The sequence below is a fragment of the Punica granatum genome, chromosome 8 (assembly GCF_007655135.1).
Source record: "Punica granatum isolate Tunisia-2019 chromosome 8, ASM765513v2, whole genome shotgun sequence".
NCBI lineage: Eukaryota > Viridiplantae > Streptophyta > Magnoliopsida > Myrtales > Lythraceae > Punica > Punica granatum.
In genome coordinates this window covers 12433371-12502823 of record NC_045134.1, presented here as the reverse complement: position 1 = coordinate 12502823, position 69453 = coordinate 12433371, and the positions used below count along the sequence as shown (strand labels likewise).

General features: G+C 37.9%; 8 protein-coding genes and 2 long non-coding RNA genes across 14 annotated transcripts; 2 read left to right on the top strand and 8 right to left on the bottom strand.

The window, feature by feature from the left end:
* Positions 1-8184: 8184 nt before the first annotated feature.
* Positions 8185-13771, bottom strand: LOC116188056 (probable methyltransferase PMT25). Of its 3 annotated transcripts, none has more exons than XM_031517170.1 (9): positions 13357-13771; positions 11702-12730; positions 11472-11621; positions 10819-11089; positions 10369-10479; positions 10096-10270; positions 9524-9793; positions 8853-9047; positions 8185-8649 (listed from the first exon to the last, which is right to left on the bottom strand). In XM_031517170.1, the coding sequence occupies exons 2-9, from the start codon at positions 12698-12700 to the stop codon at positions 8421-8423; spliced, it is 2400 nt and encodes a 799-aa protein (XP_031373030.1). In that variant the 5' UTR covers positions 12701-12730; positions 13357-13771; the 3' UTR covers positions 8185-8420. The 3 variants fall into 3 exon arrangements, with proteins under 3 accessions (XP_031373030.1, XP_031373031.1, XP_031373029.1); XM_031517171.1 differs by having other exon boundaries at positions 13473-13771; XM_031517169.1 differs by having other exon boundaries at positions 13489-13770.
* A 3978-nt stretch (positions 13772-17749) lies between these two features.
* Positions 17750-18581, top strand: LOC116188970. The gene is made up of 2 exons (XR_004152287.1): positions 17750-17869; positions 17953-18581. It is a non-coding gene; the product is annotated as an uncharacterized LOC116188970 (long non-coding RNA).
* A 1732-nt stretch (positions 18582-20313) lies between these two features.
* LOC116188490 (TOM1-like protein 3) lies at positions 20314-26057 on the bottom strand. 3 transcript variants are annotated; one of them, XM_031517888.1, is made up of 10 exons: positions 25901-26057; positions 25274-25522; positions 24669-24747; positions 24442-24540; positions 24238-24351; positions 23928-24076; positions 23661-23742; positions 21845-21930; positions 21572-21763; positions 20314-21067 (listed from the first exon to the last, which is right to left on the bottom strand). In XM_031517888.1, the coding sequence occupies exons 2-10, from the start codon at positions 25381-25383 to the stop codon at positions 20533-20535; spliced, it is 1446 nt and encodes a 481-aa protein (XP_031373748.1). In that variant the 5' UTR covers positions 25384-25522; positions 25901-26057; the 3' UTR covers positions 20314-20532. The 3 variants fall into 3 exon arrangements, with proteins under 3 accessions (XP_031373748.1, XP_031373750.1, XP_031373749.1); XM_031517890.1 differs by having other exon boundaries at positions 25274-25609; positions 25901-26049; XM_031517889.1 differs by having other exon boundaries at positions 25765-25906.
* Positions 26058-27636: 1579 nt separating this feature from the next.
* Positions 27637-29443, bottom strand: LOC116187010. The gene is made up of 2 exons (XM_031515582.1): positions 28549-29443; positions 27637-27949 (listed from the first exon to the last, which is right to left on the bottom strand). Exons 1-2 carry the CDS (start codon positions 29295-29297, stop codon positions 27883-27885), a joined length of 816 nt encoding a protein of 271 aa, XP_031371442.1. The 5' UTR covers positions 29298-29443; the 3' UTR covers positions 27637-27882.
* Positions 29444-37318: 7875 nt separating this feature from the next.
* LOC116187380 (chaperone protein dnaJ 10) lies at positions 37319-40938 on the bottom strand. Its single transcript, XM_031516044.1, has 10 exons — positions 40606-40938; positions 40160-40219; positions 39923-40005; positions 39213-39366; positions 38839-38968; positions 38571-38729; positions 38293-38471; positions 38051-38128; positions 37752-37892; positions 37319-37647 (listed from the first exon to the last, which is right to left on the bottom strand). The coding sequence occupies exons 1-10, from the start codon at positions 40690-40692 to the stop codon at positions 37567-37569; spliced, it is 1152 nt and encodes a 383-aa protein (XP_031371904.1). The 5' UTR covers positions 40693-40938; the 3' UTR covers positions 37319-37566.
* A 2542-nt stretch (positions 40939-43480) lies between these two features.
* Positions 43481-46219, bottom strand: LOC116215852 (ras-related protein RABC1-like). Its single transcript, XM_031551641.1, has 7 exons — positions 45983-46219; positions 45723-45870; positions 45018-45086; positions 44818-44883; positions 44215-44336; positions 43873-44001; positions 43481-43769 (listed from the first exon to the last, which is right to left on the bottom strand). The coding sequence occupies exons 2-7, from the start codon at positions 45856-45858 to the stop codon at positions 43665-43667; spliced, it is 627 nt and encodes a 208-aa protein (XP_031407501.1). The 5' UTR covers positions 45859-45870; positions 45983-46219; the 3' UTR covers positions 43481-43664.
* A 3457-nt stretch (positions 46220-49676) lies between these two features.
* On the bottom strand, positions 49677-50675 carry LOC116188752. The gene has a single exon (XM_031518232.1). The coding sequence runs from the start codon at positions 50673-50675 to the stop codon at positions 49677-49679; it is 999 nt and encodes a 332-aa protein (XP_031374092.1).
* A 2241-nt stretch (positions 50676-52916) lies between these two features.
* LOC116189486 (basic blue protein-like) lies at positions 52917-53487 on the bottom strand. Its single transcript, XM_031519168.1, has 2 exons — positions 53246-53487; positions 52917-53124 (listed from the first exon to the last, which is right to left on the bottom strand). Exons 1-2 carry the CDS (start codon positions 53427-53429, stop codon positions 52922-52924), a joined length of 387 nt encoding a protein of 128 aa, XP_031375028.1. The 5' UTR covers positions 53430-53487; the 3' UTR covers positions 52917-52921.
* A 5465-nt stretch (positions 53488-58952) lies between these two features.
* LOC116189387 lies at positions 58953-60040 on the top strand. The gene is made up of 3 exons (XR_004152391.1): positions 58953-59395; positions 59514-59643; positions 59770-60040. It is a non-coding gene; the product is annotated as an uncharacterized LOC116189387 (long non-coding RNA).
* Positions 60041-61378: 1338 nt separating this feature from the next.
* On the bottom strand, positions 61379-66847 carry LOC116189600 (tryptophan--tRNA ligase, chloroplastic/mitochondrial-like). Its single transcript, XM_031519321.1, has 15 exons — positions 66672-66847; positions 66308-66466; positions 65635-65722; positions 65019-65060; positions 64158-64247; positions 63944-64066; positions 63753-63824; positions 63434-63546; positions 63319-63340; positions 63164-63229; positions 62887-62943; positions 62450-62496; positions 62261-62342; positions 62031-62120; positions 61379-61883 (listed from the first exon to the last, which is right to left on the bottom strand). The coding sequence occupies exons 1-15, from the start codon at positions 66734-66736 to the stop codon at positions 61749-61751; spliced, it is 1251 nt and encodes a 416-aa protein (XP_031375181.1). The 5' UTR covers positions 66737-66847; the 3' UTR covers positions 61379-61748.
* Positions 66848-69453: the final 2606 nt, after the last annotated feature.

Here is a 69453-nt window from a genome sequence, read left to right as displayed (position 1 = left end):
AATCAGCCGATGCCATAGCACCAAAACCAATGCTACAGCACGACATCGGTTACCATGTTTCAGTTCAATCGGCACTGTAGCACTGAAACCGATGTTGTAGCACGGCAGCAGTTACTATTTAAAAGTTGTGAACATAGGCTGCAAGGCCATCATCATTCGAAAGAACACGACTACTATTATAAATAAACTTCTGAGGGATGAACAGACATAACAACACAATATCAAACACATTTTCTCCCCTCATTTTCTCAATTCTTCTTCCCCCGGTACTCTTAAGAGAAGTCTCAAGGAGATATCTCCGTTTTTGTCGCATGAAGATCTCAGTGGTCGTGTTATATCCTAGAGGTAGTATTGCAATCAAGGTTCCCGCGATAAACTCTTCGTAGTGGGGGCGATAATCACGTTAAGGAAAGTGATCTTCATGACTCTGACCACACTTTCCAATCTACTCTCCGACTATCCTCTTCAACAATCTTAAGGTGATTATTCGTGATGGAGAGCATATCGGAATCCACTTTCAAGGCAATGACGCTACGTAAGTGAGGTTCGAATGACATGAAGACAGTGAAGTTCTCGGTAAGGATCACATTCTTGAGACACTCCCCAATTGTCTTGCAATTATTGTATATTCGTGAAGTTCTCGAAGGAGACACAACAAGGGCTCGAGTACGAAACCAAGAATAAAGGTACGCATAAACTTTTAATTATGATGCTCGTTCAATTGGAAATTGCAAATTATATATCTGTGATGAATCAAGTGCATGGTTTACTCATATTTGTGTCCAAATTGAAAGAAATATATGTGTGTTTTTTTGATTCCATGCAAGCGGTCATCATAAAGTTGCTTCCTAGATTACATGATTACAAAAAGATATTGTTGCATATCATTGAAGAATTCACTATAGAGCAGATTTCTAAACAACTGCAAATTGGATCGAAAACTCACCATATGCGATAGAAAAACATTGAAATCGAGCCCTAAAGTGAACATGGTCTATTCTGCAAATACCTCCCAAAAGGCAAAGGACATGAAAAAGTTCTTTGAGTTTGGCATCAGTGAACTCAAATAAAAGTAATGAGAGTGCGAATCGGTAACTGTTGTGATGGAAAGTTTTGGTTATGTATGTGCAACAATAATAACAATGAGATCATGTTTCTGGTTATACTCTTCTATTTCATTGTGAATAGGCTAGTGCATGTTAATTTCGAATCGTTAAAATCTATGTCAAAGTATGATTTCATTACTTGTGATAAGTGTGATGCTAAACAATGTAAAATTTGTATAGAGCAAAAAAAAAACAAATTGACTAGAAAATCATTTCCCAAGGCTGAAAGAAATACAAAGTTAGTAGAGTTAACTCATTTAGATAGATGCCACTAATAAGCATGGTAACTAGAGGACGAAATAGATACTTCATTACATTCATTGAAGACTTCTCTAGGTATACATTTTTTTGTCTGATGAAACATAAAGGTTAGACTTTTGAAATGTTTAAATGTTATAAATCAACTGTTGAAAATCTGATCGGAAAGAAAATTAAATTTATGAGGAGTGAAAGTGTGGAGAATTTCTCCATGGAGTTTCTTCATTTCGTGAAGAAAATGGATCAGACCAATGCTCCACATACTTCTCAACAAAACAGTTCGGCAGGAAAGAAAATCGAACATTGGTGGACATGACAAATAGTATGATAATAAATATGAATCTTCCAATAGAATGTGGGGTGAGACTCTACTCACTACTTGTCATGTGCATAATCAAATTCCCTGAAGGAAGTTAAAAATTTCTCCATATGAATTATGGAGAGGGAGCAAATCCAACCTAAGTTATCGTAGAGTATGGGGATGTCTAGCATACTATAGAGTTACGGATCCTAAAAGAACAAAGTTAGGATAGAGAGCTCTAAGAAGTGTTTTTGTGGGTTATGCAGAAAATTCGAAGGCATACAGGCTTTTGGATTTAGATTTGAATGTAATTGTCGAATCAAGGGATATGGAATTCTTAGAAAATAAATTTATTAACTCTGAATCACATCAGGATATACAACCCACTGATCCTAACCTAGAAGCTCCACTCGGGAAAAGAAAAATCCCGGAATCTTCTAGTGAACCTAGGAGAAGCAAGAGGGAAAGGAAAAAAAAGTTTGGGTTCGGATTTTATATATCCTAATTCCATCATTTTTCTAGTTGAAGGCAATAGAAATTCAATAACAAATAAAATACCCATCTATTTAAATTCAGATGATGATCCAACAACTTTGAGGGAGGCAATGGCATCAAGAGATACAGCCTTTTGGAAAGAGGCAATTAGCGAAAAAATGGATTTAATATTGTCTAATAAAACTTGGACATTAGTTGAATTGCCTCCCGAGTCAAAGCCTATTGGATGTAAGTGGGTGTTTACGAGAAAATTTAATTATGATTAATCCATTCAAACTTTTAAGGCTGGATTGGTCACTAAATGATTTAGGCAGAATGAGGGAATTGATTATTTGATGCATAAGCGCCAGTAATTTGGATAATATCCATTAGAGTGCTATTTGCATTAGCATCAATATATAAATTGGAATTACACCAAATGGATATAATAATAATAATAATAATAATAATAATAATAATAATAATAAGTTTTGAATGGTGATTTACGTGAAGTTTATATGGAGCAATCAGAAGAATTTGTTTTGTCTAGAAATGAATTGAAGGTTTGTAAGTTAAATAAGTCCTTATACGGGCTAACCCTAAGGCGTATGACCTAGTGGTTAAGGTGCGTCTAAGTTTGCACCCGATCCTGGGTTCGAATTCCCTTGGGGCCACCGAAGCGCCTTTGGCGTGATTACCCGCTCCATGTGCCGCCGGGGGTTCACGGAGCCCTGAGGATTAGTCAGGCGAAACCTGGACATCCCGGGTTAGCAAAAAAAAAAAGGTCCTTACACGGGTTGAAACAAGCACCAAAACATTATTATAAAAATAAACTAATTCGGTTATTTTGTCCCATGGTATTAGGCATAACAATGTTGATAAAAGTGTTTACTGGATTGATTGTATGCATATATGTGGATGATTTGCTTGTATTTGGTACTAGTAAGAAGGGAATAGAGGAAATCAAAAAGTGTCTAACTTCAAAATTCCAAAGATCGGATCTTGGAGAAGTAGACACTATTTTGGAATTAAAGTAGGAAAACAAAGTCGGGGTTGTGCCCTGGGTTATGCCCTCTGTCAATTCCACTATATTGAAGATTATTAAACAAATACAAGCATTTCAGGATCAAATTAGCAAGTACCCCATTTGATGTCTCATGTAAATTAACAGTTAATGATGGTCCGTCAACTTTTCCGTTGGAATATGCAAGTGTAAAAGAAACATTAACTTATATAATGCATTGTATTGGACATGATATAGAACTTGCAGTTTGCAAACTTTCAAGATGTACAAGTAACCTGGGTAACATATAGTGGAAGACTATTGGCCGGGTACTCGGTCACTAAGCAAGGTAGCTATCAACATTGGATATTCTTATGGTATTAGATTGATACATGGACAATAGTTGGACAGCTAGTGTTAATAATAATTAATCAACGTCTAGGTGGGTTCACTCTTGGAAGTGGAATGGTATCGTAGGCATCGAGGAAACAAACGTGTATTATCCATTTGACTATGTAGTCGTAGTTTGTAATTATTGTTGCAGCATACTAAGAAGCAAAATGGCTAAGGAACTTATTGTTGGATATCGAATTGTGGCCACATCCAATGTCAACCATCTCAATGAATTTTATTAGAAAAACTACGATGTCTAGAGGATCAAGCAAGATTTACAATAGAAATCTAGAAAAATGTGCCTGAGACATGCATGTGTTAGGCGGATGCTTTTTGAGGAGGTAATCACGAGCATGTGTATTAAAGAATTTGGCGGATCCATTTACAAAATGTCTCAGATGAGATATTATAAGTTCTACCCCAGATGGCATGGGATTAAAACCTATAATATAAAGAGTCACTGGTAATGAGAACCTAACCTTTTCTCGAGCACTACCACTTGTTTAAAGGTTTAAGGGGTAATAAGAAGTTACTAATAAGTGACTGAATTGATTGTTTTGGTTAAGGAAGGATGAGTATATGTACTCTTAATGAGGTTGAAATAATTTTGTGGCCTTAGTAACATGGGCATAATGCGTGAACCTCACCTATATGGACATTGAAAGTGGTGTCGCTTCTAGCAAAAGTTAGATTTTACTTTTGTAAATATTCGTGAAAACTAGGATGAAGCACATGGCTAGAAAAGTACTAGGTAAAATTTTTGAGCTTCTCATAGAAAACGGGATGTTCTTGTGTGTGTGGCATTTCCAATCTTGATACTCTGAATCTCATTTTAAGCACAAAGTCACCATTGACTTCATTGGGATTTTGAGATACCTACACTAATTTGAGGTTTAAATCGAAAGATACTTTCTTGTATGCATGAGAATGTCATATTGCTCAAAATCACAATCTAAGTGGAGGAATGTTGTAAATTTATAAAGGTAGATTCTGACTTATGAGAGGAAACATGCATGGAGGGACTTGAAGAAATATGTGGAATTAATTCTCAATGAGAATTGCTTCGAGTAAGGAATCCAATACTTCGAACGGGATACGAATCAAAGTTAGTATGAAAGAATAATAATCCATCAATATTTATTGTGCAGCTAATAGATAACTTGGTGCCGTAGCATTATAGTTCCAGTATTGCAGCACCGAAGTTGCTATTGATTTTCAGATCAGCCGATGCCATAGCACCAAAACCAATGTTGCAGCATAGTGGCAGTTACCATTTAAAAGTTGTGAATGTTGGCTATAAGGATATGACTGCTCGAAAAAATACGACTACTCCTATTATAAATAAACTTCCGAGGGATGAGTAGACATAATAATACGACATCAAACACATTTTCTCCCCTCATTCTCTTTGTTCTTCTTCCCCCGGTACTCTTAAGAGAAGTTTGAAGGAGCAATCTCCGTTCTTGTTGCACGAAAATCTCAGTGGTTGTGTTATATCCTAGAGGTAGTATTGCAATCAAGGTTCCCATGACAAACTCTTCATAGCGGGGGCGATAATCATCTTAAGGAAAGTGATTTTCACGCCCTGACCACACTTTCTGATCTACTCTTCGACCCTCTTCTTCAATGTGCAACAGTGCTGGAAGTAGTCCCTAGGTTCATGGCAAAGCCTCAAATCCAGTTACCGTTGGAATCTCGCAGGATTCCTCCGGCCCCTGCGCTCCCTGGGTTGCCGCCCGATGAGCCATCAGTGTTGAGTTTAACAAAGTTCACTGGAGGGGTTGTTTATTTGAGAAGGATCTTCTTGAATTTAGTTGAGGGATTGGGAAGAAAAGTACTATGCAGATTACGAGAGTTTTACTCAATGAATGGAGAAAACCCACAGTTCTGCAACAACTGTAGTAGCAATTACAACATTGCGAGCAAAATTATTTCCGTGTCATTTAAACGCACGTAAAACAAGGAAAATCTGCCATCTCTAGAAATGGACGGTCTTTAGCGGGGGCCACTCTCTCAATTCCGACAGTGAGCGGAGAATGGTAAAGTTTTTCACAACTAAAAAAAAAAGTAAAATTTTTCACACATTAATAAATACTGTAAAGGAAATTTTTCACTCAAAGTTGACTCATCATACAATTGTAGCCCCTATTTGGTATGCAAAAATGGAACGAAATCTCCATTTACTTGTGTGAGTTGCGAAATGGCATATTCTCATGATAACATTTTTCTTCAATCTAAGGACCCTAATGGTCATTTGCTGATATGAACTACTTTTTTGGAAAGTGTCATATGTCTTCTTTTAATTTCATATATCTAACGATATATATAGAATGATGTATTGGTAAATAAGTCCAATTTAAAACTTTATTCCTTCATATAGTGCCATGATCAACAATAAGTCACAATTTTTCTCTTAATATTTCATTCGTTAAAGTTCATTCCACGACATTCCATTCCCATGTATCAAACACAACCTAACAACAAATTGAACATATCTATGCATATTTTGTTATTTAATAATTATAATATCTTGTTAAATATGTGTAAGGTTTTATTTATATTCCATCATGTGTCGAAAAATCACAATTTTTTAAATAAATTCATTATATTTTATTTTATTAAACTAGCTCATCACATTTTACTCTACGAGGCTAATTTTGTTTCACAATAATTGTGGAGAGGCCACCTATGAGACATAATTTACATAATATATAATATTTATAATATAATTGTAGGAAGCTTAGATCCCTGCATAAAAATATGTGGCAATATGTATGCAGGGACGGACCGAAGGAAGACGATGAGAGGGGTAGTCACCCCCTTTAAAGGTTTGACGTTTTAAGAAAATTTAAATATTTTTATGAAATTTTCTGACATTCGTTTTCTGATTCGAAAATCTTACCATCTTTGCCCAGTCAAGGAGCTCACTCTTCCTTGATCTAAATTCTGGGTCCGTCCCTCTACGTATGGTTGTCTAGCTCTGATAGTCTCATAAAACCGGGCGAATAACGAAAATTAAGTGCTCCTGATAGTGAGAATAAGCCCAGTACCTGGGACAAAGTCTAAACGAGCGGTTCTTATGGAAGAATCTATACCAGCAAAGAGTCCGAAAGTTATTTTCTTATTACTATAATGACAAGTCGGGTAAGTTAGCGTAAAAATATTTGTCGTGAAGGATTATTGTTGAGTGTGCCGCACATAGTTAGAACATGAAATGATATGCGCCTCCAAGAGCAATTAATAACCACAATAGCAGTACTAGCGGCATCGATTCTGAACACCACCCCCGATTAGGGTCGCCAGCGCCCTTTCTCCGATTGGGATCGTCGAGGCTCACTGTGGCCTCAATTTCATTCAAATTAACAGAAAATTTAATATCAAACTAGAATTATTATCAAATCGAAAGTTTATGTATTTTTTAATTAAAAAATTCATGTTAAAATTGTTAAAATGTGAAAAGTTAGTATTTATCTACAGCATGAAATCAAAAAATTATGAATTCAATGACAGATATGAAACTCTAAACTCATCGACTTTCTTGTAATAAAAAACGCGGTTATGGACTTTCTCTGGTTGATTCTTCTGCAGTACTACGAAGTACTTGAAAGGCCAACCTGTCAAAGCGAACTTTTAAATGGACAAATTCCTCTACCCTCTCAATGAGATCTCGGGGGTTGCCCAAAGGCCAAGGAACGCCGCCCTTAAAAGACGCACTCGTGCACTCCCAGCAGTCTCTCCATTGATATATATTAAAATATTCTGAATTTGATATTCCATTTGTCTCTTTATTTTTCTTTATCTTTTTATTGAATTCATGAATTTTCTTTGTAATAAAAATAAAAGAATTAACCACATATCTCTACTAGAAAAAAATCAATTATAAAATGCACTTTCATTTCTGCAATATTTAGTATTATTTACCGTGTCCTTTTTTAATCTGGTAGTCATGGTTAAGCTAATATCAGAACGAGATTTTTGGCAGCACATAAGTAGAGGTATAAGGGAAAAAAAAAACTAGAAAAAAAGAAAAAGATAAACACGACTATGCAAAAGCAAACCAGTGAATAAATTATGCCAAAAGGATTGTTTTGTAATTTCATAGTCTACCCACTCTTGGCACATTTCGAACAAAAAGCTAAAGTGCTATCATCCCAATTACAACAGTTGATTATTTTGAGACTCAAATCATTAGAATGGCATTGCATTCGTGCAAAATTTTCTACCCTAAGGGCTCCATAATTCACCGATTTATAATCCGCCATCTTCGGCGACCTAAACAAGCTCTTAGAATAGGCAGTTGTCCGGTAGTGGAGTTGTAATATCAACTAACGATGTCTAATCAACATCGAAATTTATATCTCTAACTTAGTAAGCAATCAATAGTTTCAAGTCAATAAATTCGTGGAAAATTTTGTTGAAACTGACAGGACGACATACCCCAATGTGGAGCTTCCATTCTTAATCGCCAGCATGCTCGCAAGTTGTAATTCTCAAATGACAGCAGCAGCACGGTAATATGTTCAATCATATTGACCGTCAAAATCTTCTTTTGATTATCACATCTTCACAAGAAAGTCTCCAGAAATGATTGAATCGCATTCGGAATGAAATATTTATGGAAAAGAACATAAAAATAATAAATCTCAGAAGAACTCTCAAGCAGGAAGATGCCATAGAAAAGTGTGGCACTCTGGCATAAATCTTTAGCTTCCTCACGTCTGATGAACTACACTGCACGTTAATTGCATCTTTAAAAGGTTTCTATTTATAATTCCAGATGAGCAGGAGAAAAGTAGAATTCCTTAAGGAATCAAAGAATACATTGTGAAATCATCCCAGACGAATCCCAGCCCGAGACTGAGACGTCACGATATGCCAACCGCTCTCATATAATTGCTGAAGTAATTGTTTCCACAGCCTCAGGACGCCACATGGTCTTCTGGAGACACAGCAATCCCTCTTTGCCTTGGGAATATGTTAATCTGATCTCCCACTGCAGGGATTTGACCATGCTCTCGATCTCGGCTATGGTTTCCACATTGTCCCGCACTATGAACTCCCCTTCTGGCCTCAGGATCCGGTCGACTTCTGCCATCACTGATGCTAGCTTGCATCTGCAAACAAAATATTACCATCGGCCACAATCATATTAGTACCTGAACTATGCTATTGAATCATCTATGGGACGATATCTGTGAAGACTGTTGTCAATTATGACTGATATCACGGTCTGGCTCACATTATACCAATGAACCATCTGGACTCATGGAGCACCCTGTTTTTATAACATAAGCAAGTAGAACAAAGAAGAACAAACCTCTTCTTCAGGTTGGAGAAAAGATGATCTGCATGAAGAAGGTCGTAGGTTCTCGGGTATGTGTTGAAAGATTCGCACCAGTCGTGGTACATCCCAAACAAACCTCGCTCGTAGATTATAGGCAGAGTGTCGGGAGAGTCGATTGGAACTACATTCATTACCCACAATTTCAAATCTTTCAGGGCAGCAGCGAACCTATAAGAAAAGGCACAAAGTTATACACAAGAATGATGAAAATCAACAGAGGTACCAATGCATTGCAACCTGAGGAACTTTTGTAGGACTCTATGCGGTGACTGTCAATCAGTTGCAGAAAATTTAAACAGAAGAAGGTTTTACAAATCTTTCTTATCAAAATGGTCAATCAATTTTATCCTTAAAACGGTATAAGATCCTGCATTCTCATAATATTAATTCGGACAGACAGCTCCGCTTCCTCTCTTGCATAAAATAAATGCCTTGAAATTCTTCAGTTTAGTTTCATCACAATCAAACGTAAGTGCTCATGCTTTCCACGATGAACCCAACCCCCAACTCAAGGAAAACAAAAAAGACACGCATATAGCGTAACAGAAACCTCTAAAGCACAACACGGACACTTGTCGAGCAGGTGAGAACAAATATTTTTACAGCAATTAAGAAGTGCACCTAGCTGTGCAAGAACAGCTTACCCTCCGTAGACAGCTCTCATGTCCATGACATTCCTGACAGAGGACCAGCTGATTCCAATACCGTGCAAATATGACTGGGAGACAACATTCTTCCAATGCTCGTAATCTGCGGTAAAATCTTCTGGAGCGGCCTTGCCATATACTCCAGCTTTATTGTTGAGCCAATACGGCGGTTTCTCCAGTCGGGCCGGCCATTGCTCCGGCCAGTGGGATCCACGCTCTGATGCATCCACCGGAACTCTGTGCATGCATGCTTCCATGGGCACCTTCCTAGAGTCATTTGAAACCCAGACAGGAAAATTCTCCTCAGTAATTTCTCTTTCACAGAATTAAGGTACTCAAGCCTCTTACAGGATCTCGGTGATAGGAAGTTTATCAAATAAAAATCTTTCGTGGAACCAAAAGATGCCCTTTCTGAAACTAAGTGCTCGTCGATAATGTTTCCATAATTAAATTATGCTATATATTGCAGTTTATAGATTCAAATATCTAAGAGAATCAATAGACAGGGAAACCACCTCTGGCCGATCAAATTATAGGCAGAAAAGGAAAGAAGGACAAAACAAACGTACCATGCAGCATTCCGATCATCAGATTCTTTGCAGAGCGGAGGTTCCTTTTCAGGTCTATTCTGATAGCAGTCATTTGAAGTTGGTTTTTGGTATATTGCTGTTGCAACTCCGTTAGTTTTGTCTTTTACAATTGTAACAAGGTCCCAACACATGGCTTTCGTCAATTTGGACATTTCTGCGACCAATTACAAATAACACATGAAGAGAAGTTTTAAAATGATATAGAAAGAATCAGTCCAAATGAAAAATCGAAGCTGTTTGAGATTATTTCACCTTTCCAGATTCCAGAATCTTCAGGATTCCTCCTGTACACTGGAGTGGCGGACCAGACAAAGTAACCACCGGGTCTCAGTACGCGATTGAGCTCCAAGAGAAGTTTGCCACCTGAATTTCACCAAAGAGAATTTTTCTTCACACTGAATCCACTTATTGTGTTAATAGAAAAAGAAAAACTTATGTAATGAACAAGAGGCCATGGACATAAAGAGTTGCAATGAGTTATGCCCTACCTTGACCAATTGTCCTAAATTTCTAACTGAAAATTTTGTCGATTAAGTTGAGGCTGGTAGCTTAAATGGCTGTTTATATCAGCTGAATGGTTATTACCCCACTTAAAGTACATACAAAAGTCTACTGGATCATCGATTTACATGTTCTATAGACAATTATAACTACTATTATTTCACAGAAGAGCATACCATCCTGAGTTGCGAGAGGTATTACCTTCAACATGCCAAGGGACCCTACACCTTGCACAGTGAACGATATCGAACACACCAGCAGGGAAAGGTAGCCTCTGGGTTCCCATCACCTCCAATATAGCAGGGATCCCGCGTTCGAGAGCAAACTGAACTTGAGCTTCATGCTCGTCTTTGGGGGCAAAAGACATAGCAAGAACATCTTTATCATATAAATAGCCTCCGAAGCTCGCGACACCACATCCCACATCAAGTATCACCCTGCTCTGTTTGCCCCATGCAATAGCAGGCAGCCCCTGAATCCAATAGAAGCTTGTCAGAAATGGGAAAAATACTCTCATGCACAGGTTTCTGACGAAACGAGAAATTGGTGTGTTGGGTGAGAGCTCATTTACTGAGATGGGACTTTGTCACTATATAAATCAACCTCAAATTGCTATTAATGTACGTAAAAGAAATTTAGGGACAACAAAGAAAACTATGTATCTTTAAAAGAGGTCGGTTCAGTTTAGTTTCCAGTTCAACATGGTCAAGTTGTGTAGTTTGTTTGTCAAAGCCTTGATTCAGAAGACAGTAATCGAATAAGAGACGATACAAGCAAATTTCCTTAGGAGTAGAGAAAGTGATGGTTTGTAAAAGAGATACAAAAATGCAACAAGTAATACTGCAAAATCTTACACGCTCAATAAGGTTGATATAACCAGTAGCTCCGTGAATAAACTGAGTTCCACCTCCAGGAAAAGTTAAATATTCACCGCTGACTTTCACCCAATTTTGGTGCCCCTTGACCTCAGCTAGCTTTTTGTGTGGAACATTGTAGAACCATATCTGCATCGAGAGTATCAGCATTAGCAGGAAGTAGAAAATATAGACCAAACAAGGTTTTAGCAGTATATGATGTAACAGACCTTTTCCCTGCTTTTAGGCCAAGGGACTGGCTTTTTGTATCCCGTGGGGAGAGGAACAAGACAGGTGGGAGCTTCACTGGGGCAGTGCCTCTCCCGGTGCTGAAAATGCTTTGTTTCTGGAAGCCTTCTAACCACTTGCCAGTTGTCAAGGCAAGGGATGTAATCAGGCCCTGCAGTTGTGTTGCAAACTTTCCAGTGATAATCAGTCACCTCCTTCGAAACAGAGTGCTCCTGAGATTTCTTCTCATTCTGGGACTCCGTAGCCTGAGTTGACCACGCCCCATCCTGAGTGGTAGTCTCCTTTAAAATCTCTGATTTTTCCGCCGTGGGAAGGACATCATCTGGACCCTGAACCTTTTTCTCAGGCTCTGCCTTACTTCCGGAACTAGTTTTCTTGGAGTCTTCATCCTGATTTCCCTCGGCTTGCTCATCATTATCGGTCACTGCTCTATCTTCCTGTTTCATTTCTGATTTCTCGTCTTCAGTTTGTTGTGTCTCCCCATTCCCAAATTCGCTATTGTTTTCAGCATCTTCATTATTTTCATTATCCATTTTCTCATCACCAGTCCCCTTACCAGGATTATCTCCCTCTTTATTTACCTCTGCATTCTTCGACTCCGAGTTCACTCCAGCTTCGTCAACAGGTTTCTCCGAGTCAGTCTTATCATCAGAACCCTTCACCAGACCTTCATTTCTCTCCTTACCTGTTCCTTCTAATTGTTTCTCAACCGTTTTCTCATCACTTTCCGGTAGATCGCCTGAGCTATCCTCAAATTGCTGCCCAGGACTATTCACAACCCCTCTCTCTCCCACATTATTAGTGTTGCTATCATTATTCTCTTGATACAATGTGCCAGTGATCTTTGCTGGGACGATGGACGATGACATAAACATCCAGACCGCAAACAAACTGAAAGCAACGACTGTCACTACCGCCACAGTTGAACAGTAGTTCACCGGTCTTCTCCCGTCGATCCGGGAGTACCTCACAGTAGCCATCTCTCAATCCGTAAAATTTAATACACACTCCTGGAGACACAAGCAAATCATCAAACATCCTCTAAGATCCATAATAATAATATAAAATCACAGTATTTAACTCAAATTCTTATTCCATTTCTTGTAAAGACACTATGTTACCCTCTACACTGGCATTCATTGACGTACATCAACAATGGTCCCAGAACTGATTAGATCTGTATATCCACTATTCAATAGGGTATTTATACATGCCCAGAACGAGTTCACACCATCCAGGAACAATTAAATCATCGAAGATGAGCCCAATTCGATCCTTCCAAGAACGTACGTATATTTATTACTTGCGTCTCTATATACAGTATACAAGTATAGTACAGCTAGACACACAAACTAAAATCTTGAAGAGGTACAATGATTGCATCGAACCAAAAGGCGAGACATCATCTAAGAGCAGATCCTAATGTTAATGATTACAAGGTGAAAGGACGAACCCGGGCCGAGCCCGCCATCATTTGCAAAACCAAAAAGGGCGAACTTTTTCCCTCATGATTCAAGCTATAGCATCCAAGAAAACCCACCCCATCAATCCCGGCACCTCACCCAACACTGACACAGTGATTATACAAGCAGATGCTAATAATAAAACCCGAAAGAAATACGACGCGGATGCGCACGGGAAAGTCAAAGACGCCATCAAATCGTCAATCATCGTGGAGTTTTTGAACAAGAACAGAGCAACCCAGAACGCCATTGATGAAGGGTAGAGAGCGACTGAAGAAGGAGAGCTCACATCACACTGTGCCTACCTCACTCACTGGTTCTTGAGCATAGCCGACAGATGGGCAGTGTCGTGGGCGTGAATGCGATCGTTCTTGAAAGGAGGAAGAAATCGGGTGGAAGGGAAGAAAAGGGCAAAAAGAAAGAAACAGAGTCGAAATTTGATTTGGCGTTGAGGAAAGCAGAAATCTGGTAGGTCCCGTCGTCGGCTTATATATGTAATATTAATAATATATAAACTATATGTATGTATTTGTGTATATATGTATATATTGGAGTTCAGCTGGAGATGCTCATCGTTCGCTCGCTGGCTCATAAACCCTTGGGATGAAAAGAAAGCCGGGCGTCCCTCATAATATAGACGAGACGAGACGGCCTCATTTATTTTTTATTTTTTTTTATTTATTTACTTTTACTATTTTTGGATGTATCCGAGATTTTTCTGATGCTGGAAGTGCCAAAGTCAATTTTTGGGCAAGCTACTTAATTTGATTATGCTTAAAAGATTGATAAAAAAGGATCGGGGCATGATCGGTTGTGGATCATAAAATTGTAGGATCGGTGCAATTCAACCGATCCTTACCCTGTGCTCAATTTGACAATCTTAACAGAATTAGGCCCAAGTCCATTGCATTCATAACCCAATGTTGTGGCCGAATCCCCGGTCAATTGATCTTAAGAAGGCTTGGCCTATATTTTCTTTTTCTAAATTTTATCATCTCTGATAATGCAAGTCCACTATTCTTGAATGGTAAATATGGGTTATGAGTTAAGAAATTCAAAGAAAACTATAATTTATATTTTCATATATATTTTTTAATTATATGTAAGATTTTATGATTGATCCTAGATTTTTGAATTCCCTTACGATTCTATTTAGGACCGCGATCTTGATAACCTTGATTGAGGTGGCACAAAATTCGAAACCGGATTGTGTGGCATTGAATCACGACTGTCGAATTACATCGCTTGTTGACCATTGTATTCCACCATCACGATTCAACGGTGAAGGATATGTCATTGTAGAAGTTCAAAATAATGGCTCGTGGGTCAAAATATTAGGTGAAAAAAACATAGAGACAGTGCTATGCAACCCTCCACTCAGTATCATCCACGAAACCCATAATGCTTTCTTTTTTTTATGTACATTTTTCTCGCCGTTTGATTCTATGTAAAGTCCACTTTGTATTGTATTTTAGGGCGTCTGTTTGTAAAGGTCGTAAAAGTTAATTGTTATAATCATTTACTCGAGTTAGAAATTTACAGCTATGGTCGATAAAGACTTTGCATTCAAAACTATGGAATTCCACTTGTTTTAAATGTAAAATTTTTACCGATCATGAATGCAAAATTCTAACTTAAGCAAATGATTACAATGGTTAACTTTTATAACCTCTATAAACAAATACCGTAAAATACTATGTAAAATTCGAACTTTACATAAAACAAATGCCCCCTTAAAACATGTTAAATTGTTAGATTGCAACGGAGATTACGGTCATTGAATCCACAATCATCTCTGTAAAAATAAATCTTATATTATATTATCACCCACATTTCTCGTAATTCAATATAAACGCAAAAATATCATATTCAAACTTTTAACCTAAAAAAAATTCCATAGTTAGATTTTTTTTTCAATTTTCTCATTCCATGTAACCAAATGATACTCGAACCAAACGCCCTGTTAATATACTGGGCTTTCTCATGAATTATCTCGGTAAACTTGGTTCATCCGAAAGTTGAGTCGCTCTTCTTTATGGGCCCGAAGAAGAGGTTGGGGCCCATTTAACTACAAACAACAATTGATTTGGCCAACATGCCCGATGGAATAGCATATGTGCGCCCCTCCCCTTTATTGAGTCTTCTCGTCTTTACTATAAAAGATTATGATTTTAGTGGCTCCAAGCTTACTCTAATGTGATTTGATAATTTCAAGGAAGACCCCTCTATGTATTCGTGTCAAAATATTTGCTAGAAGTGTGCTCTTTGCTTAGATTTGAGGTATACAGACTTCTGTAAATTATACTAAGTTTTAGTAATGCTATGCTAATGAAATCAGTGCTTGCGCTAATTGTTCAGTTCGTTTAATATATTCTCAGTTAAATATGTGAGTCGGGAAATTACATAATGGGAGGCGACAAAAAACATCACTGCTGTCCACCATTATTTATTAAAAAAAGATGTCTTCTCGTCTTCGCCTATCTTTGCCTTCTCTTGCGTGGGATTAGTGCATGGGAGAGACAGAGAGAGTCAAGGGCAGCCTCTTCTCCCCTCCGCCTTCCTTTCCTTTGTCTTTTCCATATATTGATTTGCTTTTTTTTTTTTCTAATCTAATTTGCTTTCATTTAATTAGCTCTGTTGGCTTATTTTATCCTTTTTATAATGGTTTATGTTATCTGTCTTTGGTTTCATACTATTTTTTCGATGGCATCCTTGGTTTAGTACTTTAATTAATAATAGTTACAAAATTAATTAATAACTGAGTTACAAACTTATAAAACAAGAATAGCTTGGTTACTAATTTATAACCCCCTTTCATAAATTGTAAAATCACACGGTAGGGTTAGCTTCTGCTGCATAAATAAATTATTCTTTTAATTAATTTGATATTTAAAAGAAGAAAATTAGATTCAATTAGGCTTAAAACTATATATAATGATCCAGTCGAAAAATGTGGAATTCCAATTCCGGATCCCCTGGTGCAATATTCAAACAAATTAAGGAAAGGGATTCCATTCGAACATGATCAGGGAAAAATTCCCCCTTCCTAATTCATCAAACATGCCACAGAAGTTATATATGTATGTATATGGATTCATCATAATTCACTTTCCTAAGTCTTAATATATTTATAGAACTAATAGAAAAGATGATAATAAAGAAGATGTCCTCTAAATTAGATCTCAAGAGCCTAAACTGAACGGTAACAAGATGGACCGGTATTGCTGGTTCAATAATTAATAGGAAATCTCTCCTTCCAATTAAGCATTCGATCTATGACCGGAGACCAAAACTCTTAGGGTCCTAGAGCCTTTCCTAGACGGTCCAGCCCGGGCACCAAAAATTTTTCCGAGCGGAGACTGGATTGGGGAGGAGAGCAAGGTTACAGAGGTTGCTCTTGTACGGACACCCAACACAATAATATAATACACGAAGACAAGAGGAGATGAATGTTTTCTTTCGGAAAAGAGAAACATGTGAGGGGTCATTTTCGAAGGAAATTGGCACCTAAAATCAATAGTTTGATGCGGAAAGGCTGCTGCCGGCGGGGGCTGGCAAAACGATAAATCCACGTAGACCATTATTACACGCACATCTTACGTGTATCCGATATATCGTGACCCTATTGACGCGCTTTTTGTTATTATTAATAATGATAGTGACTTCAGAAGGAGGATTTACTGCAGAGAGACATTCGAACTCAATAAAATAAGTAAGAATTTTTGGATTTTCTTTGTCATGACGAAGCTTCCAAATTTTCCATGCTCTTTTATTTTTTCTGGCGAGTCTCTTACTTACGAAAGAACTAATTTTCTATAGTACATTAACAATAAGAAGCATAACACCCAAAACAGCTGGAGATGTCTAATTGCAAGCCAGAAAGATTTTCACAGATATGTTATTTTTGTTGGGAAATGACAGATATCATTACTCTATGATTAAGTTGAATCTCATAATCAGGGTTAAGCCGTTGGCCTAATGAGGATTAGTCAATAGGCAAAGTATACTTCGTAATTCACCCAAAATATATAATATAATATTTAACTTTATGAACGCGTGAATGAATAAGATGAATCCTTGATTGAATTAAATATTTCTTTTACAAGGAAGAACTTTCTTCCTCAAAGGAGTATTTATTTATGCATGAATTCGATTACTATGTGCTAGTTTTCCGTGCTAGGTACCTGCCCATTTTTACCTTCCAATCCTAGTATTGATCTATATGTAATTCCAATGGACAAAATAAATACATGCAAAAGCAAAATTATAACGATATTTATATCAATATTCCGATGTGGATATTTATGTCAATAATAATACTAAGAATGAAGAGTGTACATATTTTTTCCAAACTTTACTTGCTTGTGGTCCAAATCGACTTTGGATAACGTTGGTTTTGGCTTTTTGCCCCTTTTATTCGTTTATTCCACACTCTCATCAGCAACTTCATGTTCAAGTTCAACGCGAAGAAGCATCCATTTTAGCGTATTTCTTGCTCTATGCACTGATGAATATAAAAAGACTAACAATGATAATGACAAAGAGCATAATGCCATTAGAGAAAGCTCCATCGCTCTGTGTCTGTGTTGTATATATAATCATAATTTCCAAAGATAATGAAAAGGGTGAAGTGTAATCAAGTGTGTAGTGTGAAGAAAATCTTTCTCATCGATCCTCTCTTCCATTGTACTAATTTCTCGTATATCTTAATTTAAAGTGCGTATCATTTTATTCATGATCAAGCTGAATCCTGCTTTCCTTCTTTTTAGGCAATCGACCATGGAGTGTAAATGTAAACAGACCTTCAGCGAGGCAGCAGCACCCACAAACCTCAAGAAGGCGCTCAAGCGCATGGGTCCACCCTGCCGAGGAAGCATCAAGCGTAAGGTATTCTCAAGCTTCTACAAGGGCCTCCTAATCTTGGCCAGGAGTATCGCTCGTCTTCCATTTTGCAAGAGGCCATAACGTGTCTACAACGTTTTATTCATCATTTGTATATGGATGTGGACCACTATAGGGTATATCGTTTATATTATCTATTAGAATATATCAGAATATATATATGTGATATATATACACATATTTTCCATGTGTGGATGTATTGGAAGAAATCCAACTGTAGGACAGCTCTTCGTAAGTGTTTTCCATTATTTCTGGGAGTTAGCTTTTGAAATACTTGGGGAGCATTGACTGCTGCACAAATATAGGTTGGAGAAAAGTTGTACAAATGTAGAAAATTCTGCGCATAAAGCGGACATGTATCCATTTATGTTTTCCGCCGAATGGGGTTAACGGTCGGATGTCTTTATTTAGGGTTTCTGGTGGGATTTTTACAATTTTGTAATTGTACTACTAGTGAATATGTTTCTTACGTATCTATTATTGATCTCCCGATGAATATATATAGGTTTCACTGAAATATATATATATATATATATATATATAACAAACACTTGCATATATATATATATGGGTATTCTTTTGGATTATAAAGGTGGTGTATGAGACTATAAGAGGAGGAAATAAAGAGGTATATATAGAAAGTGGTAATTACGTAGTCGGTTTCACTCCCTATTGCGCAAGATAGGCATTCTATCCACAACTTGAGGGTGCTTTCGAGAATATGATAACATATTATTATTTTCGGTGTGTATCATGATATATGAAAAAACTCAGTGGGCCGTGACTAATCAAGTTCGATAGCCTATTAAGGATAAAACTCTTCCAATTAAGGATTTTTTTTTCATCCACAAAATTCGAACTCGAAACTTTGATTAAGGGAAAGAAGTATTGAACCATATGAGTCAACTTTTCCTAGATAGTTGATGACATATTATTTTCTTTATTTGAGAAAGTATCTAGTACATCAGTACCACCATATATTAACAGCATTATTGTGTTGCCCCTCCTCTTTTTCGGCATGGTCACTACAATTACTTGTTCATCCTTGAGAAAATTTTCTCGTGCATACTATGGTATACTTTCAGATCTACAAGTCATACTCATAGGGCTTGTAAATTAAGTCGGCTTCAACGTTTACATCCCTGAAATTCTCGATGAACTTGATGAACTCGCCAAACAGGGCATCATTCTATTAGGAGAAATGCAGAAATCAATCGAAGCTTATGCCAAATTTCATGGCGCGATTAAATCAAATTGAGCGGAGACGATTGAAATCTTCAAGTGATAAAGATAATATAAGAAATTGGGAACATACATTTCTTTTTGATGCCCTAAACTGTCAGAAATGCAGAGTTCACCTATATTAGAATCCGTTGACTTGTTACTTTTATCACCTGCCGCACTCTGATTGGAAGGTATCACTATGTGGCAACGATGCCGTGGTACCGTCGATGCACTAAATAGTTTCTCCATTTATTTGTTGTCATTTATATTTGAAATAGGATAATACATTATTTGCTTTCATTTATCAAAAAGAGTATAGTACAATAACACGCGTTTTTATCAATTTCGACATTCATTATGAGATTATTCATATCCATTTATTAGGTATTAAAATTTTTACTTCATTGTACTAAGCGTATAGGCATTTTTCCGTAAGAAAGGAAGAAAAAGAAATTAACTCAAAATACATAAATTAGAGGAATGGCGTTCCAAATGAAGAGGTATCTGGTCGATTCTCGTCACTTAGACTTCTTGCATCTTTATGTCACTTTCTTATTCTTGTATTAGGTCCAAAATGAGTTTTTCCTCTCCTATTATTATGGACCTATGAGTGATCCAAGCAGGAACAGTGAATAGAAAATAAAGAATTATGAAATTTCTACCGACAAGAATTGAACCGAGAGATCATGTGGCTAGATGCTACCAGTAAGGGGGAATAAAATATCAAAATCTCTTAATGTTAGGTGATAATATAATTTATCTCATTATTTATTTTCGATGGAGCCAGTAATTCTCGCCAGCTTATTTGTTTAGACAAATGCTTGTCTACGTCGGCTTGGCTCTGGACTCTTTAGAGAAATGTTCGTCGATGGCGGCTTGACTCTAAATATAAGGTGATTCCACCTCGTGGTTTCTCTCATTAGTATTTCGTCTGTGTCAATCACTCACATGGGTCGAAATCTAATGTTGACAGTGGTAGCAACTAACACGGGGAGGCCCGTATCTTGTTTGAATGCAAGTGTGACTTATCATTATGATGCAGAAAATCATACACAGCAGTTCATCTCAATGCAATCGCATGAACAAACCAACCATGACCAAAGGTTTATCGAACGTCACAAAGAAAGTTACACAACAAGAAACAGTTGACAACCTGCCTGGACAAACGAACACGAATTCCGAACGGTCATCCATACATGGATCTACACAGTGGATCTGAATACTCACTTCCTATCGGGTTTCAATTTCACTTTTGTAATATCCAAAAGATCTCCAAAGAGTGCATTTTCTTCAAGCTTCTCTTGTTTAGCAGGAACCGATGGCTTAAGGGACAGATTTTGAGTCTGGTCCAACAAGCTGTCATACGAGGAAGTCGACCCCGACTGGACATTCAGATGAGGATGGTTTCCCGCAGAAGAAGCTACTTGCTGCCCAAGTAATTCTTCTCTCGGGTTATTATCTACGGCACTGGGTTCATCGAACACGGGTGGGTCCATGAGGTCCCCCGGCAGCTCAGAGTTTTTGGAGGAAGGAGGAGCAGGATTTGAGGATGGAGAGAAGGTCGTGCTGGATGAAAGGTTAGGACCTGAAGATCCTTCGAGTTTATAAGAATCGCCACTGAGATAGTCGATCATGTCAGTGTGTTTAATAATTGGGTTCTTCGACGGTGGCGGAGGTGGCAGAAACGGTCTGACCATTCTTGGGGGCTCTGCTTTTGCAGCAGTCACAGGTTGCTTCTGTCCATTGTCTCTTGTTGATCTGCAGGAATGCGAGGAAAGGTGAAATTCAGGTTAGATGCACAGTTTCAATCCACGGTAATAACGTCCAATGACCTACTTCATATTATATAAGTCAAAGAAATCTAAAAAGTCCCTTCCCGATGCACACCTGAGAGGTTACAAGTATTCTCCAGGGCTACGTCTTGAATTCAGAGGAAAATGCAGTTAATGAAGCCGCTCAAATCTCTAAGTAAACTGAGTAAAGTACAGAATAAGATACTACATATAATTATTCTCATTCACCAAAAGATTAAACTTTCATTAAGTACCATCTTAGTTTGCATTTGACAGTTTAAGGGCGTTTCACTTTCTTCACTAACACTGAACCTTCTTAGGAAATTCTCTCCCACTCTCTCTCTCTATATGGAAAGCATCCATTCTATCGTCTTACTAATGTTCTGTGATCTACCAATATACTCTACCTTATTTTAACCAAAACCATAAATAAATAAAAGAGAGCAATTATGTGGAATGATAACGTCACCTGCGAGTTAGCTGGGCAAAGTCATCGTCCTCATCCTCATCATCATTTTCACGATGTATATTGACAAGAGGATTTGCAGGAGTCTTAGCAGGTTCCTCAGAATAAGTCCCTTTTGCAATGTCATCATGCAAGCTAATTGCCCGTTGAAGATTATCGTTTAATGTGAGCCCCTGACACAGGAGTGGCTCATCTCTGAATAGATGAGAGAAAATTTTGCAATTAGCAACAATGGGTCTGCCAAGAGAGAGTCAGTATATACCACAAAACTCTTACACAGTGTTGTTCACGAGATCCATGATGCGGGATTGGTAAGATTTGCACTGGTTAACAAGGTCAACGATCAATTCTTGCTTCAAACCCTGCCATATGTCCATCAGCATTAGAATCTATTGCACAATGTTTGTCATCATTTTGATGAGTCATTCGATCCAGAAAAAAGAGTTAAAGATGTACCCACACAGCAAGAAGAGGTTATACAGGTTTTTGTGAAAATTCCATTTCCACTGAAATACAAACATTGACAGCATTCTCTGTTAACTCAAACAAACATGTGGCTTGCCATTTTTATCAAATCTATCAGACCTTTAATCTTTGACATGGTTTCATATTTGTCAAATCTATCTACAGCCAAATTCTCTACATATCTCCATTAAAGTCTGATGTGGTACATCCAATGTGGCTAGAGTTTCCACGTCTTAATTTCATTGGGTTCAAGCAACTTCAATGGAGAAAACATAATGTCAGTCACCAATTATTTGAAGAAAAGATCCACGATTTAACTTTCTAAATGAACCCCCCACGCTATCTCTCCTCTTCACTCTTTCTCCCCCTCTCATCTTCATTACCTCCCTCAGCCAATTAAGCTATGTCTCTCTCTGTCTCTCTCTACTCAGCAGCAACCATTCAAGCTGAAAAATTTCACCACTCAATCAGCCAATTTCACCCCCTGCACGTGTCCAACTTCTGAAAACCTTAACACCCACAAAATTCCCCCCCTCCCCAATTCTAACCTCAATTAGAAGAATCAGCTGGAAAGTCCGTGAAAGCACATGCTGGCCATGGAGACCGCGATGGCAGAGACTAAGCTGAGCGAGGACGAGACTGAGTCTCTTTTCTCAATCAACTGCGGGGGCAACTTCGAGCAAAAGAATGTGAAGAAGCTGCGCAACACTAGCAGAGCTTTGTGAATATGTGAGTAAAAGCTGTAGAGTGTGACCCTGTTGAAGGATGTGAGCTGGGAGGTGAAGAAGGGGGAGAAGGTAGAGTTAGTAGGGGGGTAATGAAGTAGGGAAGATAACTTAGCTGGGGAGGTTTATAACTGCAATTGCCCTCTTCATTTGGTCTATTGTAGAGAATTCATTGTGTTTGATTTTGACATCCATGGCCAATCTGACAAGGCCATGGCTGAGAAAAGAGGAAGGAGAAAGATTGCAGAGCTAGAGAGAGTGAAAGTAGAGAGGGTGAGACTATGTTAGAAAGTTACATATTCAGGGTCACTTTTAAATGATGGCAGTAGAATTCAGGGACTTTTTTTCCGACCAATGACATCAAGACACATGGAAAATCTTGCCATCTAAGATGCGACGCACCGGATTTTAACAGAAAAATGGACAGAATTTCTAACAGCAGATAGATTTGACAAAAACTGAAATCACACGTTCGTCATGTCAAATATTTAAGTTTGGATAGATGTGACAAGAGGGGACAAACCACATGATTTGCCACTATGTTTTTCCCAGAAATCCATGGACTCTCTCTCTCTCTCTCTCTAGAGTCTCTCTAACCCACATAGGGTGTGTTTGCATGAGAGAGTGCAAGAAAAGAGAGAGAGAGGTGTTTTGCAGAGATGATAAGGATAGATGTGAAGTGGGATGTGTGATCCTTCAAAATTACCGGTAACATCCTAGTGTAAGTCAATCCTGATCTCCTGAGGCTTTATAATAGCACATAAATAGATAACCAGCGGAGGAATCATCTCATACAACTGAAATTATCACCTCTCATATGCATAGCTTCCAAAATATTCAACATACAAATAAAGGGGACATGGATATTTCAATATTTTGGCAAAGACAGATGAAGAAATTACCTCAGGAGTCTTGGGATCAAGGGCACGAAGCATTTCCAATAAGACATCTGCTATTCCACTTGCATTCTGCAATTCCGTCATGCTGACAATAGAAGTTCCAATTAAAAACTGAAGCCAATGTGCTAATAATTCATTCACAGAGCTTGAAGTTTCCCATCAGATCAAACCATAAACAAGTATGAAAAAGAGTCCAAAGAAAATTTTCTCTCCCAATGCATAAATTATACAGTCAAAGGAACTTCGGTACGAAGAACAAGTAATATATACCTGAGGCCAGAAGCATCAGAATCAAGACGAGCTTGAAGAGAAGTAGGATTCTGAAATGTTGAAGAATGGGAAACTGTTGGTTGGGTCGGAGGAGAAGTGAAGAACGACACAGAATTCTCCTCTCGTGGTGGAAAATCAACCCCAGAAGCCTGTTATGACTATTAAAGAATCAAAATCCACCAAGCAGAATAAAAAGAACCACAAATATACTCTCCATTAGTTGGGATTTGCTAGGATGCATGAGCAAGATTGGATAGGACATAAATCAAATGAGTCAAAACTTTCTTCTTGTATTCTTATACAAACTCACCCTTAAATCATTATATGCAGCAAAATACTGAGGATACTTTCCTCCTAGTCCCCCACAAGCTTCTTGCCACACATCTATCAATGTCAATATCTTTTCACGTACACGCAAATCTGGCTGTGAGTTGCAAATGCAGAAAATGAGCAGCATACAATCATGATTCCAACAAAGAGAAAAGATACACATTAAGGCGCATCAAGAAGGCACCTTTTTCTTTACTACTTTGACCGTTTCATTCAAGACATCACAAGCGATCATCTGCTGAAAAACACTGTCTCCACAGTTTTTGCTCAGAGTCTCCAACACCTAAGTTTTCATTTTGAAGAACGTTACAAAAACATATTTAAGAAAACACTAGAATAGCTATCTCTTCTCTGTCAAGACTAGATATTACACAATTTACTTGTCAGGAGATAGAGGGGAAAGAGACTAACAACAAGCGCCAACAGCTGAACTTCTGGATTTCTACTACCCAGCTGCTTCTTGAGTACTTGCATCACGTCCTTCGTTTGCCTAACCACACAAATTAATCCACCCCATGAGAGCTGGGAAGTGAGAATCTTTTATACACAAATTGGCAAGACTCAAAAGGAGGCCATAGTATGGAGCACACGTGTTGTGAACAGATGAGCTAAAAATTGTCCAGAAATTCAAAGAATCATATTTTCTCTAGGATTGAAGATAATAAAAAGGAGAATGCAACTTGGGAAAAACAGCAGCTCAGTTTTGGAAAAAACGCTCAATGGGAGATGCTTATATATAGTAGATGATTCGGTTTCACTCCAATACAAAGATAAAGAGGAAAGCAAATATCTCAAGCCCCACGGGAACCATTCAGAGTCCACTACAAAAACCAAGTCAAAACATTTTGTGGTCGCCGTATCATATTCCATTTACTACTCGGGGAAAATTTGCTAGTAGAATCACATCATAAAGCAAGAAACTCAGAACAGATTAGCTACAAAAAAAAAAAAAAAAAGGCAGCAAACCGGTTAAATAAAATATAAAACATAAATGAGTGAGAGGAGGAGACACATACCCAGGATCCATGCTAATGATGTCGCATAGTTCCATGTTGATAGCCCAATCGGGGCTGATCAACAGGTCACTCGTCGCCCTCTCCGCACACGACACTGCGTGACTAGCCATATCGTCCTTCTTTGTGCCTCAACCCAGTATTTCTTGCAAGTCCGCCAGTCTTCGAAATACGACAGAAATCTCAATGTGTATAATCTACACCTTATTGCAACATTCCAACCAAGAACGCAGCAGAAGACAACATGTGCCCCTGCAACCATAACAAGGATAATCTTCAAAAGCCGTTTCCTCTGTTTGATAAAAAGCCCATCAAGAGAAAGTTGCGAACTGGGTCTACCTAAACCACGACAGCAAATGAATAAAAGAAACGAAGATGGTCAGATAAACCAAAAGAAGGCAACGATATGAGCAGAAACGAACAGAAAAACAAAGTTTGATCATTTACATATAAAAACAGCACGAAATTCGTCGACAAGAAACAATGAAATTCACCAATTCGATCATCAGGCGCGTTGACTCAACCGATCCAGGAATGCAAAGGTCGACCCAAGAATCCCCATTGTTGAATTATCACGATATGGAGCGCAGCAACGAGATTTACACGAGAGTAATGGATGATGATGTTTACCTGTTGCAAGAAATTGATACCCGCGAGGTAGAATGAGAGCAGAAGACGATTATACTGTATGTTGTAGCCCGATTCGATTGAATGGAGTAGGTTAACATGAACAAGACGCCGCAGATTTTATTTTTTTTTCCTTTTATCTTATTATTACTGTCTCTAATAATAGGCATAATTATTTACAAGAAATTACAAAAACAAAGAAGAAGAAAATCTATATGCTATAGGGAAAATAGCACGATTTTTTTATATATATTTTTCAGGCTGCAACATAAATTAAAATTATTTTACCATATAACATAATTTTTTTAACCGCACCGCCGATATTTGATAAAGAAATGAAGATACTGAGCGGCGACTTTTTTTAGGGGAATTATACAAAAGTGACAAGTTTGGCCGTTTGGGTCTTAAAACAAATTAAAAAGATTAATAAAAAAGCTAGAAAAAAAAAAGTTGGGATAGGAGAAAGGGGTGGGGCTCTTCCGCCGGCTACCCACCACCGATCGAGGTTACTGGCCGGCTCAAACCACTCCGGCAATCCCAAGGAGGGGGTGTGGCCGGCTTGAGAACCCCCATCACCCAATTTGAGGGTTCCTTCCAAGGGTGAAAGGGAAAAAAAAAATCGACTAACTGTTATTATTATATATTTCTTTTTCTACCAGAAAAAGAAATAAAAAAATTCGTATAGTATGATGAAATAATTTCAATTTGTACTGCAATGTGAAAAATAATAAAAAGATTGTGATGTACGTTGTTATTTTTCTTATGTTATATGACCAATATATATGTATTTACTAGTTACTAGTACATGTAAAATTCGGAGTGCTTGAAAGTACGCCACAAATTTCCACAAGTAATAATTTTAATTCATTATTACTCGATCAATAATTTTTTTTCTATATAAAACCAAATAGTTCCTTCATTGAACAAAGATTCACGACTTGCCAGCAAGCTATACATCAGAGGCTCTTCTCACACAATTACTTACCAGATGATCACATCGATAATTCATCACATGCCAAACTGCTCTCCCACTGCGCCTAAAAATGCTGATAGAAATCTATCTAAAAAGAAAAATTAAATCTAACTTACTAGATGGATCATTCAACCAATCGAATGGAATTATATTATATGCCGTGACCGAAATCTACCTACTCATCGAGTTTGTTCCTCATTTAATTTCACCAAAAATACATTGTCGATTTGGGAACATATCTTAAACCCTAGCATACATAATTTTTTTCAATTATAAGAGAGTCTTTTAGGCCCGTAGGCATAGTACAATGAAATAAAAATACTAATAACTAAATGGAGGAATACTGGTAGTGTTACCGAAATTGGAATATCTTAATTACCATATGTGTATAATTGCGCTACGCCCTCTTTTTACAACATATTATATATATATTTTTTCATTGTTCAATTGACAGGATAACACGAAAATTTTGAATATTAAGGATATCCTAAAACGCGTTTTTCATGCCCACTAAAATATAGTCTCGTGTAACTTATTGCTCGTTGTCTTTGTCTTATCCGCAATTCCACCAACAGGTCGCAGCTGCCATCTCATTGCTCATGTCAATGCATCCATTCATTTACCTAACTAAGATACTTCAATATAAGGCATGATTTTAAAATCGAAAAAAGAAAAAGAAGATTTTTTCAGGTGCTCGAAGTTCGATCGGGATGTCATAAACAACCTATAGATCTCCCTACTCTGGTGCCTTCTTTGCGCCATCTACTTCGAAGAAACTGGTTGTCGAAACAATCAAACTGAATGATCTGCAGTTACAGGATGCTGCTTAAACACATATATATCCCAGCAAGCATCTGTCATCCAAAGTGACTCTGATAAACGATCGACATATATTACAAACTCTTTTAATAGGATGTTTTCGGAAACATATACGGACATCTACGCACATTAAGTACATCACGTTATTGACTTTTGATTTTATAAATCTCTTGATGTTCTGCTGTCAAGCTCTTCACTTTTTCGGCGATGCACCCTTCTTCTTTCGGAAGAATGACCAGCAGCCTACGTTCGCCTCCTCTCTGCATCGCAGTCAAGCGTTAATTACGATCCAATGACAAATGCAATGACATCAATTCGAACTGGAAATTGCCCAACCAGAATTTCCAATGTTTCCAGAAGCAAAAAACAAAACATCTTATTCATGAGAGACTTTGACCATACGGCTAAGTAAACAATATCCGGGAATCTCTACAAATGACTTCTCTGATGGAGACTTTCAGGCAGCATGTGATTGGAAAAAAATTCGAATCAAATGGGAATGAAGCATTTCCATGCTGCATGGCCTTCGTGCCGACTTCACTAAACGTGACATGCCGGGCATCTGTTTGTTACAGAATTTCCTCTGCTTCAGGACATTGAAAATCACAAAACTTTACGAATATTCACATGTTAAAACCAAGTTTTTAATGATCCAATACCATTCATATTCTATTGTTAAAGTGATTCTTTTTTCCTGAATCCTAAGCAAAGGCGATATGCCGAAAAAAAAATCATTGATTGGAAGCGAAATGAAAAAGTTCTCGGTGACATCATGAGATTTTATTGAAGTTTTCCTGATTTCCCGGAAATCGTGAAATTGATTTAGTTCTATCAGATAAATAATATCGAAGAAGAGTACCTTCCGTTTCTATCATTCTTACTGTTGCTGCTGCTGCTACCGCTGCTCTTCATGCTCCCGGAGTCGCCGTCCACGATCCCGTGTTCAACCTTACCCGAGGCTGAGAACTTCTTCCACCATTCCTTATCAAGACCCTTTACAGGTCCGTCACTTAAGGCCGGCCTAGGAGACATCTTCAGGCTGCCACTCGTAGCTGTTGATGAGCTGTTCTTCCTCTTTTGCTTTGAAACCAAGGAAGAGGCCGGGAAGACCATCTTCAGCAAGAACCCGCCATTGTCTATGCTCCCGCTTCTCACCATATTCGCATTCGCATCGAGATAGCTCTTCCTACTGTTCTGCCTCTTATTCCAGCTCCCGCTTCTGCTCATCATGTTTTCCTCATCGGGACCATCATTCCTCCTCTCTCGAGAAGCACCATCCTCTTGGCTCTTCTTCGAGTCCTCAACGATGTCTCTCAGGGAGAGCTCGTAGTACGACTCGGGCATGCTCCTTATCTTCTCCATTAGCTCCATCTGGCCTTGCGCGATTAATTGGGTTCTTGATGTTGGTGAGAGACTTCGGTATTGGTCATGGCAGTCTTCTGGTCCGGTCGGCGGGCTAGTACTCTTCCACAAGGGCGGAGTAAAAGTTCCCGAACGTTCACCATTGGCTCTCGGCTCATTGCCAAATTTGGTGAATCCCGTGCCATCTTGGGTCCCGTAAGCTGCATAACTTTTGGCAGTTTTACGTGACCCAGAACCGAAATCCATTGTCTAGTGATGGATTCGTCGACCGATGATCGCAAATCTATCTAGGCTAGTCCTCGATGAGAATATAAATGGAGAGGAAATAGTGAGGAGAGAGAGAAAGAGAGGAAGAGACTTGTCTTCTGGAAGGAAGGTCGTTGATGTGAAGTAAATAATTGGTGTGTTATTCAGCCACTTGAATATATAATATTTAATAAGAATGTTTGAAAGTGAAAAATTGGCATTACAACGAGTTCACAATTTCTCACTTACAAGCATTTTCATTAGTTGTTACTCCGATAAATGAGTAATACTCATTGAATATTTTATCGGTCCATATGAAATTATAATTGTAGTCCTGTTCATATCATTTTCGCATCACTTGGACAAGAATTATATAATATTGAGAGTTGTTATCTCTAGAAGAAAACAAAGTCATGAGTCTCATGACACTTACCAAAGGGAAAAAAAAAAATTGGAAGATAGTCGTGACCGGTTCACACAAGTAAAAGGATTTAAATTCGAGTACGTGTAATAAGTTGTCCTACGGATTGGGTTGGCTATCTCAGTCCTTGGCCCTATTTTTTCCTAAGAAGCGCGCCCAATTGAGATCGATCGATGCATCGATTGAATAGTTGTTCGGACATTATCGAAATTGTCCTGAAGGAAACAAAGAACAAGAAATTGTCATTAAAGTCAAAGGATTTCTAGATGGGGTTGCGGGGACAAATTTTGTCCCGTTTGTTTTCAGGGTTAAAATCACAAAAATTTTAACTTTAACTTTAACTCAACCCACTATACAATAAAAATACACATTTTTCAAGTCAACTTTAACTTTAACTCAACACACTATACAACATTTGTCCTTTTCTACAATCAAAATCAAAATTACTTTAACTCTGAAACCAAATGACTCAGAACAAGTCCACCTCAGCAGCTCCAACATCTCATTTTTGCCGTTCTTTTGTGCATTATGCATTTTCCGGGTCTCTCTCACACGTCTCTAAATTGGATCTCATACCTCACATATACGTCACATTACATAGAAATAAACTCCAAAGAAAAAAAGAGACACATACTCCATCTGTACCTTTGATTTTAGTATCTTTGAATCGAGCCCACATTCACATTATATTAATTAAGTACATATAAATACTATTATATATAATTAATATATATTCTTAATAGTTTTAATTAATTAAAAATTACAAAAAATACAAAGAAATAAAATAAATTATTAAAATTAAAAATAAAATATATGTTAATTAATTAAAATTCATTAAAATAAAATAATATTACATAACGTTAAAAAATACATGATATAAAAATAAAAATATACTCGTTAAGAAAAAAATTACACGCAGACGACAACTTTTTTATAAAAATTTCATTCGTTGTGGTTTTGTCATCGTTGCCTTATATGTTCCACCAAATCGGCCTGTAGCTGTCGATGCTTTTCTCTATCCCAAAACCTGATATTATTTTGGAAAAATTCATGTAATGGAGAAAATTTTGGTTATCCTTACTCCGGTTGTGATAAGCTGGCATTAGGGGGTTCATTGTACAAGGTTGTCGGATTGACGTTGACATCATCGTACAAAGTTCCCAACAGCTAGTTACCAACGGCTACTTTGCAATGGCTACTTTTCCAACGGCCAGTTATTTTAAGTTTGTAGATAATTTACTAATTTTCAATAACACGTGTTATTAGTAAAATTTAAATTTCATTAAATAGATAATATTATAATGGTACACAATTCGATTAATCTAGAAACTAAAAATATAATTCAAACGAAAATTACAACTATATAGCTAATTAGAGGGGTACAACTTCTCCATAAGATCTGTTATAAGCTGTTCATGAATAAGACGTGCTTTCGGAGGCATCATAGACTTGGCTATAGAAATGAGATGCGACAATAATTTCATATCCTCTGATTGGGCGCGCCTTTTTTTTATCGCAAGTTCTTCTCTCTTTAGGTCGGCTTCGATCTTCTTGGCCTCCAACTCCTTCTGTCTCATCTCGAATTCCTCTGCCTTCATCTTCATGACATCATCATACCTAGAAGCTCTCGAAGATGACTTCCAATGCCTCATTAGCAGAAAGAGAAGATTTACCTTTACCTTTTTTTCGTTCTCTTTACAGCGTCTCTGCCTTTTGGACGAGGTACAGGGCATCCATCTTCATCAGGGTTGGATGATGTCGTGTAACCTCCGGAAGCATTTGTCTTAGTCCTCTTCGATCTATCAATTGGATCAAAAAGTGCTCTCCATTTCAGTTCCTTCCTAAGTATGTTCCAATGCGATAAGAAGGACAAATTTGATTTTATATTATGCTTATCTTTAAATAGCTTGTGCGCCACCTCCATGACATCATCTTCATTTGCTCCCTTTGATGATGTCGCTCAGCAGTTTGATAGCACCCTTCGAAGCTTTTGCGACATTTTGCTTGATCTAGTACCATCGTTGCTTGTAGGAGTTTTCTGTTTTGCTCGAGAAGAAGGAATTGTTGTATTGGCAACAATGGTCGTGGATTTTGTCCCAAAATTGCCCGGCGATTTGATCATCGCCGACCACGGGATCTTTCTCGTATAATAGCCACCTATTGATTAGTAGCTCATCTTGTTCCAAAACCATTTAATCAAACTACGAACTTCCGTGTCTTGACTTTCAACGATGTCATCATCATCATCGTGGGGGTCAATACCCTCTAGGTTGCTGGTTAGAAGAGGAGTGAACGGTGAATCCCCCGATGTCGAATGTGGGGATTGATGGGAGCCGTCAGCGCTCCCAGATGCGGACTTGGTATCACCCATGAATTGGAAGGGTGAACCCGCATGCCCATAATACAGCGAAGGAATTGGATGATGATATAACCTGGGATGATGATAATTAGGTTGTGGAAGTTAGGATTCAGAGAGGAATAATTGGAATTTTGATGGAGAAAATTGATATTTGGAGAGAGAAAATTCGGATTTGGATGGCAAAAATTCGGATTTTGAGGATTTGGATTTTGGGGGAAATTCGGATTTGGGATGTAGAACCTGGGATCGTTCGGAAGTTGATTTGGATTGGTCATTTTCTCTTTGACTGTAGAATAAGAAGAAGTAGAGAGATTTTGAGGTGGATTTAAGTGGAATTTATTGGATATTTACAGGAAATTTTTATGATTTTTTTAAAACCAAACGGCAAATTTTCTAGCCATTACATCCAATTTAATAAAAATAAAAGTGGGGGGCAGGGGCTGCCTAGGCGTCGCGCCTCTGCCCAGAGATGCGCACTACTTTGCTCCAGCTGCACGCATGGCAAGGGGAGACGGGGGCAGGCGCCCACCGGAGAAAGCCTTAAACGTTTCCAACAAAAGCCGTAAGCTTTTGTCATCTTTTTCTGATAATAAGAAAAATAAAGCATGTCCATATCCGTTAATTTAATGTACCTTTATCAATCAAACGGCAGATACTAGCTAAATTGGTCATTGTCGGATCATGAGATGTGATGCACTAGCAAATTTTATTTAATATTTTATAAGGTTTAAAACTGACTAAAAGTATTTAGTGATCAAAAATTGATATTTGAATGAGAATTTATTTAAGCTAATAAATTATGGAACTCGTCAATAAAAAATTACTGCTGGTTGTTGATTAAAGGTTCTGGTTCCCTTTCAAAGCCGGCAATGCCACGGATTGATAGCTCTGACAATACATATATCATAATGATAATAATGATTTCTGTTTGCAATAGGGTGTCCACTGCTACCAACTTCACATTTTTTATTCTTTTTCCTTTTTAAATTCTGAGGCCAATTTGGATTTCTTCTAAATTATTAGCCTTGCCAAGGTTTTTAAAATTTCATAATTTTGTTTCTTATGGACAGTAAACATGCAAAGTCTTTTATTGCGGAAATTGTCTGTTCCTCAAGGGTATATATTGCCCAGGTCACGACGCACTATTAGTAACAAAAATTTGATTTTACTTAAATTTAGTTAACTTAACTTATTACTTTTTTATTTTTTTCAAATTCTCTCGAATACTTTTTATTATCTATTATTTAAATTAATTTTTTAATACTAAATTATCTCAACTATTTAATATTTTTTTCAATTCAACAATACAATTATTACTTTTTTATTTTTTTCTTCAAATTCTCTCACGTACTTTTTCGAACTCCTTTTGTGTTCATATGCTCAGATCAAATTAAATCAAATTAAATTAAACTTAGCTTCATTACCAAACGCCACAATAATAGTATTTATATGGACAATATTCACTGTTCTTGACGAAATCCTAGGATCGATGTTGATCATCTGAGGACAAAATGCGAGTCTTCTCAACAAAAATTGCAGGATCTAAGGAGTTCGAGGCAGCAATCAACTCTAGATCCACGACCCATTGCAGTCAGATGATGCGTGGTGCATCAAAGCATGTCGAAATCTCATGGAAAACATAGTAATTCCCTGCGCCTATTGCCCGGGCCGACTCCAGTTGCCGAGAAGTTGGGTCAAGACGCTAGCGACCAAGGCTCTCCCGTGTCATGTCATAAAACCATTTGCTGCAACAAGTTATTTTCCAAACATGACAACACACGTGCATGGAATTTAATTACAAGTGAGACAACTATCCGATCGAAACGTGCGCGACAAGACTAGAAATATAAGTAAGAAATCCTTGACGGCATCCAATTTGGAAAATGTAAAACATTAACTTCGAGAAGTAAAGGGACAGCAATAGATCTATCTATATGCGTATAATGGGTTGCTTTCCAATTTCAAGTTTACGTTCCATTGATTTATTTTGGGCCACAAGAAATAATTCGGTTAGGTTTCTTAGGCAATGCATGAGCTGGCAGACGGAACAGTCTTCAAGAGCAGGTCAATTGTAAAGAACATCTCACGTACTACGGAAACATTTGTAATTGTTGTAACAGTACAGATGTTATCTTTGGACTATCTGTATATATTTGTATTTATTTGACCATTCACATTATTAAAATGTCATCCAAATGAAAAGAAAACTGAGTACAGGCCCATGCATTATGTGGATGTGTACAAAAATTAATGAAATACTTTTATAAATTTTTTTTCAAATTTTCAAATTTTTTTACGAAACTTTTTATGTTTATTCCGGATTTTCAATGTAATATTCGAAAGAAAATTTAGAGAACTGATAATTATGGAAATGATTCAGCTTTTATATTATACTAGAGTGCAATCCGTGCTACACAGCGGGACGGAATTTTTTTTCATCAACCTCTTAATTTATCATATAATTTTATATAATAATAAATATAAAGTATAGTTGAAAATAACAACAAAATTACTTGTGTGTTGCTTATTACCCAAAAAAAAAAGGTGCCACTTATCTGTAACAATTATGAACTTGAGGTTGCTACATCTGATCCAGATTTTCTAAAAATTATACTAATTAATATGTCTTATGATATAAAAGTTAATTTCTACTCACTAATCTTTATTTGAATTTTAGATATTTCTGATTAGAAAAGCGATCGCAAGTTAATAGGTCATAAGTGGCCCCACTAATTTAAAGTGGACGAACTATACTTTTAGTGCAAGGGTTTACATTCATTAAAAGGTCACAACCAAGCTAATACCCAAACTATGATTAGTCTCAGTCAATAGAGATTCAGGGTTCAACGAAATAATATCAAAAAATCTTTTTAGAAGGATACAAACCAAAAACAATGAAAAGTTTTTGAAATTAAAAAAGGTCCACACTCGTGATACAATATTATGTACATGGACCCTTTAATATCACGATTGAAATAAAGTAGATCACGGGTGGCCTTGTTATTTTCAAGTGGACGAACAATAAGTATCATGCAAGGTCCAAAATTTTATATCAAGCATTTCATGGAAACGACAAAGCAAATACCCAAAAAAAAGATTAGTTTCAGTTAATAAATTGACATAATCTTATGTTAAAAAAAGTTTGTAGAAATCTTTAAAAAGGATATAAATGAAAAATACAAAAAAAAATCATAGAAATTTTTGAAAATAAAAATGTCTGGACACGTTGCACTATAATATGCACGCGGAGGTAAACAAGAGTTTAATATATTAAGAATATATATATATATATATATATATATTACAATTGATTGATTAATTTGGGTGATTTTTGTTGGGTGTGCAGCTTAATTTAGAAGGATATTATATATATATATATATATATATATATTATTTCTTACTATTGATTGATTACTTTGGGTGATTTTTGTGGGGTGTGCTGCTTTTAAACTAGAAGGCTATCACATATATAAATATATATTGGTCTTCTTTCACCCGTGCATTACAAGGGTAATTTTTCTACAGAGATTTGTTGGAATTTTTGCTTTAGATGTAATTATAATTTTATTATCCAGTTGAGAATTTTTTATGCTTTTCAAATGTAATTATAGCTTTATTTGAATAAAGTAGTTTTCATAAACCGTACTGGATCTAAAATACATGTAATTAACATTAATAATTAATTTGTTATATACAATATCAATATAAACTTTATTTGCTATAATAAATTTTATAACATAAATTTAAAATGATAGGAGTATTGTATTGCAACATATTAATAATATATTGAACTTTATAGTTATAAGCTTTAATTTGTTTATATAAATTGTACATTAAACCTATTACTTGAAAATTAATTTTTTACAAATAATATCTTCCAGATTGAGGGAGAAAATACTTACATAGACTAATTCAAGTAAAGTTTATATAGGATTCAAAGTACATATAATTGAAGTTTTATGTACATAAATTAATTAATTTGTTATATACAATATAAATTTTTATTTGTGGTAATTAATTTTCTAACATAAATTTGAAGTGATAGGAGATTTGTATTGCAATAGTCTAATAATATGTTGAACTTTGTACTTATAAGCTTTAGTTCGTGTATAGATTGTACAGTTAACATAACAATTAAAAATTAATTTTTTACAAATAAAATTTTCCAAAATGAGAGCCAAGATACTTATATAAATTAATTCAAATAAAGTTTCTTTATTAATTTTGTGATTTTTAAATTAAATTTGTTTTAAATTTGACATAGAAGTAAATATATTTAGATATTGATCTTTTAAATTCTATTTCAATAGACATTTACCTTCCTACCCAATATTTTGAACTTTATAGTTGTAAGCTTTAGTTCATTTATATAAATTGTACAGTTAACTTGTTACTTGGAAATTAATTTTTTACAAATAATATTTTCCAGATTGAGAGTGAAAATACCTACATAGATGAATTCAAGTAAAGTTTATGGAGGATTCAAAGTACATATAATTGAAGTTTTATGTACATAAATTAATTAATTTGTTATATATGATATAAGTTTTATTTGCAATAATTAATTTTCTAACATAAACTTAAAGTAATAGGAGATTTGTATTGTAATAGTCTAATAATATATTAAATTTTGTACTTATAAGTTTTAGTTCATTTATAGATTGTACAGCTAACCTAGCAATTAAAAATTAATTTTTTATAAATAAAATTTTCCAAAATGAGACCCAAGATACTCATATAAATTAATTCAAGTAAAGTTCCTTTATTAATTTTGTTATTTTTAATTTAAGTTTGTGTTAAATTTGACATATTATTTAGATATTAATCTTTTAAACTCTATTTCAATCGACGTTTACCTTTCTACCTAATTATTTCATAAATATTGACCTTTCTACCCCTAAATCATTAAAAATTTAATTCTCTATCCCCATTTATTGCAAGGATACAACTTTATATATATAGATGTTCCAGTCAAACATCATTTTCTTGGATAATATTACGTGACGGCAGAAGGATTTTCTATTGATATGAGTTCATGGCGGCAGGGAGATTCCTTTTTCCCACAAATTAAAATATAATTGCATCCAAATCCTTCAACATCAGCTTTCTTGATAGTACTTCAAACATCAACTTCACTTGGAGTTGGACGAACAGTATTTTACCGTGGTCATGTCATTGATTTTTCCGTATATTCGGGATAGTGCCATCGGATTCGCACACATGATATTTCAGTTTTATATCAGATGAAAGATCACTATGGTGACACCGGGCCAAAATAAATGGACATTTAGTAATACTGATGGAGAAGTCGTCTCGTGTTGATGTACAAGTTTTAATTTGCGATAGAAGAACTGGTGAACTCGTCAAAGCTCGGAAACTGAAGAAGTGAATCATTTCTGGATTAATTCAATCAAACCTTTAGCAAATCCGAAGTAAAAGCACATGTGATATTGTGATATCGATCTCCGGTTATAGAGAGCAACGTATGGTCACTTCGGCTGGTAGACGATCTCGTCATCATCAACGTCAAAAGCTGGGTTGCAGAGGCATCTGAAGAGCCTTCCTATTCCCTGAAACAGTAAAGGCAATTAATAGGAAACAATCTTGGACAACTGGAAATCTAGCCGATAAGAAGTGTAGTTTACAGGTCAGAGATTATGATGCTGTCACATGCCTGAGTGAAAAAAGGAGTTCGGTATGCGAGTGCCCTCGGCGAATCTTCCTCATCGCTACCATCTGAGCTGCTGTGATCTTCATCAGTGTCAGGATCACTTTTCTTCCCGGATGTTCCACCGCTCTGCATTTGTTTTTCTTGCTGAAAGTACAGTAGAAGTCCAGAGTAAATATCGGAGCTCGAATTTACATAAGCCAAGATAGAAAAACTCGAGAAACTGTTGCAACTAATGCATGATTATCGCTAGAGATTCAGAAAATAAAACGACATCCCATAAGCTTTTACGCATTACATGTCACCTGAAAAATCTTCCCCAGAATCTTCAATGCCGTGGCTCGGGCTTTGAGGTCTTCTTTCCTTATGTTCTCTCTCAGAACCTGAGATATGAAAAAGGAAGTCCAAGCTGAATCAACTTTTCTGTTTTTCTATCATGAGTTTCAATTTGTTTGATGAGTTCCCGTGCTTGAAATTTGTAAAACCAATTGCTTTTCAGAGATCATAAGCAGACGAGATCGATGATAGTCGATACTGCTAAACTCACCATCTGACACACATGGATGAGGGTGATTTCAATGTCCACCACATTCAATTTCCACAGGGAGTTCATCAGAGTCTCCTTGTTCGACCTTATGTGTGACTCGACATCATTCGCGGGACCCATTCCGTCCACCTTGAATTGCCGTCTTATGTTTTCTTGAAGTTGCAGCAACTGGAAAGCACCTGTACATATCCTCCTTCTACTTGGGCTTGGGTAAAGAAAAGAAGCGGGAAAAAACATGGTATAAAGAACGATTACAGTATCGGCGATGTCTCAATAACCTTTTGCTGCTGTGACCTGTGACTTCCAGAAATGCCCTTTGTTTCGAACCCATTCAGCAACAAAAGGGAAACCAAGATATAAGGCCTTCTTCCCGAGCTCTTGAGCTGCCTGCCCCGAATATACGTAACCAATTGTGTGTAATATATCGACTCCAAAGGCTGCATTTCCAAGGAGCAGAAATGTCTATCATCGTTAGCTTGAAAGAGGCATGGCAGAGTATCGTGGACGGAGTTTCTGTCAGAAGAAGCAAAGGGAAGACATCTTTACTTGCACCCGAAAGCCGTTTGGCTTCTGATTTGGCGCGTTGTAGAAAACGCCCTTTGTCTCCATGGACATACTCATTTAGGAAGTCCTTGAGCAATCTGGCAAGCTTTTCTTCCCTTTCTTTCTGGACAGCCTGGAAGAACATGCAACTCGACCATAAGCGGAGTGCTTTTCTTTCAGATCTCGAACTTCATATCCCTCTCAATGTCAATCAAACAGATCAATTGCTCCCATTTTTTAAGGAAATAAACTATAATCAAGGCTCTTCAACCAGAAGTGAAAACTCCCCTGAGCATGTTGCTCGTAATTTCGAAAGAAATTTGATATCAAAATGCATAATGGCTTTGTTATTTTGATTTTTATCTTAATGAACTTGCCTTTAATTTGTCATGCAGTTTTTCGGGACTGTCGCAGTCGATAGCTAATTCAGAAGAAGCAAGCGATGCCACTGCTAAGTGTCCAATGTAATCCTCAAAGAGGTCACTTCCAAAGAGAAGGGCAAACACCGCTGTAGGGTCTAGCATGGTTTCCCTGAAAGCAGAATTCAGGTAATATAATAAGATCGTGTTCGAGACTATGGCATTGAAGTAATCAACTTCTTTCTTAACTAAACACTGTCTCTAAAACTAAATATGCAACAGAGAAAAGAGAATTTACATTCAGTCACACCAAACTTGGCCAAAACTTATACAACAATAAACGGCAAATTGATCTGAAAATCCTAGCATCTGATGGGTTCTACAACCAAAGAGTTTAATGCATAGTTCAACTTCTCGTGTACTCGGCACTCATATGAACTGGCTTGTCAAGGAGCAGAACTAAAAGGTTGAGTCATTTTTCAGTCTGTGATTCTTGTTCACGCAGAGGGGCAATTTCTGGCACAACCATCCAGTTATGAAAAGTATCTATGATGCTTTTTTCTTCTCCGGGTTTGCCGATTCCTGTCGTTTGCATTTCTGAAAGCTGATGTGGATTAGACCTACCCGATCTATAACGTGACTATGACGTGAAAAAACATGAATTTAAAAGAGTTTTGCTTAAGCAAGTTAACGATTAGAAAGTTTATCTGCATAATTATGAGACTCACCTAGATATGCAGTATTTTCCATTCCGATCATATGCTTCCCTCTGCACAGGATCGCTCAAGACCTGATAAGCTTCACCTAACACCTGCAATTTAGTGCCCCAGAATATCACGTAAAGTTCGTTCAATTTCGATAAACCAGAAATGCCTTTCTGTGACAACATTCATCAACAATTACAACCAGGAGTTGAAGCCCACTTCACGTCACAGAAGAAGATGATCAGAAAGCATTCCACCAACCTGAAAACTTTCAGCAGCCCTTGGGTCATTCGGGTTTTTATCGGGATGTACTTGTTTTGCCTGCACCAAGTGTAAGAAGATATATTTGAGAAAACAAGAAACAAGATTTCATTGCAAGATTTGAGTTAAAGACCTGATATCATGCCAACAAAATGTTTAAAACCAACAAGCTTATCACGAAGCCAAAATGAGATGCACGAATGTCCATGATAGCCAAATTAGATGGAAAGGATTGGTAGCTCGAATGCAGTAAGTTCGACAAGTCCTTAAAAAGATGACAATAGATTTCATCAGGAGGAATCAGTCCTTTTGATCCTCTGAGCTCCCTCAGCATCCAAATTGTGTGAGGAACGATTTAATCGGGTTACTAACAGTTACTCTACTGCAAAAATCTGCTGTAGCAGTATTATCAGATCAATGATGGAGCTAATGGTTTTGTATGGTACCTTCACATAGTAAGCCTTGCGAATCTCCTCCTCGGATGCGTATGGACTGACACCGAGAACATCATAGTACTCTGTCTCCTTCACCATTATGCCAAAACTGGAAAAGATCGAAGCTTTCCGTTTTCCACCCTTCCCACTGAAGATCTGCAGAGCTCGATAAAAACCCGAGAAAGATCGACCGCAGAGAGGATGTGTGATGAAGAAAAGTGGGTGAAGTGATGGGAAAGAAAGAGAGAGGAAGAAAGGCAGCTTTGAGGTGAGCTGATGAGCAGCAGCCCTTCATCCTCCCACGAGACTGAGTTGCCTTTCCAGTTCCTCACAGCAATAAACAATTTGGAAATGGCTTTTTCGCGGCAGCATAACAGTTATTTTTTAACTGTCACCTCGGTGGCGCCATCATCATATCCTAAGCACACCCCCCCCCCCCCCCCCAAAAAAAAAAAAAATTTCTCGCCTTTTTTTCTTATTTTATACGTCGAATTTCCATGCCATCTGTATATAATAAGTAGTTGCTATTTTACTTGATATTCATGAATACCATGACCAGTCTACTACACTTTTGAGCATTGTTTATATGTTTAGTACATGTTGATGTCATGCAGTGGTTCGGGTATACAGTTTTCCTCGACAAATGTTCGGCCGAAGCGTTATTTGTTTTCTTTTCCTCCAAATTGCCATGAGGCTGTCGGGATGCTGTGTTTTGTGGCTCAGGATGGGCTTCTTAGTGGTGGGATCCATTTTAAAGAAACGGCTGCCTCGCTTATATTATGTGGGCTTTCTCGGAATTGAGCAAGTCTCTCTTTTTCCTTGCTCTCATATTCTAATGTTCTTAAAATATATGTCCGGGCTCATCGGTACATGACATCGCGGTATAGCCTGATGGATACTCAAAAGAATTGTGATCGATCAAATTGCCAGTAACGCTGCACCGGAGCTTCCACTGTTGCTGGCACTCCAGTCTCTGACTCGACTCATCTGCAGTTCGAGCCATCCACACACTACGGGAAATCAATTTTCTTCTTTTGTTTGGCAGTCCAGCAGTGTCCGAACCAGGTTACGTATGTCTCGATGAATCAAGTGCTCCGAGCAAAGTAAGAGAGGCAGGAAAGTTGAGGTGGCCCCGTTGAATGGCGGAAAGAGAGGATAGATAAGTGAAGAGGTGGACCTGTTTTCCAATGTGGGCTCTTGTTACTGCTTTAGATAAGAGAATCTGGCAGCAGGTTAGGCTTCTTTTGGGGCCCTGTCCACCAAAAAGTTCCCATTCAAGAAAAAGATTTTGGTTCATCCCGATATTCGGCGTATCATTGGTTCATATGCTGCAATTTTACTGAAAAAGAAAATTGTGATAAGAAACATTCAACACTCTTCGGATAGCTCGTCCAACCCAAGGATAGCTATGCTGTGTCGGAGTTCTTTGTAACGTTGTAAAGTTTGTTTAACTCTTCATGCAGTTTCATAATGTTCCTCACGAACGATTCAAGGTCATAGCATTGTTGATGTTGATACAGTCGTAGCATCTAAATGTGCAAATGTTGTGACAGGATCAGCAAAGTCGGTTAAATCGTCCACAAGTACATAAACTGCTTTGAATAGAAGTTATGAGTAGTAATTCTTTCTTGGGAAGGACCCATTTCGGTGCTAAGGGCAAGTTGATAACCCACATCAGAAAGCATTCTACCCGATAAGGTGGATGATGAAACGGAAGAGATACTGTCAATAAATAGAACAACGTCTTGTTCATTAACATCTCAGAAATATTCCACCATAGTAAGAGCAATCACACCGACTCTCTTACGAGCTTCGAGGGAGTTCATTCATCAGATCTGTTTTATCGTTTGCTCAATGAAACTGGGAACATGATGCCCTAAATCTGTGTTACAGTAAACAAAAGCGAAAGTCCAGCTATATGGATCCCCGTTAGGACAAATTGGTACACCCGGCCTATACTGTTAAAGACTTCCATTTTTATTTAGTTTATTTACGTGTTAGTTTCATACAATATTTTGAAAATTTTCACCACATAGTATATATTGTTATAATTTCATCAAATTGCACGATATTTTTAAATTTTTTCAAGACGTAGCATGAAACGCAATAATTTCATCGTATGACACAAAATTTCAAAAAAATTTCATGGCATAGCACGATGCTAGTTTTCCGTCAATGACTAATTGGAAATCTGATGTGGCCGTGTATTATTGGGATGAACAAGGTTGGGCCAACAAAGTCGGCCACGTCAAATCTCCATTAGGCTATTGACGAAAAACTAACGCTATGCTATGTTATGATTTTTTTTTTGAAAATTTATGTCATGGTGAAATTATTGCCTTTCGTGTTATGCCGTGAAAAAAATTCAAAATATCGTGCAATTTAATAAAATTATGACGATATATGGTATGTGGTGAAAAATTTCAAAATATCATACTGTACGATAAAATCAGCCCTTTATTTATTTATTGTTACGTTCAACGAATTAAGCAACCATGTGGCAATCGGTATTATCAAAGGGGCAATGTGCACGTACAATCAGTTTACTTTTGTATCTTTAATTCATGTAACCTCTAGATTCATTCAACCAAATGCATGCATTTTATAAATGCTTCAATTTTACTCAATGTAGTACCGTTGCACTAAGCAACATATTTTCATACGATTCCACTTATGTTTTTTCCTTTCAATAACATTGTCAATGGGAGCAATTTATCTAGCGAAAAAGTTGAACATTATTGTACTTGCTTAATTTTTAATCTTATTATTAACAATTAACAAAGGCTCAAGCAAAAAAAGAAAAAGAAATTATATATATATATATATATATATATATATATATATAAACATTTATGGAAGGACTATGACCACGGAAAAGGAAAAACAATGGAAAAAAAATTGAAGAACCACCCATATTTCTTCTATGCTTTTACTTTGAATGTTCTTAATGGAGTCAGCAGGTTTGGCAAGTAAAGCAAATAAGTACATCAATCCCGCTCAATGCAGGAATGTCCGATATCAATCAACAAATGAGATCGACCTGAGCAGAGGGTAGGAAGATGCCACTACCATTAACAACAACTGCTAGTCGCACTAGATTCCGGTGGTGCCTGTTTGAAGATATTCCTTTTCACACCGATTGATCCCTCTGCTAGTAGGCTCGGTGTTTCCAATATCTGCAGCAAATTATTTTAGAACACTCTTTATTAACCGACCAAAGCTGGATCAAAAGAAGTCCAAAGGAATGCTGCAAGTGGCAATGAAGAACCATCTCCTTACCTTCAAAATAAGTTCCTCGAAGCATTGCTCCACATTCACCCGAGTCTTCGCGCTGCACTCAAGGAAAAGGCATCCATATTGTCTCGCAAAGTCAATCCCCTCTTTCTTTGAGACAGCCCTGTCGCTTTCCTGCAAAAGAACTTGTTGGCTTAACTTTGACTGAAGGGTCTCATTTTAAAGATAGTCGACTAATCGTAACATTACAAACACCGACCTCATTAAATAGCAGTAATGAAAGAACTCACTGAAAAGGTACCAAGATAATATTGAAATATCACAGCATTTACACACAAGATACAAAGCAAAAGTTAAATATGTAATGCAAATACCTAGAAGATGTACCTTGTCAACTTTGTTACCTACAAGCATTTTGATGCAATCTGGATTAGTTGAGTACAGATCAATCTCCCTTGCCCATATTTCAGAGAGGTTCGTGAATGTCTCTCGTCGTGTCACATCATACACTGCAAAGTCTCATGGATAAAACAGCCTATAACTTTGAGGTGCTAAAATTAAGAACAGCAGCTAGCAAGATGGAAGAAAAATTAAAACAAATCAGACAGCCTAAAATTTTTGCAGTCGATTTCCAAGAGCAAATCATAGAAACGTAAAAAAGTTCCGGGAAATTAGAGAACAAAATTGTAGGAACTTAACTCTTTCCTCATTTCAAAACACAATACTTTGTCATACATAAAACAATCACATTACTTTGTCATACATAAAACAGGGCAACATGCACATCCTTCTTGAAGTTACGTCATTTAATATGCTGAGTAATAAAATACATAATAGGAGATATTCCGCCACCTGAATTCACAAGCATTTGTACTTTATTTGAAGATTATTAGCTACTAAAGAATTACTGACAACGGATATTTTTAGACAATAGTCCCAACGAAAGAGGAAAGTCGGAAAAAGAATAACTAATGGCATCAAGTGACTTACCCATAATTATACCCTGAGCTCCCCTGTAATATGAACTAGTCAGCGTTCTAAATCTCTCCTGTCCCGCTGCATTCCAAGAAAAAGAATTTTAAAAACATGCACAGAAGCATGGGCAGGATCAACCCTGCAACAAGTTAAAAATAAAATAATTGTACAACCAATCATTTGGTGAGGGATGTAAGTACTGATAAGAGCATTACCTGTGTCCCAGATTGCAAGCTTCAATTTTTTTCCGTTAACTGTAACATGCTTTATTTTGAAATCCACACCTACAAAACGACGACAAAATGAACAAACATAAGTTCATGTCCAGGGTGTCTTAGCTTTACTCCGACAAAAACCACAGTGCACCGACACAAAACACAGAACATCGTATGAGCTGTAGATAAACTAACACCATGCCATCCTTATCATAACTATGAGCAAGCAGCTAATGCACTAGTAACAGATTTTAATCAGCACAAAGATGCCAACAATGTCAGCAAACAAGTGAATATTTCCAGGCTTCAAGTACATCTATTTTGTGGACGGCTTATAGACCAAAATGCTGCATTAGAACACTAGTTGGTTTAAAAGGCCATAGACATATCTATATGCATATACGTAAGCTCTATGTGAATTAGTACGTCAAATAGCAAAGGTTATCTACTTTTATTTCTGTTTTAAAGTTTCAAGATATCCGCAACCCATTGTAACCAATGGAAGCAATCACAACAAATGTCTTCCCATCCGATGTCATAAGTACCATCGACCACAACTTTTGTAACGCTAAGTTAATCTGCTTGGTCCTTCAATCTTACGCCATCTGCTACGCACAAAACAACAAGTTCTGCCCATTCTCAAGCAACCAAATCACACAAACAGATGACACCCATCTGGATGAATTGCGCGACACGAAGGAGTACCGATGGTAGGAGATAGATCCTCAAAGGCATCGGAGGTGAAACTCAAGAGGAGAGAGCTCTTCCCAACCCCAGAGTCCCCAATCAACAGCAGCTTCAACAGGTAATCGAAATCCTGCTGGCTCGACGACGCCTCCATCAAGAATCAGCCCTGAATCCCAATAAAAGAGGGAACAAAAGCAACCTACCGCTCAAAACCCTAGAAATCGGAAAAAGCAACAAAAAATCGAACTTGCAACGCCGAGGAGGAGACTTTAACGCACCTCCGAGCTCACTGGCTTCAATGGCGGCAATGGACCTTCGGATGCGGGGATCGGAGAAGAAGAATGCGACGTGGGAATCGATGCTTGAGGAGAGATTTCGAATTTCTGCAGATGTTTGAAGGATTTGGAAGGAGAATGGTCGAACTTTGAGCTGTCGGAAGGGGAAAGCGTTGTTGGTCCTTCGGATCCAGAGTCGTTCTTCTTGATCTTCGGTGGTATCTTATGTACCCGCCATGGCAGCGTACGGGGCGAGCTAACGGAGGTTCTATGTCTTGACGAATCACAGGCCGTCGATCATGATGACTTGTCTGGTCAAATGATCGGGTGGGTAAGGATCACCGTAACTCTGTGTGCTCCTGTCTCTAGGTGGCTTTTGAGTTTTAGCGGCGGCAACGATTCAGGCTGTCTTCTAAATACGAAATGCGAAGTCAGAGGCTATTGATTCTCCATTGTTTTTTTTTTGGGTGAGATTTGGGTTATCTTTAGATTTTTTTAAAAAAAATTTCCGATCATTTACTCGCATGATTCGTTTTTTATTGTTCCATCGTCCTATGGAGTGTTTTTAGTCTACTAACTGAGATAAATTTTCATTCAAGCATATTCAAAACAAAAGATATAAATTATTTTGGTGGGAATCTATATATATAAGTATTTAATTTAGGCTCTTGCACCATGCATTGAGGAGCTTTCACATAAGCTATTCAAGCATTTTCTCAACTTGCGAGTAGCCGACTCTTCGAGTCCTCAAAAGTAATTCAAATAGATATATTATTGCAAGAAATATTTCATTGGTATTCACTAATATGTGTCTATATAAATGAATATTATATGATAGAAGGGCGAATTCATTGGAACTAATTTTTTTAACGATTTATTAGAATTATCAACATTTTTGTAATTTTCTAAATGACTCTAATTTTTCTTTTTCGGTATATATTATAGTATCCAAAAGATCAACGAATTCCGAGAATTCAATTCGAACCAAGTTAACTTGAAAGGATAAAGCTCTTTCAATCATGAATTTTCTCCACCTGCGAGAGTTCGACTAAGAAAAAGATCAAAAATATAAATTTTGCACCCTCTTTGACATTGAAGGAGCACAATTTCGAAGAATAAGACCATGTCACCATTTGCATAAGCATTTTAAGTCATTCTTAAACTAGTCAACGATTGTTCTTCTCAGTGTCCCCTTCTGAACATTAATATATTGTGTTCCTATTTAGCTGCCACAATTAATATATGCTTTGGTTTTTGCACTCCCTTTGGTTCACGGGGGCATTCGTAGGAAAAATACATGTTTTGGGGTATTTGATTGTGTTTAATGATGTAATAAATTAATTTTTATAAATTCAATTTATGAAAGATTAATTGACAGTAAAAAATGCAAACGCCCGCGCAACGCGGGTGAAGTGTCTAATTTTTTCTTCAACAAGGTATCTCATTCTGCTTTGGCTACATTTGTTTGTTATGATTTTGTTTTTTGGTTACTACTCGGAATTAAGTTAAGGAATGACAACTATGAAAATAAGGGCCTCCAGTTTTATAAAATTTGTGAAAAATGTGGACTGATCCATAGGAGGGGACGAATTATAGTAATTTGTTCCAACCCGAGACATAAAGAAAGGTAGGGCTAATCTTGTCAAAAAAGACTCTAACATAAACGATCCAATGAAAAATATAAGTTCTTCTTTAAAAGCTATGATTCAACATTATCTTGATTCTTCCCCACGAAGAAGTGCCAAAACCTTTGACCCTTCACCCATTCCGGTATGAAGGATTAGTCAATCAAATAACAGATAGTAAATGAGTTGGTTTGAAAATAGATGAATTGCTAGTTGTAGGATATTATACGTAAAAAAACTGTAGTGAAGTTTTGGATAAAAGCAAGAGAGATAAAAATAAACTAATTAAATTAAAATTCTTTCCCTGGCCTAATTATAGATTAGAAGATTTAGATTGTATGAACCGATATTGGTTTGATACCAGAGGGTTCACGGCACGTCAAGCTCTGGTAATGTTCTTCGCTTTGCATTGAATTGTTTATTATAGTTAATTTTGTGTTATAAGAGAAACTTGTGAATCTTATACGATGAAATAGAATTCCTAATAGCTATAAAGAGATATGAGTAGTCTTACTGAAAATATGAACTTGCAATCTCTTGATTATTAAGCGAGGGCGTGTGCCATTATATTATATCATCTTTTGATTATTATAGATATTTTAATATAAGAAAAATCTTTGAGCATCATGAATTTCTATAACTTCTCTCTACGGATATGACATTGACCACATTAATTATCATGTAAAGCTAGTGGTCTTCCTTATTATTTTTTCTTTTAATTTATTTATTTCTAACAATATAATAATGATGTAAATGAACCCCGGCAAATCTCTCTCCACTGAATTTTCCAGCAGCGCGAAGTGTAGTCACGGCTAAAATCCAGTAGTCACAGCTATTTATAAGGTGGTGACCCTTTGATTTGAACAATTGATTAATTCCTCTATGTAAAGGAGTTTTTCAGTCACTTCAGAAAATTGTGTCTTACCATATGGATGAGAGAGCATTTGCATTGTGGAGAGCCGGTTTCTTGTTCTAGTAGTCGGATGCAGACTAGTGATCATGGGTTTTTTCTTCGAAAAATATTTTCCAAAGTAAGAGCAAAGTCATGCAAGAGTTGAGTAAGGGGCTGGTATAATGCAGGGACACGTTCAACTAGTAAATCTAGAAGTTTTAATTGTGCACTTTTGATTTTAATTCGTTTTGTAATTCGTGTCTGACAAGTATTATATGTCATCTATGTCGCCTGTCATAAGTATGAGTTTCTTTCTAGTACGATGTGGGTCGTGATTGATGTTTCAAGCAAATTTAGATATCTTAATTAGATGACTAACATGGAAGAGTGATGTCTGCATACATCTTCTTTTTTTTTACTTTTTTTTTAATTGCAGTCAGGTAGTATTTATGTCAGCTTGCATGCATAATCCACCTCTCTTAGTAGGGGTATAAATGAGAAGACACAATTCGCGAACGATTCAAGCTTGGTTCAATGAAAGCTCGGATTCGGCTCGATCTTATTGAGCGCGGGCTCGCTAGTCAAGCATGAGCCAAGCCAAGCCAAGCCCAATAGTATTTAGCTCGAAAGACTCACGAGCCTAAATAAACTTTTTTAATTTAAATATATTATTAGTTGTTATAGCTTAGATATAATAAGGCCCACATAATAATAATAATAATAATAATAATAATAATAATTTTTCTTTTTAGAAAAATAACAAAATTATATTTGATAGTTTGTTGAAATCGGTACGGTCGGGTCGTATTTTGTATGACATTGTTGTTGTATAACAACCGTATTCGGCTCGAAAAACTCATTAGCCTAAACGAGCCTTCAATTTATTTGACGAGCTGAGCTCAAGCCCGATTGTTCAAGCTTGACCAAGCTTAAGCCCAAGCTGGATTCAGAAGATAAAATCCCACGTCTTGTAACTTGGTTTGGTATATTCTTGCTTTGGTTTTTCAGTGCAAGAGGCAGTGGCTATTGCCAGTACTTGTATTGTTGTCCAAACCTGAAACGTATCATCAACACAAAGACCATAAACGTACAAAGAAGTTCCATATTCATCTGTAAGCGAATACATGCAATCATTTCCACAAGCGTACGTGTAAACATAATTAACCTAAGATCAAAAGTATCAAACATGATACTGCTCGAGTTGGACATCCTTGGATTTCAAAGGTACATACTCTCCCAGATAAACCTCGAGGTGATCGGAGAGCGCCGACTTGTCGATGTTCTCATGGTGGTATGACTTGCAGACGAAGTAGAGGACCGCCTGGACGACGAGCCCAAACAGGATGAGCGTGACGAGCAGAAGGAAGCACAGAATCCCATACCCGATCCTACTCACCAACCTGGATGACTCCCCATCGATTACAAGCATCCCGAACGCTAACTCTATGAGCACGAGAGCTGTGTTGAGCTTAAAGAAGATTACTACTGCCACACCCATATTTCCTCTGAGCAGCTCCCTGCTCTTGATCATGGCCTTAACCCCACAATCTTCCTCCAACACAGACACGACACAGGCCAATTGCCATACTATGGTCATGTACACGAATCCAACAATATATAATCCCAAAAGAACAAATAACAGGAAGATCCCGAAATCCATGGACCCGATGGAGATTGCCCAAAAGATCAATACTATGATCGACACCATGTTGTAGCACAGCAGGCCGATGAAGATTGACAAGAAGGTGGCCATCAACCGCTTCCAGACCCTAGGGACCACACTCACAACTTTCCTGAAATCGACGGCACGTCCCGTGTAGGCGCACGCAATGGTGTAGACGACCGCGGAGGTCGAGAGGAGGGAGAAGACGAGGAGGAACGTGAAGTAGGCTGCCTCGAAGATCAAGTAAGCGGTCCATTCCTTGGAGGCGAGCTGGGCGAGCTTGTTGTAGGTCGGGCTGCCGAACCGGGTCTCGTCCATCTCGACCTCGGTGAGGCCAATCTTGGAGACGAGGAGGTCGGAGACTTCCATGTGGATTAGGAAGATGAAAGATAAAGGGAGGATTAAGGCAAGAGTGATCTGGGTGAAGATCTTCCTCCATGTGAAGATGATCTTGCAGGACTCCTTGTAGATCCCAAAGAGCCCAAGGAATTGCATCTCCTCTTGCTCCCTATCCATCTTCTTCTTCTCCTTCTTCCTTTTTATTGTCCTTCAAGAAAATTGAAGATTTCGTCGAGATCTTCAAGAAGCCAATGGGTCAATGCTCTCGTAGATCTCTTTCATCATTTATTTGTCGATCAACAAATCGAAAGCTATGGTTCTAGAAAATGTGAAATGAATGAATGGCATAGAGAAGACAACTTATTAATGGAGGAGGTGATTGTTCTTGGGACAGATCGAAGAGCCTTACCAATAGAAAACATATACATAAAGAGGAATTTCGGATCAAATGAGATAGTTTTGGATGACGTTTGTTTATCCAAGAAGAAAACTTCTTTTGCTGGGATGTGAGCGACAACGACAGAAAGAATGAATAGAGGCGATAACTGACAGATTGTAGGGTCACGCCCTTCCGGGTCAACCAAGAGTTTGCAAATTCAATTCTTATGATGAGATTGCATCTGCCTTTTAATTAGAGATTAGAATAGATTTCTATATATTAAGTCCATAGACCTTTCTTATGACCCCAAAAATATTTGATTTATTTTCGGCAGAATCTTTGGCAAAAAATATATAACAATTTTGGTAAAAACCTCTGCAGGTAATTTATCTATACTTACTATCATCTTTCTGGCTAAAAGACAAACTTATGGGCTTTGTATAAGAAAATGCAGGTAAAACGAGAATCGAACCAGAAATCTTTTTTGTTTCTAAGCAAGAGAATGTGCAATTGCAGTAAACCATCTTTCCTATGCTTATCATATTTTTAACACAGCAAAGTGTGCAAAGATCGATAACGGAAAGCCAATTAAGAACCATTGAAGGGTGTCAATATGTGACGCACTGCACCGCAGGTGGAGCAGACCTGTTGCCTCCCTCGGTCAAGGGTGCGACACATCTCCAACGGCTGCCTCTGAGGTGCAATGCACCCACACAACAGTGGGGGGATCGTCGGGGGAGAGCCAAGCGCAATCCTGTGACCGTTGGACGACTGTGAACCATCTTGATGGACCGGCTTTTGGGCTTCGGTGTACTAATGTTTTGGCCCGTTAACCCATTGCAGAATGAGGCCAGTGGAAATTGCCCGTACCATCCAAGATTTTAACTTGTCCGTCGGAGGGGGTTCCTAGCATTGCTTCCAAAATGTTTTCTTGATGTTAATTCATGGTAGGATTTAATCAGACATGAAAGTTGCGGAGAACATCTCTTTATTTTTATAATTTTCCCATATCACCTGTAATATTCGAAAATTCTATTCAATCCCAATGGTCAAGTTTTGACATTGAAGAAATTATTACATGGACTCGGCGCCTCAGCTCTGGTCAGTCCTAAATTTTGAAAAATATGTATATAATAACGTAGCTTGTGGACTTTAATCAAGTATGTCATCTGCATTACTTTCTTTTATCCGCTTACGTAGATATATTATTGTACAATGCTATATATTGGAATATATTCCACGTCACTAGGTTACGTGAGGATTATTCTACTCAGTTGCTCGTGCTTTTATGTATAAACCTCATGGCATGATTGCTAAGCAGCGAAAGGACATCTAAATGTCGTCACTCCATTTCTCATAAAAGCTTTAGGACGCATCATTTGCATGTCGTCCAAATAATTTCAGCAACAAAGAAAAATAATTTCAGAAAAATCTGAGCCTGAGGGCGCACGGACGACGTAAGATCCTTTAATATGAAGCATGGTTAGTCAACAGAGATCAAATAGATTTCCAACTCATTGAACAATCGGCAACGGAATGAAAGTGTGGAGTCCATATATGATGCAGCAGAAAACGGACAATTTTATGTTATTTGGGTTTTTTTGTAATTTTTAGGGAATAGTTTATTTCCTTTGTTATAATTTCGTTTAAGTCTATTTAAGCGTTGTAAGCCCTAGGGCTAAAGACAGTTGAGTTTTTTGGGATAAATAAAATTTCGAGAGAATATTTGCTCTATTTTTTCAAATTCGGCATTGATTAAATCGACGAATTTAATGAGTATTCCCTCGTATTCGTACAATCAACAGATTATAGAAGATTGTTTTATGGCATTCATGCGCGAATTAACATATTACAATTGTTCTTTAATTTCGCTACGTCAATATATAAGAGATAGATCGATGCAATTACTTCTGAGACCTCAAATTAACCAACAATCCAGCAGCAAACGGCGCTGCTTAATTACATCGATTCTGATCATCATACAGAAATTAAAACTGGAGAACGTATCTAATTATTCTCATCTTAATGTATTAGTTTTGATCATTTAAGCAGCATTAATAGCAATCTTCATGCCCAGGCGGGCACAGTGGCCGGGCTTGGCGCAGATGAAGAAGTTCTGCCCCTTGGAGAGGGGAATACTGTCGTTCCCCGAGTTGAACAGCTTCGCATCTGATGGGACGCTGCAGCTCGTGTAGCCTGCCTGGTCCACCACGGCCACGTTGTGAAATGTAGGATTATACTTGAACACTGCAGAAGAAAGTCACACATAAATGCAGAGCATAGTTAGTCATGGATCTACGTCATCACATGATATCACATTTTTAGGAAAATGACGCATTTCTATGCGAAAACGGGTACTACTCATCACCTAGCACATCCCCGGCCACGAAGCTCTTGCCCTTTGGCCAGTTGGCGACATTGGCAGACCAGCCATTAGCATCGCCAACCATATAGGTGGCGGCTTCGGCATACTTGGCCCCGGCAATGAGGCAGAGCAGCATGACCACGGTCGCTGCCACTGCCAGGTTTGCACTGACTCTTCCCTGGGACATGATCTTAAGAGCAACAAGCAATCCAAGAAACAAAAACGATATTAGAGATGACGCAAACAATTTTTGAAGGCTAAGGAGCGTTCTTCAATGTTGTGGTGAGAATATGTCAGGGCTCATTATATAAGAACCTTGGAATTGAGGTCTAAAGGAGAGAGAAATCCTAAGTTTGCTTACATAGTCAACTGAATTAATACAATAATTGATTGGATATTCTTCCCTTTTTAATTAGTCAAAGTTGCCATATGTATTCAAATACAAATTTTATCATGTAGGAGTTGGACTTTCGTGGATTTTTATTTTCCTTCCTTGTTTGGTTCTCTCTTTAAATAAAACTATATAGATCGCTGGAGCTATTTCCACTTTATACACTCCAATTATTGTTTGTTGTACCAAATTAACCTCAATTCCATCTTTATGACTCTTTTTTTTTCCGGTAGAAATCTTTGTGACTTTTATAAATATGGAACAATCACAAATACTCTCCCAAATCATTACCTTTCTTAAATTATTGTCATTTGGTAATTAAATAGCATAATTTTACGTATATTGATGATAGAAAGTATTCATCCCCTGAAAGATGAGAGGTTATTCGGTGATCCTATCTCGCCACGAGGCGTGAAGAATCACTAATTAAATTGTAATAAACTAAATAATAAGTACTAATCAGTCAATTAATTGTGATAAATTTTCTTAATTGAAGCAATCTTATTAGTTCTTCATTACCACATTATTATGAGGTAGGATCATCTAAAATTTTCTCCTAAAAGATCACGTGCATTGCACTCGGTAGATTTCTCTAAATTTTCTATACTAAATAAAAAGACAAATCTAATAAAGATTCTAAGTAAATGCACTATCCAAGTTGGATATTACTGGCTTGTTTGTTTTCAGGGTTAAAATAAAAAAAATTTTAACTTTAGCTTTAACTCAACACACTACACAACAAAAATATATATTTTCCAAGTCAGAAATTTTAACTTTAACTTTAACTCAACACACTACACAACATTTGTCTTTTTCCACAATCAAAATCAAAGTTACTTAAATTTTGAAACCAAACGCACCGTACAATTTTCATCGGTAGATTTTCAAAGTCAGAGCTTTCTATACCTTCGCTAACTTAGAATTTGATGTTATTCCATAAGTGTACAACTAGTTAAATTTCAAATGCTTGATCTATGTTTTTATATATTGTCAACATTTCTATAAAATTTCTAACGAATACTAAAAGATGGATAAGTAAATCAATCTTAAGATCCATTCAACTGCAAGTTGATAAATATGTAACTTTGACGAACAACAAAAATGAAAAAAAAAAAAGAATGGGTTTCCAGAAATGGCCATACAAATATGAAAATTTATGTTCTCAAAATAAAAATATTATCATATTTTATAAGACCATCAACAATGGGGGTACCCGCTACCTATGTGGCAGCAACGAGGACATCCCAATTTTTTCCAAGCAGTGAGTTATGATACTAGATTCTATTCCTGGCATGTTGGACGTCTGCCAGGCGAAGCAGTCAAGATGGGCATATAGGATTTCCGACCGCGACTCCTTGACATCAGGTGTAAGCATGGTGCCCACCTTTAACTTCTTCCCATGTAAAGAGGCGAAATTGGACTGAAAGGCTTGATTTCTCATTCAATCGTTTAGGTATGTATACAATTATTCTAATGAATAAGAAAGGAAATTGCTATCTACTTCTATACTAAGGTTATCCTATGTATGGTACATAGAGATACATGCATCAAAGCAATAACAAGAAATAGGAAGAAATCCTTTCCATAATACTCACCCTCAAGTTGGAGAATGAAGATTCTGAATTCCCAACTTGCTGAGGAGAAAATGAAATTGACCGCGGCCAAGTGCCTTAGTGAATATGTCGACAATTGGAAGCGCGAAGACACGTGGGAGGTAACGATGTTCCAGAGCGCAAATGTTGCCTAATGAAATGGCAATCTATTTCAATGTGTTTGGTGCGCTCATGGAAAACTGGATTAGAGGCAATGTGAAGAGCCGCTTGATTATCACAGAACAAGCGCATGGGATCGGCATGATAAATACCAAGAGAGCTGAGGAGAGAACGAAGCCATAAGAGTTCACTGACTGTTGCTACCATAGCTCGATATTCTGCTTCTGCGGAGGACTTGGAAACCGTTGTTTGCTTCTTGGTCTTCCAAGAGATGGGACTATCACTGAGGGTGATGAAATAGCCAGTCAAGGACCTCCTAGTCATAGGGCAACTAGCCCAATCCGCATCACAGTAAGCTGTTAAGGACAAAGAAGTTGGACAAAGAAAAATTCCTTGTCTAGGAGATTGCTTGAGATAGCGGAGCACTCGTATGGCAACGTCCCAGTGGCCTTGACGAGGATCCTGTAAGACCTGCGATAAAATATGGACATGATAGCTGAGCTCCGGTCTACTGATAGTGAGATATAGGAGATGACCAATAAGATGATGATACTGTCCTAGATCAGGAATGGAATCGCCACTATCCTGAGATAACCGATGCTATTGTTCCATGGGAAAGTATGTAGGCCGAGAGCCTAACATACCAACCTCAGTAAGAATATCTAGAGTGTACTTTCGTTGATTGAGAAAAAGACCTGAACCGCTCCGAATAATTTCTATCCCCATAAAATATGATAATGGTCCAAGATCCTTAATGCGGAAGCACTGATGAAGATAATTCTTGAAATGGACGCAGGAGGTAGAGTCATTGGTCATGAGGATCATATCATCCACATAAACGAGCACAACAAGAAATACACCATCATGAGAAAAGGTGAATAAAGAGTGATCTGCCTCAGATTGCTGAAAACCATATTGGATGAGGGCAGTGGAAAATTTAGAGTACCAATTACGCGAAGCCTGGCGAAGGCCATATAAAGATTTCTGTAACCGACAAACCTGACCAGTATAAGCAGAGCGAAAACCAGGAGGAAGGGACATGTAAACTTCTTCATCCAAGTCCCCGTGGAGAAATGCATTGTGGACATCAAGCTGATGCATCTCCTAGTTCTTAGCAATAACAATGGTCAATAAACAACGTACCATGATTAGTTTGGCGACTGGAGCAAAAGTCTCATGGAAATCGACACCTTCAATTTGAGTGAATCCTTTTGCCACTAGTCGAGCTTTATAACGTTCCACAGTTCCATCCGCCCACCTTTTAATCTTGAAAACCCATTTACAGCCAATGGGTTTCTTCTTAGAGGGAAGTGACTGGACAACCCAAGTGCCGTTATCATCAAGAGCGCGAATTTCTTCTGCCATTGCGAGACGCCATCGTGGATCCTTAGTTGCTTCTGAGTAAGTCATCGGCTCCATATCGGAATCAATAGCAGCAAGGAAAGATAATTGTGTGGCATCAATGTCAGAATAGGTAAGATAATGCTCGAGAGAATGAGATGTACATGTAGAGTGCGATGGAATGGGTGATTTGACGGCGGCCGGGGGAGGGGGGTGGGGTAATCAAAACAACAAGCTGTGTGAGAGACAAAATCTTTGAGCCAACTCGGTTGACGAATATTCCGGGGGGCCTTACAACGAGCAACGCTGTCTGCTGGAGGCTCGGAAGTAAGAGTAGGAGCCGGGTCAGTTATTAAATCGGGCGGAACTATTGGAGCCGTAGAGGAATCAGTAGGCTCAGCGGAAGAAGACTAGGCTGGAGCAGGCCCAATTTCCAATGGGTCATGCGGAGCGGAATATTGGGTAGGAATAAGCAGAAGCCTAGGTTCACATATGACTTCAAGTGAACTGGGCTCAGTGGGCCTGGACGGGGTGCCCTGTGCCGGATTTGAACTGATCGGGCCAAAAAACTCCCCCTGAACAGCTGGGCCAGTAGTATCTAAAAATCGGATCCCGCTATTAACTAAATTAGTAGATTGCTCCCTGCTGAACGGAAAATCAACTTCATTGAAAAGGACATCTCGAGAAATAAAACTCTCATGAGTCTTCATATCATAAACTTGCCAACCTTTCTTTCCAAAAGGGTATCTAATAAAAATGCATCTCCTTGAACGTGGGCCAAACTTATCCTTAAATCGAGGATTATAGTGTGCATAACAAAGGCATCCAAAAACACGAATGTGCTGATAATCCGGCTTCTTACGAAAAAGTAGTTCAAATGGTGTCTTGCCTGATGGGATGCTCGAAGGTGTGAGGTGAATGAGATGCGCCGCAGTAGAAATGCACTCCCCCAAAAAATCAATGGGAAGCGAGGCTTGAAACATCAAAGCCCGGGCTACATTGAGGATGTGACGGTGCTTGCGTTCGACTCTCCCTTTTTGTTGAGGCGTGTCGATGCATGAAGTTTGATGGACAATCCCATTATCAGAAAAATAGTTCTGAACAACCCAACTAGTGAATTTTGATCCATTGTCACTACACACCGTTTTCACTGTTTGGTCGAATTGATTCTGAACCAGCTTGTAGAAACTGATCAAGAAACCTTGGGCCTCTGACTTATCTCGGAGAAGATAAACCCACACTCCACGACTAAAATCATCCACAATGGATAAGAAATAACGAGCACCAGAAATCGATGAAACCTTGTAAGGCCCCCCATATGTCACAATGCACTAATTGAAATGGAAAAGAAGCTTTATTGGAACTTATTGGGAAACTTGAGCGTGTCTGTTTTGCTCGGCAACATACGTCACAAAGTGCATTGCTATATGATCGATGCATAAAAATGGAATTACTCTTGAACTTAATACGATAGGAAGGATGTCCCAATTGCTTGTGCCAAATGTCTTCAGTATCTACTTTCATTGCCCGTGCTCTCTGAAACGAAGAAGACACTTGTTGCAGAAGCCAGACCCCCCCGTGGAGTTCACCCACTCCAATCGTACTCCCCGAGGTGCGGTCCTGAATCAAATATAGACCAGAAATGTAGTGTACACTACAATTAAGTTCCTGAGATAGTTGAGCCACAAACAATAAGTTAAAATTAAATCTGGCACGTAAAGAACATTATGAAGGACAATATCATCTCCAAAAGAGACCTTCCCAATAAAAGTGGCTTTTGTGGTTCCATTCGGAACATGAATAATTGGACCATTAGTAATTGGAATAATGTCAAAAAGACTGTCCAAGCTACCAGTCATATGTCGTGAAGCTCTCGAATCAATGATCCATTTTAGTTGTGTAGTAATGGGGACAAAATTCTCACCACTTAAAACGATGATCCTCACCATCATCTCGTGAGACCATCGAGACAAGTTGCAGTAATTGGGCCTCAGAGAGATGTGCTAACTTGCTGAGGTCCACTGTCTATTCGCCATGGGCCTGGGCCTGGCCCGCCATATGGCTTGCTGGACTCTGGGAAGAGAAATGCTGGGCTGACTGATTGGGCTTCCATTGCCCACGACTCAGTTGGGCCGGACGTGTCTGAGATGGCCTGCCCGAATAAAGCCTGCTCGATTGTCCGGAATTGGATGAATCGAACCCGGAACTCCCTCCTCCGCGCATCTACTGAATAGAGGACGAGGAAGACCCAAAGTTTCCTCCTGACCGAGACTGTCCCGACGGATTTCCTCTCGAGCTTTGTTGGTTCGCATGGTTTGAGTTCGGGTAACAGTGGAGCTGATAGCAGGTGGCTCAGTGGTGGCCATTTCGCCCACAAAAATCGCAGAATGGGTGACCTCGAGGCTTGAAATCGCCTCGGTTGGAACTGAAATTAGGGTTACTACCCTCGGAATCGATCGCGACTTTGGCTGCAAAACCCATCACTTCGGAGCTGGAATCTCTTCTTTGAGCAATCAATCGTTGAGCTTCATCGAGGGCGGCCATCGAATGGGCTCTATTGACGTTCGACAGAGGATCTATGCTTAGAATTTGTGACCGAATGATTGAAAATTCGGGATTGAGGCCGATTAGAAACTGATGAACCTTCTCATTCTCCTTTTGGGCAGCAATTTGAGCACTGGCATCACAGGTGCATGCCGACAAATCAAGGTACAGTTCCAATCCATCCCATAGGCTCTTCAATTTTGAGTAATATTCAGAAACCGATTTCCTGTCTTGTTTGAGCTCAATCTTGAGTTGATGAATTCTCGTTTCATTACCTTGCAAGAATCGTTCCCTGAGATCATCCCAGAGGATTTGGCATTCTTTGCCCCAGCTACAGAATTCTGCTGCTCTTCCTCTAAGTGATTGAAAATCCAGGAAACGAGCATTGAGTTGCACGTTACCTACTGCTTGTGGTAAGGTTCTCCCTCTGTTGGTTGCTTTACTCTGCCTTCCGTATAAAGCCGAGTTTGTTCTTTGCCTGTAGTGCGATATGCATTGCCTATGATCAGGTGTTGTAATTCCTGCCGTTGAGTTTGTAGGAAATCAGTTGAGTCCCTGGGCCATCTGAGGGAGAGAGGATATATGCTGGTGGCATGCTCGTATTCTTCGACATTTCAATGATTCAACAGTGACGCTCAGTTCAAAAGAAACTGGCAGGAAGGAAAAGAATGAGCCGACTCTCTGACAAGAGGAAAGAACCAGGTGACGCTCAGTTCAGAAAACTGGCTAGATGGAAGCTCGACCGGGAACAAGCCAGCAATGAAAAACTTGACGATCACTGCTCTAATACCATGTAAAGAGGCGAAATTGGACTGAAAGGCTTGATTTCTTATTCAATCGTTCAGGTATGTATACAATTATTCTGATGAATAAGAAAGGAAATTGCTATCTACTTCTATACTAAGGTTATCCTATGTATGGTACATAGAGATACATGCATCAAAGCAATAACAAGAAATAGGAAGAAATCCTTTCCATAATATCCCATCTAGGCCTACCTCAACCTCTTTGAGTTCCTCAACGGGCTCAAGCCGAAATGTACCTTCGCGTGGGTCTGACTCCACGCTCAGCGCTTGCTCTATCTGTTTACCTTTCAACAATGCTATGTAACAGTTTTAAGCCGCTGATTGGTCTCCACATATCTCCCCAACTCCATTGCCCCAACTCCATTGCAGGTGGGGAACTTCAAGCATAGATGAGAGGTTATATCCATTGAAGGTAGAAGGGACAGCCCTAATAGCATTAAGCATAGGTCTCCCAATGATTGCATTATATCCAGAGGGGAGGTCTATTTCTAGGAAGTTGACTATCATGTCGACTGTCCAGGGCTCCTTTCCAAAAACCACTAGTAGGTTAATGGAGCCTAGTAGCTTCGAGAGGTTGCTAGTGCAACTAACCAGAGGGGGGCTGACCTGCTTCAGACTCTCTTTAGGGAAACCATCTGGTTGAACGCGTCCAGGAAGAGGATGTCCGTGGATCTCCCTGTGTCAATGAGGATTCCCATTACATCGTAGACTCTCACTCTGGTGGATATCACTAGAGCATCATCATGAGGATGCAAGACATGTTCTGAATCCTTCTCTGAAAAACTAAACATTGGATCATTTGACCCTCCATCTTTGACTCGTTTTCGGGCAGAGGCAACATCCACGGACTTCGCTTGTCACGCATGGGCCCTCCGCGAGCTGTTGGAGGTTTGCCTGAAGCCTCACCCCCGAATACCACGTTGATGACACCATAGGGGGTCTGCTTTCTTCTCACGCTACGCTCCCGCTCCCGCTCACGACACTCCTCTCTAGGCTCATCGAAGGGGTAACGGCGATATTCTCGGGATCTTTCTCGTTCTCCAGAATCCCTTCTCCTGTCGTAGTCTTCCTGCTTCTTTTGCGAGTGAAATGTGACTTGCAACAGTTCCAACCTAGATAAAAAAACAAGAAGCAGTCCCGGGGGTTTCCAGGCCCGTAGCCCCAGTAAAGTACGGATACGAGAGAAATATGTTCCTCGACTGCTTGCGTTCAGTAATTAGTAGGGACTGCAAAGAAGCAAGCTCATTGATTCACGAACCACGGGCTGCTTGTGACAATTGTGAGGATGTGTTCACTGAGTTTTGAATGAAAAGGATTCATCCGTTAATAGAAGGATCGCTCATGAATGTAATAATCCGGCATTTCTTCTTGCTACTATATTCATCATCATTCGGGCAAAGGTCAATACACACGTTAAAAACTCAAGAATTAGAATAAATAACACCCTGATACCGCGGTTGCTCAATCATTGAGGCCCACAGTGTCTCATGAATGCTATTCTGCAAGAATGATACATGAACCAAAAGATCATGAAAGAATTACTACATGCCCAAGGCAAAATTAGCTTTTGCTCTCCCAGGGCATGCTTGAGTGGACAATTTTAGAGTGAGCAGGCAAGGGTGTACTGAGGCACGAATGGAATGACCAAAAGTGAGCTTCCACGGAACTGAAATCTTTTTTGTGCCGATTTGAGTTGGTGCATCCACCTATTCTCATCTCCGGAGGAATCCCATCGCCTGATAGACATTGTTGAGAGTAGCGTCAGCTATCTCCGTGGCTCTTGCAGCACCTTCGGCCAGGACACCATCCAGATATGCTGGATCGGATATGATTTCCTCATACCGAACCTGTAAGGAGGAGTAAGTGACATTGAGGAATGATATATGAAATAATTACTTAAAATGGTAAATGTACCCAGAAGAATCTAAACAGGACAATTTGTTCAACATAAAGAGGTCCTCAGAAAAAAAGGTGGTGAAGCTTGAGGTATGAACCTGAATTGGGTGGAGGTGGTCAATCAATGCATCTGTTATTAGGTTTTTGAAAATGCCCCAGTTCATGTCTAGGCACTCCTGCACCACTTCCTGCAGAAAACATCTTCGTCAGAGAACATCTTTAGAATCTATTAATCGTAAATCATAAATAGACCATAAAACCAAACCATAGGTTCAGGGTAAGAACATGCATATTAACACAAGGGTAAGAACACAAGCAATACATTTACCTCCTTTGTCTTTCCTGAGATGAGCTGATATATTGAAAGAAGATTGTTGCATTCAGGTCTCTCGGGATTGTCAAATTCCAAACTGCAGTTATAGCAGACAAATAACAAAATGAGAAAAAACGAGCTAGAGAGAGGGTGGGAGATGAAAAAGATGCACGAAAAGCAAAGTGGAAGGATATAAGTATCAACCCAGAATATGAGTCGGTTTTGCAGCGCTTAATCTTGTTTGCAATTGCCTACATAATGGAGCAAACTAATTCAGATTTCACTGAAAGGAAAAAAAAAATCATAATATAAAAAAATAATCCGAGTGAAATGCTGCCCACTGCTCCTTCCAGAAGCATGAAAAACACTCATGCATGAGCACAATTATGCCAGTGGTTTAGCGATTTAATGCTGTTCTATACTTTCATTGCTAAAAATGGAACGGGAAAACTCCGTTATTTTGATCAGCACAAAGTGCATATACCTTTCTCCACTAATACGACCACCAACAAGATCATTTAGCTTTGATGTTTCACAAATAAAACATTGAAATATTACTAAAATACCATTGAGTTTCCCCAGTGTCCTTGGGTTATCAAGTTGTCTGTTGATCTGTTCTTGATTTATACAACTCAACTTACATCTTTTGAGTCGAGAAGATTGATCCGCGACTGATCGGAAGGTGCAGATTTTGACATCTGAAGCAATTAAACAGAAATAGATGTTAATAGATAGCACAATTGTTCCCTCAGAGAGATAATAGTCGTTAACATGCTTGTTTTCTTGTTTTCACTATAACTCTTCTACATGAATAAGCAACCATGCCAGTGAATTAATGCTCAAAACAAGTCTATGAAAATGAGCAAATAGTTTCAGCTCCATATAACTAGGAAAGAAAGAAAAAGAAGATACTACAACCTTGGAAAGACCATCCGTCAGTGACATAATCCGTGCCCCAGCGGGTGGAATGAGGGGATCCGGTACCTTCATTGGATTTAGGATAAAGCAAATTAGCTGAATTTACTATTGAAACAACCAGCGTACTTGGATAGAGTATCAGAAGATAGATTTACCTTGAAAATTGCACCACCTCTCCTGCAACATTAAGCAAAACAGAGTTATGATGTACACTGTAAATGAACACCTGAAAGAGTTTCCAATATATTAGGGAAAAAGCAAGTTCCTTACCCTCCCAATTTTTTCCATTTTCTGCCTCCATATAAGTTATTAACACGCTGAGCTAGTTCCCTGGTCAACTCAAGATGCTGCTTCTGATCCTCACCCACTGGGACAAAGTCCGACTGCATATGCCCAGCTATAAGTAAGCTGACATAAAGGTCTCAAGGGCAAGTTTACTCAGTAATTTAGGCAAACAAAGAGAACAAGTAACAATTCTACGAATAGAGTACAAAACTCTTATTTTCGCAGGAAAAAAACAGGTAAACAAAAGATCAACAATTTCAAATTGCTTTCATCAATAGAAGATACAAATCAATTGTTTTACCACCTGATACAGAAGAATGTCGGAAGCCATCAGAACTGGATAAGTCAATAATGCCACCCCAACATTTTCATCACCCTATAAGGTAAAACACCGTTAACTTTCCCTGTCATAAAAACATAACCTAGGATATTATAATGAAGGAAAGGAACGAGCATATAAATGAGGATAAAGAGTGCATACAGCTAAAAACGCACCGCCTTCCGAGATTTCTCTTTGAATTGGATCATTCTATTTAGCCAACCAATTGGTGTTGCAGAACTTAGCAACCACATCAACTCTATATGAGCACGGACATGAGATTGCACAAATACAGAAGCCTGCATGGAAAGAACGTTATCAAAAAATCAAAAGAATGATGATCTGAATCAAAAGATATATGTGTCTCTGTGTGTGTGTTTAAAAGAATACCTTAGAGGTATCCACTCCACATGCCAAATAAATTGCTGCTGTATCCCTTGTTGCCTTAGCTAGTTGTTGCGTCTCATACGGTAATGTGATCTATGAATCACATCACACAAAGAGATGATAAATGGCCCATATTGGCATGCAAAAGATATCTTTGAATTCTAGGGGCAAGATTGTTCCTTCTTTAGAGATCTACAGCATCTCATCTCCCAATGAATACTTGACTAGAAAAGAAAAATTACTTAAATTCAAGCCCACCAAAGGCAACATTCTTCCATTTTCATGAAAGATTGAATCATTTACTTCTACATAAGAACTGATATGTAGCTCTTCTACTATCTATGTCTATACATAATTATTTATATCATTCTATTTTCTAAATAGCTAAAAGGGAGTTACAAGGGGGATCTGTCCTTTGCCGATCATGTGGCACCATCTTATTTTCACCCACAAATCATTTTCCTTCTTCATATAAGTCCTTCAAGGTTCAATCCCTTTTTTTTTTTTAATTTTGCTCTTAACCCTTTTGCCTTCTAATTTCTCCCTCATCTATCTCATTTTCTATTATTCATTTATCATTATAGTTATTTGTCATTTCCTTATTTTATACTTAGTACAATGTAATTTCTTTTATATATAATGAGAAACTCTTTACCGTGATCACTTTGCATAATTTTTTTATGTACATCCTTGACAAAATAATTTGTTTATCTTAAATAATTATAAATCATACGATACAACAAGTCTGATTCTATTACATAATTTACTCAATAAATCGAGTCAAGCTCAGTTGCTGTCTCTGCTAATAAAGCAGAGATAACCTAAGTTCAAAACCACATTATAAGATTAAAGATTCGAACATACCGCATGAAGGTCCACAATGAAAAAGAGGGTCTCATATGAGTTCTGCAATATTAAAAGGGACATACAAGAATAAGTTAAAAGAAGGATAGCAACAAGAATTAGATAACTAAGATATCATTTAGTCGTAGATATTTGAACAGTTTCTTATGGTATTTGCAACCAGGACAATGTGCTTCGAGACATTTCATTCAGATATTGTCTAAAGTCCCGAGGACTTGACATAGGGCAAGCAACTAAGGGTCCTTTTCGGACTAACTAGTTTAGACAGCCTGCTTATATTTAGACAGTTTTATATCTATTAGCAAGTCTTCCAGAAACCAGAAGAAAGAAGCCAAAAAAGGTCCATTAGAAAGATATGTTAAAAGAGGAACGGTTCACATGCTGTCAATAGAAGAAAAACGGTACAATTACGCCAGAAAAAAACATAATTTTGTCTGAACCTAGGAACTGTGTGAAAAAGATTTTTCGGGGTTATACATGCCATTGTACTAATAAACAATCTAGAATATTATTTTGTAACTTCTACTACAAAATCCCAATCTCGCAACATAGAACCAAAACTCGGGAAAAAAAATTGACAATTTAGAATGTAAATTATACTCAAGAAGACAACGACCTGAAGGGCAATCCAGTTTTTTATGGCCCCAAGATAGTTCCCGAGGTGGATGGATCCCGTTGGTTGAACTCCGGATACTATCCTCTTCCTGTGAGACAGCGATAAATGTAACCCCAAAACAAGTTACAGACAACTTTCAAAAATGCGACGACTCTATTGCACGCCTACATGTATAGATGCATTCAAAGCGAACTCTCAAACACAGCTGATCAAACTTAAGATAGTTAGGCAAATATTTAGGTGCTCGTGACTATACACATGCATTGTGACGCAGTTTATGGAGCCATCCATCATCACTGTCTGCTGCCAACACCGGATAGGATAGTCAAACAAGCAATCCCGGAGTTTCTTGATAAATGCCGGAAAGAGTTATCGTGCAAACATTAATGGGCATTATATATGCATGTATCTGGTTTCACAGAAGCATTGCTATTCTTCATCTAGAAATTGGAATCAACCTTGCCAAAGGATTCATGACCTCGCTAACAGAGCCAGTCTGATTCAAGACAATGCGAATTCTTCCTCCTTTTTTTTTTTTGTTTTTTGATGAATGCTGCACGATGCAAATTCTAACCAAACCAGCTCATTTTCATTTCCTCCTTTTGCCCAACTTATCCTACCACGGGTATTGGCGAAAAACTAATACATAACAAGCAAAGGTGGGAAATTGTACCTCGCAGAGCTCGGGGAAGTCGTTTCCGAATCCGCAGGTTCAGAGACCGAGACACTGCAATAGCACTGGAAACGTCTTGGGTCGCGCCCACTTGGAGTAAAGCTTCGCCTCCCCAGGGGCGGGACTCTGGAGAACCCTCTGGAAGCTCCCCGGCTCGACCTGTTCGACGTTTTACCGCAATGGTTATCTACTTTAAAGAGCGGAACGGATAGAGCTTAAATGCAGGAGGATAGGGAAACGTGATTGCACGGAATGCTTCCTGCTCATGAATGCGATAGAGAAACAGACGATATATATATATATATATAGAGAGAGAGAGAGAGAGAGAGAGAGAGAGAGGGAGGGAGAGAGAGAGAGAAGGTACAGTGAAGTGAAGCGAGGAGAGGAACTGGAGAGGATGAGGAAATGGGAGAGCGCGGAGCGACTCATCTTTCTTGGCCCCACCGCCGCCGCCAGCGGCCGTTTGGGATTGAAATTCCTCCGAAAGTCCCAAGCTTTTTCAGCCGGAGAAGATGACGACGACGACGGGTAACTGGATTAGTTGGTATCAGCTGAACTTGAAATTGTCGGGAAACGAAAATGAAATGTCAACTTCAGTCATTGAACTTTGTCGGTTATTTCAATTAGGTCCCCGTTTGGTAGACCAGAAATAGAATGGGCCATTCTGTTACGGACCGATTCCCTACTGAAGAATTAGACCCACAATGTGCATTTCGGATTGGGCCTGAGTTCCGGCGTGGTCCATAATTGAGCATTCAAGGCATGTATGGGCTGAGAATTATTATTATGTTTTTTTAACAATGGAGGCTCGTGGGTTTAGTGAGTTTAGTACAATAAACTAATAAAATGACACAAATAGTCATGTTAAGGATTAAACCTGTAACCTCTTGGGACTTCGTTTGAGAGTGCGGTGACGGTTTGACAAGTGTTTATTCTATTGAATTTTAAGTAGAAGTATTGTTTATTGAATTCTTTCAAAACCATAATCAGCTAATTTCAGCTATTGGAAACGCGATTTTCTCCAGTAGGTTGATAGGTACGTATAAAAATTGTTTATACTTATTCTCTATTTTAAGTATTAATGTTAATTTTAGTAATTTTAAATTGTTACCTCCCAAACGCTTTTGCTTATTTTAAAATCAACACTTATTTTTCAGTAATTATACTTCAGCACTTTTATTTCAGTAATAACACTCCCAAACCAAGCCTCCATAATAGTGTTTCTTCGTTCCAGACAATATTTTTTCTCTCATTTTGATTTTGTGTGTTTATTTGGTGAACATAGAGCACATATTCTCTGGGAAATTGATTGATTGGTTTCCTCATTATAGACGAATTATATTTTTCAAATATACAAAATGGAATTCGTTCTCTAATTAAGCATGACCGCTGAAAAAGTTGATCCTAATTAACAGAGAGTAATAATATATAAATCAGAAGGAGTCCCAATCAATAGAAAATTGATTTTGCCTTTTCAGTTTGTTATTGGAATTCAATATGGAATCTGAGCAAATTTTGTGCGTCCGAGTGGGCTCAAATCACGACAAGCCCTTTTATAATATGAGAGCAGTCAAAGACCGCCTCATGTAAGTCCCCTTATCCCGAGTCTTGTGAAAGGCCGACCTTGCACCAAAAGAGAGTTCAAGTCGTGGTCAATTATTAACAAGAAGTGTTGAAGGACATGTAGAACATGTAAGTAACTGTGCAAAAAAAAAAAACAGCATGTTGCCACATTCCTAGGAATATATGGACTTAGGTTCAACGATCCATTTGGTCGAGTTTTTGAGTTAATGATGAACTTGAAACATTATAAGCCAATTGGAACTTAATGCATAGCCAACCCACGAGGTGGGCCTTTCTTCTTTCGCAATGGGACCTTACTGACCATGAGTTTCACTCTTGAATCCAACATGATGTGAGCCCTACATATGGGTGCATAAAATCTATTATGATGCCCTAATAAAATTTTATTAGCCTTATACGGAATTTAGTCCACATTCAACTAAAAAATTGAGCTAATTTGATCTCGTCCAATCTAAAAGTTAAAGCTTATTTTCTATACATTAAGCTTTAGCCATGTGTCACTCATAGGAATTTTGCAATAAAATATCCTACAACTCATTTCTCTTTTCTTTCTTCACAATTAAAAAAAGTAAAGAAAAAACTTTCCCAAAGGGTTAGGTAGTAGGGTACATATGTTTATATGTTTATACATAAAATGTAATATATATATATATATATTGATTAGATAATAGAGTCTTTCACAAAAACATATTTAGTTACATATTTAGATTTATATTTGCAGCAACACATCTATATACTAAATAATACAAACATTTCAAACATAATTCATGATATTTAGTACTTTTTCCACTGTAAATGAGTTCTTAAACTAACAAAATATTATTTTTATTTACATTTATACAAGGACATTATTACTTGTATAAAAATAGGTATTCATTTTCCTAATTTTTCATTTGGTTCTTTATTTTAAGTTTTCTAAATTTTACCATATTCTATAAAAGTTTCTTTTATTAGAATTAACTTTTTCTTTTTATCATTTACAAAAATTTAATTTGATGTATTAATGTCTTTATATCCTTATTGATTATGCAAAATTTTAACTATATCATCAAACTTGTACATGTATTTTATGATTATGATTATGAGTCAATGTATTTTTTGACAATGTAACACTAATAAAAATAAAACAAATAAAAGAATTATTGTTTAGAAACTTTAGATCCATGCATCGCACGAGTGAATCAATCTAGTATGTGATGGAACTCAAGTTTCATATAATCACAACCAATTCCTTTGATTGTCGTGGGACATTTTCTCTCGACAATCATACGCATATAATTTATAAAGATGGGGATAGAAAAGATTAGACATGCGTCTCTTTTGGTCATTGGAGAATTCTATATTCATTCCAACTTTGCAAAAGGAAATGTATATTCCCCCTAGAAAATTAGATAATATAGTTTTAACAAAGCAAGAGACCGATCGAGTGTGGGAAGAATTAGATAATATATGTTGCATGCAGTCATGCTTCAAATTTAACAATTTCTCAATCTCTAACTTTTCTAACATTGCTTAATCTCTTGAATAAGTAAATTTATATATTATTATTTTATTTGTCAAAA

Excerpts from the sequence above, each read along its gene's own strand:
- LOC116188056 (XM_031517170.1), bottom strand. The coding sequence starts at position 12,700 with ATGGCTACTGTGAGGTACTCCCGGATCGACGGGAGAAGACCGGTGAAC. Across the intron at positions 11,090-11,471 it reads ATATCAACCTTATTGAGCGT|GGGCTGCCTGCTATTGCATG; the intron begins GTAAGATTTTGC and ends TATTGGATTCAG. Across the intron at positions 8,650-8,852 it reads TTCTCCAACCTGAAGAAGAG|ATGCAAGCTAGCATCAGTGA; the intron begins GTTTGTTCTTCT and ends TTTTGTTTGCAG.
- LOC116188490 (XM_031517888.1), bottom strand. The coding sequence starts at position 25,383 with ATGGCTAGTCACGCAGTGTCGTGTGCGGAGAGGGCGACGAGTGACCTG. Across the intron at positions 24,352-24,441 it reads TCAAAGTAGTAAAGAAAAAG|CCAGATTTGCGTGTACGTGA; the intron begins GTGCCTTCTTGA and ends TGCAACTCACAG. Across the intron at positions 21,931-23,660 it reads TTGATCCCAAGACTCCTGAG|GGTTTGAAGCAAGAATTGAT; the intron begins GTAATTTCTTCA and ends GACATATGGCAG.
- LOC116187010 (XM_031515582.1), bottom strand. The coding sequence starts at position 29,297 with ATGGATTTCGGTTCTGGGTCACGTAAAACTGCCAAAAGTTATGCAGCT. Across the intron at positions 27,950-28,548 it reads AAGAATGATAGAAACGGAAG|AGAGGAGGCGAACGTAGGCT; the intron begins GTACTCTTCTTC and ends ACTGCGATGCAG.
- LOC116187380 (XM_031516044.1), bottom strand. The coding sequence starts at position 40,692 with ATGGTGAAGGAGACAGAGTACTATGATGTTCTCGGTGTCAGTCCATAC. Across the intron at positions 40,006-40,159 it reads GGGCTGCTGAAAGTTTTCAG|GTGTTAGGTGAAGCTTATCA; the intron begins GTTGGTGGAATG and ends ACTAAATTGCAG. Across the intron at positions 37,893-38,050 it reads TTCTGGGGAAGATTTTTCAG|CAAGAAAAACAAATGCAGAG; the intron begins GTGACATGTAAT and ends CTGTACTTTCAG.
- LOC116215852 (XM_031551641.1), bottom strand. The coding sequence starts at position 45,858 with ATGGAGGCGTCGTCGAGCCAGCAGGATTTCGATTACCTGTTGAAGCTG. Across the intron at positions 45,087-45,722 it reads GGATCTATCTCCTACCATCG|GTGTGGATTTCAAAATAAAG; the intron begins GTACTCCTTCGT and ends GTCGTTTTGTAG. Across the intron at positions 44,002-44,214 it reads TAGGTAACAAAGTTGACAAG|GAAAGCGACAGGGCTGTCTC; the intron begins GTACATCTTCTA and ends GTTCTTTTGCAG.
- LOC116188752 (XM_031518232.1), bottom strand. The coding sequence starts at position 50,675 with ATGGATAGGGAGCAAGAGGAGATGCAATTCCTTGGGCTCTTTGGGATC.
- LOC116189486 (XM_031519168.1), bottom strand. The coding sequence starts at position 53,429 with ATGTCCCAGGGAAGAGTCAGTGCAAACCTGGCAGTGGCAGCGACCGTG. Across the intron at positions 53,125-53,245 it reads CGTGGCCGGGGATGTGCTAG|TGTTCAAGTATAATCCTACA; the intron begins GTGATGAGTAGT and ends TTTCTTCTGCAG.
- LOC116189600 (XM_031519321.1), bottom strand. The coding sequence starts at position 66,736 with ATGAGTCGCTCCGCGCTCTCCCATTTCCTCATCCTCTCCAGTTCCTCT. Across the intron at positions 63,230-63,318 it reads GAGGTGGTGCAATTTTCAAG|GTACCGGATCCCCTCATTCC; the intron begins GTAAATCTATCT and ends AATCCAATGAAG. Across the intron at positions 62,944-63,163 it reads TGACGGATGGTCTTTCCAAG|ATGTCAAAATCTGCACCTTC; the intron begins GTTGTAGTATCT and ends TAATTGCTTCAG.